Genomic DNA, 69,554 nt, shown 5'->3' with positions numbered 1-69,554 from the left:
TACCTCTTCACTTCATTCAAAAAATTTATTTCTTCCAATTAAAAGTGAGTGCAGGTAGATAGGCGTGGATAATTATTGAGCTTATAGTATGGGGAAAAAACTTCTTGTTCTATGATGACGGCCAGCATCAAATGAGGTGAGAAAGTACTCTAAAACAGACCGTGACGGCATAAATCGAATCAGCCACTAATCGAACAGATGACCCAACACGTAAAATAGTATGTCGAGCGGGGACCCGGTGCATGCCCGGTGCCTCCCTTGTCTAGCGCCACCAGTGATCATTCCTCTAACAAAAAGGAAAAGAGGAATTTTTTCTCAAAAACACAGGAAAGCTGCACTTCGAAGAAGAAAATAGAGTTTGGTTACACAATGCAGAGCATCACATGCTCACGCTAAGCTGACACGAGGTTGTAACACTACGCCAGAAGCCCTAATCTGAGACGCGCCCTAGGCAAAATGCTAGACGCGTAGGGGTCGCGTCCCGCATTACCTCGTCGCAGATTAAAAAGTAATCTGAGACGCGCCTCACACGCGTCTCAGATTACCAAAATGCAAGACGCGCCTCTCTTACGGCGCGTCTCGCCTTGGCTTCACACAGGCGCTCCTGGGAGCCAAATGCGAGACGAGCTCTAGTTTAGGCGCGTCTCGCATTAGTCACAGATGGGAGACGCGCCTCACTTACGGCGCGTCTCGCCTTGGCTTCACACAGGCGCTCCTGGGAGCCAAATGCGAGACGCGCTCTAGGCTAGGCGGGTCTCGCATTAGTTACAGATGAGAGATGCGCCTCACTTACGGCTCGTCTCGCCTCGGCTTCACACAGGCGCCCCTGGGAGCCGAATGAGAGTCGCGCCCTAAGCGAGGCGCGTCTTGCATTAGTCTACCCCCAACAGGGGCCTTTTTTCCCCAGCTGCATTCTGGAACTAGCCAGGATTTGGCAGCTGCAATCAAATACCTGCAAAAGATTTCAATTCACAGAATTCACCGCAACCATCGCACGCATCCATACAATTCACACAGTGCGATATACACAAGCAAAGATAGTATTATATAACACATGTACAATCAATTAGCCTCGTCCAAAACTCAAAACAAGGCTCAACCTAACTCAAAACAACAATGATCGATAAGAACAATAGAGTACATGCAAAGCAAGTCTCTCAATCTAGCTCAATGTCGCCTGCCGTGCTATGATAAATGGAACTCCCCCTTTGGGTTGATCACCTCCATCGTGAGGAACCCCGCTAGCCTCTCTCGGATATCCTTCACATTACCAAGTGTCGTTTGATTGAAATAATCATCTTCGTCCTTCGAAATATAATTACAAGCAGTTAGAATACAAGATAAAGACAGATATTTTTTAATTAGAACACGTGAGAATTCTTACCGTGAAATCCGGTTTCTCTGCAACTAGAAGCATGTTGTGGCAAACATAGAACCCACATGAGTTACCCGAGGGTTGCCGTGTGCACTACATGTCAAAGATAGATAGAAATTAGCATTTTGCGACACTTAGAACCAAGAAAATATCGTAATAGTAAAGCGATTTAGTTATAGTAGTTACCATCCACGCGGTGTGATGTGTAAACGCAACTTGACGTTGCTCTTTGTATCCTTCTTCAGCCCTAAGATGCCTGTCAAGAGACCTAAACACAGACATCCGGATGTTATATTACAAATGCTTCTGAAATGGACAAATGATAAAAAACTAAAGCAAACAACAAACTTACTCGTCAAGGATTGAGATGACTAGAGAATAAGCACGTATCTGAGGCGCGCCCGACTCATCTGATGGAATGCTCGAGTCAAGGTAGAAGACTTGCTTGCTCCTGATATTGATGATGAGTGTAACCCAATGGTTGCCTGGGTTGTACGGCACCACAATGTGCTCCTTATCAGCATGTACTCGCATGCACTTCACCATGTACCTAACCAAGTTGAAATGGAAACAAGCGGTTACATGTGTTAAATGGAAATAAGTGACTACATATGGCTACAAGTTGAAATGAAAACAAGTTTAACTGTTGCATGTGCGTACCTGACCAAGCTATCTCTATATGAATTCATTACTGTCACCGTCATCATCTGTGGGTCAATGTACCCACACTTCTTTCCGGTTTGACGCCTTGTCTCTTGTTGCATGTGCCTACACGATCCATATGAATTGAAATAGAAACGACTTAAATTGTTGAACGTATATCAAATGCATTGAAATGGAAACAAGTCTTAATCGACTTACAATGCAAAGCACCGAATGAGAGAAAGATCCAAAGTGTCGAGGTTGAAAAGGTCGAACAAATCGCTCCAGGCAACAATAAAGATGTTACGACTGCCCTCAAGCTGCAGAAAGTGCCGCTCTTCGTATGACACCATGATTTCCTGGGCTTGATTGACATTGCGCATGTAGTAGTTGTGCAGGTCCACACAATATTGACCTGCTTTCCGAAGCTCAGGGACAGTAAGCAAGGACTTTCCAACCCTGTACTTTGGATTCTCAGAAGTGTAAGCCCTTGTAACCGGGTGTTTTATCTGCTCCACCTTTTTCTTACCCTCCGAGATCTCCCGCTTCGTCGCCATCGGCCTACTCTGTTTCTTCCTCACAGGATTAGCCTTGCTTGGCTTCTTGGGAGCGGTAGCTGGCTCTGTCGGAATAGGTGGAGGGGGGTAATCTGAGGCTGAGTAGGGACAGGAGGATGCGGATCCGGTAACGCTTCCCATGTATCCGGCAGCTGTGGCCATGGCTCAGAAAACGTCTGTGGCACTGCAGAACTCTGTGGCTGAGGTTCAGTGGTCGGTACTGAATCTGCATCTGCTGGATCAATATGAATACCAGCTCTCTGCCACTGAACCCTTCTCGCAACTGCATCCCGCAAAGTGGTGGTTATGTCATCTGGTGGCACATCCAGCTAGATATTCTTAGCAAACTCATGCAGTAAGTCAATCTTGACCACAACACAATCAGCCCTGACCTGCAACAACAACAACAACAAAGCCTTTAAATCTCAAGCAAGTTGTACATTCCAAAAGAAAAAAACAAAAAGAAATAGGAGAAAAGAAAAGAGAGGCAAAGACCAATGCACTGACCTGGACACCTTCAAGCTGGGACATACCGGGATACACAAGCCCTTTCCCGACCTCCAATCGAGATGAATCTCCGACCAGCTGCACGAGAAGACTGCATCGGGTCGGACGAGCCAAGCCATCTATCGTATCCGGCTCCACTGATGTAGGCACAATTGCCCTCTCTGTCCCTCTACTCTGAGAAGCACCCGCTGCAGTAGAAGCGAAGCTGTCCCTTCTCTCTTCACTCATCGTACTCCCCGGCAAATCAGGGAATGACAATCCCTGAGACTCGAAGATGGTCTTTAGCTCTCCAAACATCTCCATCTTCACCTGCTTTTTGATCTCATCTATGTCAACCTTTGATGAGGAGTCTCGAGTCCGCTTCCGGTATCTGCCTTTGTGTTCAGGGAACCCCTCCTTCCAGGTCAACTGACTGGAAACACCACGGACACGACCCCGTTGCTCACGGGTTCCCAAAGCCCTGGTGAGCGCATCAAACTCCCTCACTCCTTTATTTGAACCTTGGCTGCTCTCCATCAAAGCCCTTTGAGCAACTTCCTCAGCGCTCGTGCTGTAGAAATTGATATTGCCATCCTCCGTGAGCTTTGACCTAGCACGCATAAATGGTGCCAGCCGTCCCTCAAACGATTCATAGGGATTCTCAATGCCCCTCTCTGCCAGCATCTCATCCTCCTGCTCCCACTTGCGTTGCTTTCCAGCATATCCCGCTGAGCCAAGGTGGTGGTCAAGCTCGTTCCGCACTCGGAGACCCCGAAAATACTCACTTGACTGTTGGAACTCGGGAGTATTCCACTTTTGAACAAGCTCATCCCAGGCTTTTTTGGTCAAGTCCGCATACTTGTCAAAAGGGTTCTCTTTCTTCTTCCAACACTTTAAAAGCCTGCACGACAAAACAATAAATCTGCATAAGTGACAGTAGATAATGAAAAAATGTTAGTAAATGACAATAGTAAGTGACAACACTTTACTTGTTCTTGTAGCTCCTCCAGGCTTTAGAGATGATCTTCATAGCATGCTTCGTAGCCTTATCGTGCAACTCTATCGGATATTCAACATAGGGTTGAATATTGTTTTTGAAGATTCTCTTTTTGTCGTCCCAAGACAAGTCATCGAAATGTTCCAAGGTGAGTGGCACCCTTTGCCGGGCAGTGAGGCCACAAACCCGTCCTAATATCACCAAGATTGACGTGTCTTCGGGTGCTGCCTCAGAATTGAGCCGGCCACAACTTTTCACATCTGATGGCCACGTTGTCTGTGACCTTTTCTTTCTGCCAGCACCAAACGTGCTAGCTCCTGACTGTGACCGTGCCGGCCGTCCTGATGATGCTCTGTCATCTGTAGGTTGCTGCACACTGTCCGGACCACTGGACATCGTGCTACACGAGAAAGAAAAAAAATCAGATACAACCATAGAGTAACCACTCCGAATCAGATAAAACCATAGAGTAACCGCATGAATCCCATACCTAGGCCTAGACATGCTTAATGCTTTAGTGATACATATTCTCGCAAAGTAATCTCCATTTTTTGAAATATATGACTTAATCTTTGGTCATTAACCGCTCTTTTTTTTAATTTGGCTAGGTTGGTCTCTTTTTTGCTCTTGATAATTTGATTTGTTTTGAATTTTGTGTAGCAAAACATATTATGTGTGTCCATGGAAGATGTTTCTTGCCTCATACATCCATATACAGGGTATGAACACTAACTAATTAGAAAGGGGGAAAGCTCACCTACGGCGGCAGTGGACGACGCTACGGTGGCTTGGGGCGGCGCCGCGGGGCCGGGGACGACGGCGCGACGGCTCGGGGAAGGTTCGACGGCGGCGGCACTCGCGGGGACGGGAGCTCGGGCCCGGGGGGCACCGATAGCGCGGAGCGGCGCTGCGGGGCCAGGGACGACGGCCACGAGGGAGTGACGGTGTGGCTCAAGGACGACGGCCGCGAGGGAGTGACGGTGTGGCTCAAGGACAACGGGCGGCGCGAGAGGACGGCGGCGGTGAGGAGCAGAGAACGGGTGTGAATGATTTGAAAATTTGACCTAAGTCCCAAGAAGGCCGAGGGGCGCGTTCTAAATGCGCGACGTGCTCCCGTGCCTAAGGCGCGTCGCGCATCTCCATGCGCGACCCGCGTTACCTACGGCTTGTCGCGCATTGTGATATGCGCGACGCGCCGTAGGTAACGCGTGTCTCGCCTTTGACCCCGAGCTGGTTGCCGGATCAGGCGCGCGTGGGGAGGGGATTTTGTCCCACCTCGGCAACGCAAGGCGAGTGCGTCCAGCTTATAAGCTTGGGCGGTCTTTGCCGTTTCGAAATTACGATACATGTACCTTTGAGCCGCTGTTTCCTCTCTTTGCCCATGCTGGCGGTGTGGGTCCTGGGGCCCGAGGGCTCCCTGCGGGTCGAACCCGTTCAATCTGTTCGTGGTACCCTGCGGGTTGAGCCCAGTGGCCCCGGACCCCAACCAGGGGTTACTTTTTTTTTGTTTTCTCTCTTTAGGCACAAGTGTTTTTTACATCAAGGACCCCAGGGTCCCTGGGTTCCGCCCGGACCCTCTAGGTTTTGCCCGGACCCCCTTAGAACAGGAAAAATAATTGCAGATATGCCCCTGCCATGGGGAATGCGCGACGCGCGTTACCCACGGCGCGCCGCGCATTGGTGTGGGACTGGGCCCCGAGGGCTCCTTGCGGGTCAAACCCGTTCAATCTGTTCGTGGTACCATACGCGACCCACGTTACCTACGGCGTGTGGCGCATACAATGCGTGACGCGCCGTAGGTAACGCGCGTCTCGCCTTTGATGCCCCCGAGCTGGTTGCCTGATCAGGCGCGCGTTGGGAGGGGATTTTGTCCCACCTCGCCAACGCAAGGCGAGTGTGTCCAGCTTATAAGCTTGGGCGGTCTTTGTCGTTTCGAAATTACGATACATGTACCTTTGAGCCGCAGTTTCCTCTCTTTGCCCATGCTGGCGGTGTGGGTCTGGGGCCCGAGGGCTCCCTGCGGGTCGAACCCGTTCAATCTGCTCGTGGTACCCTGCTGGTTGAGCCCGGTGGCCCCGGACCCCAACCGGGGGTTACTTTTTTTTTGTTTTCTCTCTTTAGGCACAATTGTTATATGAGCGACGCGCCGTAGGTAACGCGCATCTCGCCTTTCATGGTTGCCTGTATTTGTTCAGTTCCAGAACTGAACTAAAAATTCACACATATTCATATCTCACAAATATGAATTCGTACTTCACAAATATTCACACATTATCATATCTCACAAAGGCACAATTAAAGTCACACTTTTACCATATTTCACAAAGGAACAATTAAAGTCACACAATTCCCATACTTGACAAAGGAACAATTAATATACATTGTGTGCCCAATCATTTTGCTACTTTCCGTTGTTCCCTTGGTTTTTTGAAATTCTTGACTTTTTCTTTATGGTCGTTGCGCAAGTAGGGAGTTTTGTTGGCCGATGGTATTCTTGGCTTGATCATTGAGGTGGCGAAAGGAGGTATCTCATCAAACTGATCAAACTCTTCCTCCTCGACCGCATTCTCAACACCGACGATTCGCCGTTTTCCAGGTATAACCACCTTGAGTCTTTTGTTTGTGGTGTCAGAAACATAGAACACTTGAGCCACATGTTGTGCGAGGACGAAAGGGTCCGTCTTGTATAAGTGACGGCTAAGATCGACACTAACGAACCCGTACTTGTCTTTTTGTACACCTCTATTTGCATCAACCCAATTGCAACGGAAAAGAGCAATTTTAAAACCGTGAAAGTCAAGCTCAAATATCTCTTGTATTTGACCATAGTACGCAGTTTTGTCCTCTCCGTTAACATCGTAAGCATCAACACGTACACCACTATTCTGATACATGCTTTTCTTATCTTGTTGTTCGGTGTAGAACGTGTATCCATTTATGTCATACCCTTGGTATGTCATAACGGTGAATATAGGACCAAGAGCCAAAATTTTGAGTTGTTCACTTATAGGAGTATCTGATCGTGAAATTCAATTCCGGAGCCAACCACAGAATTTGTTCACGTGTTCCTTTGCTAACCATGATTCACTGTGTAGAGGATTCTCTCTAAGCAACAGCTCCTTGTGCTCATCAAAGTACTCAGACACAATGTCCATTTGTTGCAACACGTGGAAATGAGCCCTATGAAATAAATCTCGATCTGGAATTATAGCCTTCTTCCCGATCGTCCCCGTGCCTGTGAGCCTCCCCTCATGACGAGACTTGGGAACACCAACCGGGTTACTCGGGTCAGCGTAGTTTGGGGCCCACTCAATGGCTTCCTCTGTACAATATCCTTATACCATGCTGCCCTCGGGGAAAGCTCGATTTCTTACTAGTGACTTCAAGATGCCGTTGAATCTCTCGTACGCATACATATGGTGAAGGAACACAGGACCAAGTAGCTTTATCTCCTTGATAAGATGGCCCGTGAAATGAAGGCTGATATCGAAAAAGGCAGGTGGAAAATACATCTCAAGAACGCACAAAGTTTCATAGTGCTTCTTTTCCAATGACTCAAGATCTTCTTCACTTAGAACCTTTTGACCAATTGCATTAAAGAAAAAGCAAAGGTTCATAATAGCCTCCCGAACATTGATCGGTAGGATATTCCGAATTCCTACGGCAATCATCTGCGTCAGCAATACATGGTAATCATGAGACTTTATGCCGGGAGATAGCTTTAGATCAGGCATTGATACAAGCTTCGAGACGTTGGTTGAGTAGCCAGTTGGAACTTTCACACTTTTCAAGAACTCGCAAAACTCTTTCTTCTCATTCTTTGAAAGGGTGATGCATGATGTGGGCAGCTCCATTCCTTTAACGGAGTCATCATTGAGCCACAACTCTTCTCTAATTTTTATTTTCTTCAGATCAGCTCGTGCATGTGCGTGATCTTTCGTTTTTCCGTCCATGTTAAGCAATGTGCCGAGAAGGTTCTCACAGACATTCTTCTCCACGTGCATCACATCAATAGAGTGACGGACGTCTAAGTCCTTCCAATACGGTAGCTCCCAGAAAATTGACTGCTTCTTCCACATGTCATCTTCTTCAACAATGACCTTCTTGCCTTTCTTCTCTCCTTTCCGCTTACCGAGGACAACATGGACATTCTTAACCATTTCATAGACATCATGACCTGAGAAATGCGGTGGAGGACGCCTCTTCTCGGCCTTACCGTTGAAGTGATCACACATGTTCCGGAACGGGTGTTTCATTCCAAGGTAGCGTCTATGTCCCATGTACACTATTTTTTTTGACTCACTCAAGTACTCAGAGTCTGTCTCTCTCAAACAATGTGGGCACCCACAACCTACTTTCTTGCTCTATCCGGACAAGTTCCGTGCCGCTGGAGAGTCACTGATAGTCGCGAACAAAATGGCTCGAAGCTGAAAGTACTCACGCTTGTACTCATCCCAGACCTCCACTCCTTTACACCACAGCAACTTCAGATCGTCAACCAAAGGACTGAAATAAGTGTCGATGTCATTCCCAGGTTGATGTGGCCCCGGTATCAAGCCCGACAGCATAATGTACTTCCGTTTGTTACACAACCAAGGCGGAAGGTTGGATATCGTCAGAACAATTGGCCAGGTGCTATGTGTGCTATTGTTCATGAATGGGTTCATGCCATCTGTGCTCATTGCAATCCTAATATTCCTCGGATCTTCCGCAAATTTAGGATATCGCAAATCTATGTTCCGCCATTGTGTGGCATCAGCAGGATGTCTTATCAACCCGTCCACCTTATGCTTCTCCTTGTGCCATCGCAACAATTCTGACTCCTTTTTGTTTGCAAACCAGCGCACCAATCATGGAACAATTGGAAAGTACCAAAACACCTTTTTAGGTCCGCCCTTTGTTCTATTGCAGTCCTCATCATCACCACCATCTTTTCTACGGTTGAATCGATCGAGTCCACAAACAGGGCACTTCTCAAGGTCCTGATAATTCGAGCCACGATAGCGAATGCAATCATTCTTGCACGCATGGATCTTTTCCACCTCCAATCCCAACGGGCAGATAATCTGTTTGGCCTCATAAACGGTCTCAGGGACGGTGTTGCCTTGTGGAAGCATTTCCTTAAGGAGTGCTAACAACTCCTTGAAACTGCCATCACTCCATCCGCGAATTGCTTTCAACTGGAAAAGCTTCACCATTGCAAATAGCCTTGAGTATTTCAATCCACAACCAGGATAGAAAGGTTTCTTAGAGTCTTCGATCATCCTCTTGTACTTTCCGAATTCGCCTCCTTTGAACTCATCGTCGCCGTGTCTGTCAGCATTGCAAACCATCTCCTCTATGTTATCAACCTGTCAAGCCAGACATGAAAAGTCATATTAGCATGACCTTATTATAATAATTGTAAGCTTTATTATGGGGCCGGGTTTGATTAGTACCTGTTCCATGATGTCGGCATTGCTCAACCCTAGTATATCCGCCTCGTCCACATCGTCGTCCTCTTCTTCGACAACGCTATGGACCTCCTGTCGGTGTTTAACCGGCTGCCCACCGAGGGATATACCCAAGGTGGTAAGTTTTGGGTGAGGGGACGCCGAGATCAGGAACTCGAAGGTGCAAGGAACACAAAACTTAGACAGGTTCGGGCCGCACGGAGCGTAACACCCTACGTCCTGTATGGTTTGTATTGCCTTCTGTGTAGAATGACCTAATGATCTTCTGTTTTGAGGGGGGTCCCCGACCTCCCTTATATATCCGAGAGGTCAGAGTTACAAAGATGCTAACCAACCCCCTCCGAGGGATCACACCAGAACTGATCTCGAGTAGATCCTCTCTGTGTTGGTTAGCTCTATCTCCTATTTAAACGGGATAAACAAGAGATAAACAAAACAAATAAGAGATAAGACGGGCTTAATCTCTTAAACTTCGTAACGTGCCTAGCCCGGTAGCCCCGGGTCTGACAAGCCCCCGAGCTCTTCGTAGCTGAGTACTGCAGGCTTATCGAGTACTTTCGAAGCAGTCTTCGACTTCTTTCTGATGATTCGTCTTGAAGTCCTTCTTCGAGTACTTGCTTGGCTGCATCGAAACTATGAGGTGCTCATGCCCCGAATTTCATTTCTGATATGGCGTGCGATTGCAAAATCGCACTCCATATGGAGTAGCCCCCGAGCCTTAGGTTGAATCGGAGAATCAGGCTGAGGGTCCCACTTGTCTGTAGTCTTCCTTACCCTTCAAAGAAATTTGAAAAATAAGTAGTTGATGCCACGTACCCTGCAGCCCCCGAGCCTTGAATCCAAATCCCACAAAATTGGAGATAAGGGTCCAAAAACCGTGGCATACAGGCTAAACAATGACACGTTAAGGGGAGACCGAAGCGATGGTACAAATGATGTAATTAGACCAAAGATTCAAAAAACCCCTTTTTTCGGGCTAATTAGCCCTGAAAAAATGATTAATCAAATATGCAATCTAATCGGATCACCAAATGACCCCTCATCTTCGGAATATTCCACGAAACGACTCTTGAACTTCAGAACAGTAACTTTCCCCCACTCCGCTGGTTATTTAACCCCGCGATAACTGTAGGAAAAAACCACGCTTTCAATCTGCATTCCATCAAGAGCCACCAAATTCCCCAGTCCAAACCAAGCGCCGCCGCCTTCCCCCAAGAAAAACTCCCACCCCGACCTCCCCGCCCCTCTCCCCGCAGCCCCCGAGCATCTCGTGGCCGGCGCATCGGAGATGACGTCCAAGAAGTCAGAGATCGAGGGAATGAAGAAGGATGCGGAACCAACAACCGCGGAGTGGACACACAGTAAGTGCTCCCTCAACAATCTGAAAAAACTTATTTCCGAGGGGTTGCTGCAAGAGAAAAATCTCGTCAACTGGCGCCCCTCTTTCCGTGAACTTTTCCCCATGGAGAATGTCGACGAAATCGTCACATTCTACCATTTTGCCGAACGGGGATTGGCCCTCCCCACTTGTTCTTTCTTCCGCGGCCTTCTTTATTACTACGGGCTTGAGCTCCATCACCTCAACCCGAATTCCATCTGCCACATCTCCATTTTCATCCACTTTTGTGAAGCATTTCTCGGAATTGAACCCCACTGGGATCTATTCCGCTTCCTCTTCCGCGTGAAACCCCAGCCGACCACGAAAAAACTCGCTGTGGTGGGGGGCGCCGGCATCCAACTGCGACAGCAGGCCGGCGAAAAATACCTTGCATATAGATTCCCCTCCAACCTTCCTGGGTGGAAAAACCTCTGGTTTTACATCGAAAACCATGCTCCCCCCTGCCGACGAAGTCGAGCAAACCGCCCGTGGTGAGGGGGGAATGGAACCTCGAACCCTCCGGCATGGAAATGATTCAAGTCAAGGAGCTGCTGGAGGCCATCGATGCACTGAAGAAGGAGGGGGTGACCGGCGCCTCCGTCATGTTCTCCTTTTACAAGCGCCGTGTCCAACCCATCCAACAGAGATGTTGCCTGGGCTTCGAGTACACCGGCTCTGCTGACCCTTCTCGCATGTGCACAGAGGAGGTGCCAGATGAAGTCGCGCTCCAGCGGGTTCAGCGGGTGCTGCTGGACGTGAACACCGTGCCGTACGTGCCCACCTTGTACTCCGCGCAACATCCGCCCCCGCCGGTAAGTGCTCGACTTCTTTTGCCGAAGAAATCGACTACTGCGCCGGTACTGAGCTGAGGGACTTTCTGCAGGGACATTCGGAACTGTACTGCAGCTACCCACCGCAGCCGGACCTCCCCCGAGCGTATCACCTCCTTCCTTCTGCAGTCACGGCGGCCAAGAAGGCTCGCCTTGCTGCGACCCAGAGCCGCAACGAGGCCGCCGAACGCGTGGACTTGCCAGCGGGGGAAGAAGCCGAGGGGGGTCCGCGCCCTGTTGCCGCCGTTGCCACCAAGGCGGCTCGCCATGCTACGGTTCAAGGCAGCAGCGAGTCCACCGGGTGCGTGGGCTCGCAGGCGAGCGAAGGGACCGTGGGGGAGCCGCGCGGGGACAACTCCTCCGATCAGAGCGTGGAGTTGGCCGGCGCTCTGCCACCGGTGCCGAAGGGCCAGCGCCAGGTGCTCAAACGCAAGGCTCAAGAAGTCGAGTCCTCCAGGTACGAAATTGCTGTTTTGGCCAGTTCCAAAGTTTCCATGGTGCTGAGTACTGACAGCATCCCCTTGCAGTCTCCCTGCCCCGCCACCCGGGACTGAGCGCGAAGGGGTGGAGGCAGGCCCTTCAGCCGCCACGACGGTGACAATCGCCGTGGCGGGGACCCCTCCATCGGCCGATCAAGCCCCGCCATCCGCAGCGGGCGTCCCCCATCGGGCCTGGCGGGTTAAGAAGGCTGCCAAGAAGAAGTCGACACTGTAAGTTTCCTTTCAATCGCTTGAAAATCCTGCTCGTGTCCGCTCAGGTAACAATATTGCCGATGTCGCCAGGGCTGCGAGCGCCGTCAAGCTCCAGATCGAACCAGGCGCGGCTGCGGCGCCTGCCTCGGCCGCTACAGCTAGGGCTGGAAACGAGCCGAGCCGAGCCAGGCTCGGCTCGGCTCGCCTTGGCTCGGTCATCTAGCGAGCCGAGCCTGGCTCGGCTCGGTAATTTCACGAGCTGGTGGAAGAGGCTCGGCTCGGCTCGTTATCGGCTCGCGAGCCGGCTCGAGCCAGCTCGCGAGCCACAACTTTTATTGCATCACAGATTCACGGATCAAGACATCAAGTGTTTAACAGCAAGAAAAAAAATGCATAAAGTGTTTAACAACTTTTATTGCATCACAGATTGGGAAATGGGAAGGGAAGTTAGGGTTTAGGCGTTTAGCTAATGTCTAATGGGCTTTGACCTTTTGGGCTTGCTGCTGGGCTGGGCACTTGGAGGTTTGGCCTCAGCTCGCGAGCCGGCTCGCGAGCCGGAGCGAGCCGGCTCGGCTCGGCTCGGCGTTTTTGCGAGCCCAGAAAAGAGGCTCGGCTCGGCTCGTTCCAGGCTCGCGAGCCGCTCCGAGCCGAGCCGAGCCGCTCCGAGCCCGAGCCGAGCTTCGAGCTGCGAGCTTTTTTTCCAGCCCTAGCTACAGCCTCCGAGCCCCCGGCGCCTGAGGGGCCAGTACCCGCGGAGGTGGCCCCTGAGGCGGATGCGGCGCTCCCGGACTTGCCGCCTCCCGAGCCTCGACTAGAGGAAGCCGGACCCAGTGGCGGGGAACAAGTCGAGGCCCCTGACGCCGCTCATACTGATGGCGCAGGTAGGCGCTTACCCGCCCGCGTCTGGCTGCCGGGGTCTGGGCGTAGTGTTTTGATCATGTCGTATGCCTGCAGGTGTCCGGCCGCCGCCGCCAGGGGATGCCGCCGGGCCCTCGAGGAGTCCCCGTGAGGTGTTGAGGGCCGGGTCCGGGCACCAGGACGTCATCACTACCGACCTGGTGGATGATCTTCTGCTGTCGGTGGAGAACCTGAAGACCTTCAAGAGTACTTTCAAGGAGCTGTACGACTTCTCCATGGTAAGACTCGGGCGATGATCCCGATATGCGCCTTGGCGAGTTGTGTATGACTCACTCTCCTCCTTTTGTACAGCATGTAATCACAAAATCCCAGAAGAAGTCGGATAAACTCCGCACGGTTGTGAGTGACGCGCGGGAGTTAGGTGCCCTGCACAAGCGCATCTCCGAGGAGAAGACGAAGAATTGCTATATGCAGCGCGAGCTTGATATACTGAAGAAAGAAAGGACTCGAGAGACCTGGCTGCTCAAGAATGACCTGAAAACATGGAGAAGGCCAACTCCGAGCTCCAGCAACAGCTCAAGGAGCAACAAGCGGAGTACCAGGAGCAGCTCAAGGCAGAGAAAAAGGCGCACCAAGGTAAGCTCTCGCTTTCCTCGAGTACTTTTTCCTTAGTGAGTCTCCTTAGATGCTGAAGTACCCTTGCCGCAGAGCTTAGGAAAATAACGAAATACAAAGAGGAGCTGCTTACTGACGTGAAGAATATGCTGTATCGTCGTACAGATGAAGTCGAAAAGCTGCAGAAGGTGATCGGCGACACTGAGCGTCAGTTCGTCGACTGCCTTCAGCAAGTCAAGGCGCTGGGCGAGAAGGACGAGCAGATGCGCAAGGAGCTGGAGGACCTCTGGGGGGCCGCCCAGGAGCTGGTGGACATGGTGGATCCCCCAGAAGAAGGCGAGGCAGGCCCGCGGCCCCTGCTGGAGCGACTCCGTGAAGCCCCGAAGAAAATGCTCAAGTTCCTATCCGAAGCTCCAGTCGCTTGCGTGAGCAACGCCCTCGCATATGTAAAGTCCTTCGTGCCGAATGCGCAGCTAGGCATTTTTGCGCAGGGGATGGCGGCGGACTGCTCGGATGAGCGTTTTGAAGAGTACCTGCGAGAAGCCCAACCTGTAGCAGAACAAATTGTACACAGTGTGCTGCAGGATTAGGGTATGAGAAACAAGTAATCATTCTCTTGTATATATGGTTATTTTGATGTCTCTACTTGTGTGTGTGTGTGTGCCTATGCTGAGCGGATGTCCAGGCTTACAAGGCGCAAGTAGTAGACACTACCCCGGGGTGCAACGACCCTGAAGGTAGCCATAGCTCCGTGTAGGAACTCGTCTAACAAGTTATCCACAACCCGATCTTGTAGGTCTAGACTCGTTAGGAAAGAACGCGAGCATCGTCACGGGGCTGCCGTCGGTAGGGCAAAAAGTTAGGACTAGCTCGAGTGCGGCGACTCTGAGTGTAGTCGAAAATCGCTCCTGCTTGTGAGCGTGCTCCGTAAGCTGAGTGAGACCCGGGCGGACGGATCGAGCTTGTTAGGAGCAGGTGCGGTCGTTGCCGCGTTTTGGCCATTCTTTTGGCAAAAACATGACTGTTCTGAGTGCAGCCACTCAGGATGTAGTCGAGGTGGCTCTTTATGCGAGCCTTTCCAACGCGCTGTTTTTTAGCCAGTCGAGCGGATCAACTGAGTTGGACAAAGTGCGACTTCGGTCGCGTGCGACCACCTAAGGTCGCGGCGGAACTCGATATATCGAGGAGTTTTAGCCGAAGCGGATGGTTCGACAAAAAATAAAGCCGATAAGTTGTGAATGTAGTCATAACTTTATTCACGACGAGTAGCCAGCTTACACGAGAGTTTCGCCCGTGGCCGTGGCTGTCGTGCGCCGGAGAGGGAATGTGCAACCCGAATATTGTGGCTCGTAGCCTCCAATATGAATCGGGGAAAGGAGATCTTCCAAGCCCCCGGGGAATTCGGATATCACCGGGCATTTGCTTATGGGTAGAACTTGCGCAGGTGTTGGACGTTCCAGGAATTTGGGATGTCCTGGCCTTCGGGGCACTGTAGTCGATACGACCCTGGCCGTGTGACCTGCTTGACGATGAACGGGCCCTCCCACCTTGAGTTGAGCTTGTGTAGGCCAGATTCGTCCTGGACACGACGCAAGACCAATTCGCCAACACTGAATGACCGCTCCTTGACGTTGCGATCATGGTATCGGCGGATCCCCTGCAGGTACCGGGCTGACTGGGCAAGAGCGGTGCAACAAGCTTCTTCCACAGAATCGAGCTCTAACTGCCGCGCCTCGTCCGCCTCGCCTTCATTGTACATTTCGACCCTTGGGGACTTCCACATGATATCGGCTGGTAAAATGGCTTCGGATCCAAATACAAGGAAGAAGGGTGTTTGGCCTGTGGCTTTGGACGGCTGAGTCCGAAGCCCCCAGACTACATGCGGCAGCTCGTGTACCCATTTGCCTCCCTTCTTGCTGTTTTCATCATATAGTCACTTTTTGAGACCGTCGATTATCAAGCCGTTCGCCCGCTCGACTTGTCCATTGGCTCGCGGGTGTGCGACTGAGACATATTTAACTTCAATGCAAGCATTCTCGCAAAATTCCCAGAACTGGTTGGCCGTGAAATTTGACCCCAGGTCCGTGATGATGGTGTTGGGGAAGCCGAAACGGTGCAAAATATCCGAGATGAAGTCAACAACCCGATCTGGCGTGAGCTTGGCGATTGGCTTGTACTCGATCCACTTCGTAAACTTGTCGATAGCCACCAACACATGGGTAAAACCGCCTGGTGCTGTCGTGAAGGGCCCGATCATGTCGAGACTCCAACAAGCAAACGGCCAAGATGGCGGTATAGTGATGAGGCTATGGGCCGGAACATGCGTCTGTTTGCCGAAGAATTGACAATTTTGGCACCTGCGCACGAGATCCTCCGCGTCGGTGACTGCGGTGGGCCACCAGAAACCAGCCCTGTACGCTTTCCCAACCAGCGTTCTTGAAGCCGCATGGTTGCCGCAGACGCCTTCGTGAATATCCCGCAGTATGTCGTAACCGTCCTCCTTCGTGACGCACTTCATGAGAACTCCTGACCGAGCGCCACGCCTGTAGAGCTTGCCTTTGACCAGGACGAAGCCCTTGCTCCTTCGCAAGATGCGTGCCGCTTCTGCGCTCTTGGCGTCAATTCCCGCTGGTAGCCGTTGGTCTTGAATGAAGTCGATAAAAGCCGCTCGCCAATCCTCCCCCAGCATCAGAACCTCTCGATCGGGTTGTTGGGAACCCGAGTCGATGGTTGCCTGCGGAGAAGGCTTGATGGATGGCTGAGCGAGCTCCTGGACGAAGACTCTCGGCGGGACTTGAGCGCGTGTTGACCCCAGTTTGGACAGGATATCTGCACCAACGTTGTGCTCTCGTAGCACATGGTGGACCTCCAAGCCGGAGAACTTGCTTTCCAGCTTGCGCACTTCCTGAACGTATGCCTCCATTGTCTCCTTGTTGCAGTCCCATTCCTTATTGACCTGTTGGACAACAAGAAGAGAATCGCCATACACAAGTAATCGCTTGATCCCTAGCGATATCGCCAAACGAAGCCCGTGAAGCAAGGCTTCATACTCGGCTTCATTATTGGATACCTTCCATAGGATCTGAAGGACGTACTTCAATTGTTCACCTCGTGGGGAGATAAGCAAGACACCAGCACCCCCGCCGTCGAGCTTGAGGGACCCATCAAAATACATGGTCCAGTGCTCTGGCTTGTCCACTAGGGTTGGGATTTGATTCTCCCTCCATTCAGCCATGAAGTCGACTAGAGCCTGTGACTTGATTGCAGTGCGTGGCTTGAAGTCGATTGACAAAGCCCCCAGTTCCACTGCCCACTTAGATATGCGTCCCGTGGCATCTTGATTATGAAGAATATCCGCCAGCGGGAAATCCGTAACCACAGTGATCTTGTACTCGTCGAAGTAATGGCGCAACTTCCTTGATATGATTAAGATTGCATATAAGAGCTTTTGAACAACTGGGTACCGTACCTTTGACTCGGAGAGGACCTCGCTGATGAAGTAGACGGGCCTCTGCACTCCAAACGCATGGCCTTTTTCGCACCGCTCGACTACAATAGCGCTGCTGACAACATGGGTTGTTGACGCAATGTATAGTAGTAGGTCCTCTTCTGGTAGCGGAGCGGCGAGGATCGGAGGCGACTGGAGGTGAATTTTCAGGTCTTGTAGGGCCCGCTCGGCCTCCTCCGTCCATTGGAATTTGTCTTGGCGTTTTAGGAGCTTGAAGAAAGGTAGTCCTCTCTCCCCGAGTCGGGAGATGAACCTGTTCAAGGCCGCCATACAACCTGTCAGCTTCTGCACATCCTTGACTGTGGCCGGAGCCTCCATATCAGTGATGGCCGTGATCTTTACAGGGTTGGCTTCGATGCCCCGGTTGCTGACGATGAACCTGAGCAATTTCCCTGAAGGTACTCCAAAAACGCATTTGGTGGGATTGAGTTTCCACCGATATCTGCGTAGACTGCTAAAAGTTTCTTCCAGATCTGTGATCAAGTTATCGGACTCCCTGGTCTTGATGACCACGTCATCCACGTAGGCCTCAACGTTCCGGTGCAGCTGATCCGCGAAACACATCTGAATCGCGCGTTGGTATGTTGCTCCTGCATTCTTCAACCCGAAGGACATTGTTTTGTAAGCGTAAGTCCCGTACGGGGTGATGAAGGCAGTCTTGATTTGGTCCTCCTCCTTGAGCGCGATCTGGTGATAGCCTGAGTAACAATCAAGAAAACAAAGAAGGACACAGCCGGCCGTTGAGTCGACAACTTGGCCAATGCGCGGCAGCCCAAAATAATCTTTTGGGCAATGCTTGTTGAGATCAGTGTAGTCGACACACATTCTCCATTCATTATTCTTTTTCTTTACAAGAACGGGATTCGCTACCCACTCTGGATGGATTACTTCTTTAATGAATCCAGCCGCGAGAAGTTTAGCGATCTCCCGTTTAATGGTCTCACGCTTGTCGTGGGCAAACCTCCGCAGCCGTTGCTTCTTGGGCGTAGCCGTCGGGTGTACATTTAAGGCGTGCTCGATCAACTCCCTGGGCATCCCTGGCATATCCGCTGGTTTCCATGCGAATATGTCTCGGTTAGCCCGAAGGAAGTTGACGAGCGCGAGTTCCTATTTATCACCCAAGCCCGCGCCGATGACAGCGGTCTTAGATGAATCTCCCTCCTGGAGCTGGATCGTCTTGAGGGCCACGTCATCAGTCGACTGGATGCTTGACTTGCTGGCCTTCTTGGAGGGGATCTCCAGCCCGGACTGGGAAAGCTACTACGCGGCCACGAGTACTTCTCCCGAAGCATCTGGCACACGAGTAGTCGAAGCGTACTGGATCGCCTCCTGATTGCAATCGTACGACTTCTTCAGGTCGCCACGGAGGGTGAGTACTCCACCGAGTCCTGACATCTTAAGAAGCAGATAGACATAATGCGGCACTTCCATGAACTTGGCAAGTGCCGGACGACCCAGTATTGCATGGTAAGAGGAGTCGAAGGTAGCCACCTCGAACTTGATAAACTCGGTACGATAGTTCTCCCTCGTGCCAAAGGTAACTGGGAGGACCACCGTACCAAGCGGATGCGCCGCGTTACCTGGGACAATGCCGTAGAAGGGGGACTTGCTAGGAACCAGCATGTCCTTAAAATCCAGGCCCATTTTCTTCAGAGTGCTGATGAAGATGAGATTGAGCCCGCTTCCGCCATCGATGAGGACCTTGGTAAGCTTGACCTCCGCCACCACGGGGTCCAGGACCAAGGGGAACTTACCGGGCTCCGAGAAGCTCGTCCACTGATCGTCGCGAGAGAACGAGATGGGAACCTCCGACCAACGGAGTGGCCGTGGTACCGCCGGCTCGATGGACAAGATCTCCCGGAGAAGCAGCTTCTGGTCCCTCCTGGAACCGAAATCCTCATATCCTCCGAAGATAACATTGACGACCTTCGAGGCATCCTGAAACTTCGGATTGCGCCCCTGGTCATCGTGGTCGTCATCCTCGGGTTCTTTGTCAGCAGGCTTCTTATTCTTCTTCCCACCACCGGTGTTGCTGAACGTCCTCCAAAGATGGTAGCAGTCAATGGCGGCATGGCTGGCGCCCGGATGCCATGGGCACTTCTTCTGCAGGAGTTTCTCGAATTCCTCCTGCGTCGTCGACTTCTTGCCCCGCGAAGGACGATCGATAGCCGCGATAACATTATCTGGCTTTCGTTTTCGGAGTGAACCCGAAAAGTCCCGCTGGCTTGTGTCGTTGCGGTTGTCGTTTGGGCGCCGCAGATTGTTATCTTGACGCCGCGGGAACCGCTCCCACATCTTCTCCTCTTGTTCAGACCAATCGTGCATCATGTCACGAAGGCCTGCAACAGTCTTTGGCCTGTTCCGCCCAAAATCCCTGTAAATGCCGGGGTCGGTGATGCCGTTGTAGAAATAGTAGATGATGTCTTCTTCCGAGATGTTCGCGATGGTGGCGCGAACGTCGAAGAAGCGACGCGTGTAGGATCGCAGGAGCTCGTTGCGTTCTTGCTTGCACTGGGCAAGATCATGTCGAGTACCTCCACGAGCAACCGCTCCCTGGAAATTGTCGATGAAGACCTTCTTAAGCCGTTCCCAGGAGTCGATGGAGTTGCTGCCGAGGCTCTCCAGCCAAGTGAGCGGCGCAGGATCCAAAGCCATCGGGAAGTAGACGACTTTGGTAACGTTTGAGCCCCCTGCTACCTCAATAGCCGTGGAGTAACAACGGAGCCATTGCTGAGGAGCCTGCTTGCCGTCGTACTTGGTGATGCCGACGGGTTTGAAACCCTCCGGGTACTTGTAGATGCTGAAACATGCAGAGAAAGCAGGAAATCGATCGCTACAGTCAGTACCTTCATTTTCAACTTCTTCACGGGTCTTGCGCCTAGAAGAAATCACGGTGCGCGCATCGCGGCCTTCATTGATGTGCTGGCGCAGGTCCTCCGGAGGAAGTCGATGATGGGCTTGTCGTGGCTGACCCCCTTGCGGTGGCTGCTGCCTCCCGCCAGGGGTCTGGCTCCCGCAAGCGTTGTCGTTGCTGGGTTGGCGTCGAGGACGATCGCCAGCCGTTCAGCTGTGAGCCTGACTTCGACTTTCGCCCACGCGCTCCTCCCTGATGGTAGGCGCCGGGTTGTGTTGATTCAACTGGATCCAAGCCCTCTGCGCGTATAGGAGTGCTTGACGTACCTCCGGATCATGGCTGCGCTCGAGGATGGCCGTTACCCTGGCGATGTTGGCCACCGGAGTCCGAAAACCCCGTTCGCTGACGGCGGCGAACTCAGGATCAAGCTCGCGATGCATAGATCGCCTACGCTCGTTGGCCCTCCTTCGCCGGATTGTGCGGGCCCTGTTTCTGGCCCTCCGCGCTTCACGGTCGGCGTCGTTCTCGTCACCGACGTTGGTCGTGATCTCATCCTCGGAGATCGCTTCAAAGTTGTCGATGGGAAAATCCCCACCGTCCTCGCCTTCTTCGGCCATCAGCACCTGGCGGGAAGAAAGCTCATGAGAATTTTCGTCGACTAGTTCAGTCGACCCCTCCGCCGCGGTGGCCAATGGCCTGCCTTCTTAAAAAGGCAAGGGCTCGAGGTGAGCCACGAGTCGACCCTCTGCCTCGAGTAGCTTGGGGAGCGTCACGCCCCTACAGTGCACCACGTGCCCCTCTGGCAGGGAGGTGACCACCAGATCACCGGTACCGGAACAACCCGAAGCCCCCCGACACGTGGTGGCTTCAAGCTTTCCGATCTGGAGTAACAAGTCCAGGTCCTTCTCAAACATGGAGAGGGACCCAGAGTCGTGGGCCTCCTGAAGATTAGTGGCCAAATCGCACAAACCGAGTTGAGATCGGTTGTGCAGGTCCCTAGATTGGAGCGAATCCAAACCAGGGGGAGTTGCCACAACACCAGAAGAAGTCGAGGCTGGAGCGAACTCCAACTCGATCTGTGCTACGGAAGCGTGGAGCGGCAAGTTGTCGAGCCCGTCGACGAACTTGTCAAGGTTGCTGCGGAGATCCGCAGCGGAGGTCTTTGGCTTCATGTCGACGAGGAATCGCCGGAAACTGCCCGCACCATCTGCGATGCAGACCCATGAACCAAAAACGAACGTCGTGCCCTGAGAGGGAACTGACTTGATGAATCTGAACGATGCCATCGAGCTCGCCGGTGGATCTTCGACGCGCTCCCCTACCTGGCGCGCCAGCTGTCGGTGTTTAACCGGCTGCCCACCGAGGGATATACCCAAGGTGGTAAGTTTTGGGTGAGGGGACGCCGAGATCAGGAACTCGAAGGTGCAAGGAACACAAGACTTAGACAGGTTCGGGCTGCACGGAGCGTAACACCCTACGTCCTGTATGGTTTGTATTGCCTTCTGTGTAGAATGATCTAATGATCTTCTGTTTTGAGGGGGGTCCCTGACCTCCCTTATATATCCGAGATGTCAGAGTTACAAAGATGCTAACCAACCCCCTCCGAGGGATCACACCAGAACTGATCTCGAGTAGATCCTCTCTGTGTTGGTTAGCTCTATCTCCTATTTAAACGGGATAAACAAGAGATAAACAAAACAAATAAGAGATAAGACGGGCTTAATCTCTTAAACTTCGTAACGTGCCCAGCCCGGTAGCCCCGGGTCTGACACCTCCCTCTCCACATAGGAATCCCTACTCTCTGCTTCATTAAGTCCTTCTTCACCGTGTTTATTCCAACATCGATAATCCTCCATGAATCCACGTTTGATCAAGTGTGATTTCAACACGTGCTCTTGAAGATATCGCTTCTCATTTTTGCAATTTTTGCATGGGCAATAAAGATACTGTATACCATTGTCCACCATATCTTTCTTCGCGTTCTTAATGAAGGCTTGAACACCATCCATAAACTCCTTGCAAAGGCGTGGACCATACATCCAACACCGATACGACATCTATATAGAATATGAAATCAAAATGTTAGGATTCTCATAGTTTGAGGGCATGCACAACTAGTGTTTAAGTTCAAATATTGTTAGATGGCAAATGATATGATATCATGTGCTAGAAAAAATATCAAGTACGACGGTCATTTAGATCTAGAGTTGTGCTAAATTTTATTGGTCCAAAATAATCGATATCATGTCGGAGGTACCTTGCCACTGCCCCCGCGACACACGACAGCAAGAAGAGGCACGATCGTGCTCCAGCCGCCCGCCGCGACACGCTCCCCACGAGATCTCCACCGCCCACCGCGGCAGATCCACCCAGCCGCACATCCGCCAGCACCACTTTCCCCAGATCCACCCAGCCGCACCACCAAAGTATCAGACTGCAAGTTCGGACAGCTTGTTCGGACCTCCAGACCCCCAGGCGGGTCTTGTCTGAGGTGGGAACAAATGCAAGACGCGATCTGTGACGAGCCATCCAGTGGCGCATCTCCCATCCGCATGATCTGAGACGCGCCGTCCAGTGGCTCGTCTCCCATCCGTATGATCTGAGAGGCGCCATCCAGTGGCGCATCTCCCATTTGTAAAGCTTGTTCGGACGGCTTGTTCGGACCTCCAGACCCCCAGGCGGGTCTTGTCTGAGGTGGGAACAAATGCGATCTGAGACGCGCCGTCCAGTGGCGCGTCTCCCATCCGCATGATCTGAGACGCGCCATCAAGTGGCTCATCTCCCATACGCATGATCTGAGACGCGCCATCCAGTGGCCCGTCTCCCATTTGTAAAGTGAGACGCATCCCGGCTATTTAACGAAAGAAAATATAGTCGCGAGATGTACTGCTGAACGAGATGAGCACGGCTGAAATCCCCCTCCCCAGCGTCCCGGAGACCGAGGACCTCGCCACCACCAAAATCCCCCTCCCCAGCGTGCCGGAGACCGCGGCGCTCGGCATCACCCTCCTCGGCGCATCCTCCGAGACCGCCGCGCTCCCGGAGTGCACCGCTTCGGAGATCACGGCGGTCGCCACCGGCAGATCTACGGCGCCTCCTCCAGCGGGCTTCTCCACCACCAGCCGCAGATCTGCGACACGGGGACCACAGCTCCCTTCACCACCAACATCCCCGGGCTTCTCCACCACCAGCCGCAGATCTGCGACACGGGGACCACAATGCCCTTCACCACCAACATCCCCCGCGCATAAGGATCGGGTACCCCCCATTGTTGCATGTATTTGTTGAAATCGTCGCATTCTGCCTGAATCTGCATCAAACCCACGAAACCCACGGAGGAAGCTTCTCTTTGTTTGCTTTAGTGGTAGTACTCTATCGATTTCTATTGTCTCACGAAACCCACGAAACACGAGCTGGTCCAGGATGAAATTTCCGAGCTGGTCGAAGCTGTTTAGCTGCTTCGGCGGCTGCCTCCCCTGCAGCGACTGTTCAACCAATGTCACCCTAAACTGCTGTAGCTCGGGGAACAACAACGCTTACAGGGGGCAGGACGATGATTCAGCTCGCGAAGCTGCTAGCGCTCGTAAGCCAGCGCCATTGCCTGATTTAATTTCTATGTAATAATTAATATCGATGTAATAATAATTGCTGGATTTAGCTAGACATTGTAATGTATTGTGAGATTATTTGTATTTGAGACATTGTAATGTATTGCTGGATTTACTAATATGTAATGTAAGCCGGTTCGTTCGGTTTGAAGGGATTTGATTCCATAATGTAATGTAATATGTAATGTATTGTACGCTACAGACGTGCACCCCCGCGCCCCCTCCCCTTTTGGGGGCTCTGGATATTTGCGAGACGCACCTTACTAAGGCTCGTCTCGCATTACTGTGCGAGACGCGCCTTAATAAGGCTCATCTCGCATTACTTTCAAACCCTCCCACGGCGCATTGAGGTGGGAATAAATGCGAGACGAGCCACGTTAAGGCTCATCTCAGATCTCAAAATGATCGGAGACGTGCCCTTCCACGGCGCGTCTCGCATTTGTCTCTTACCCTCCCCCACCCCACGCAGCGCCGCGCCCGCATTTTTAGCGCGTCTCTCTTTCTATAATCTGAGATGTGCCCTTAGAGGCTTGTCTCAGATTGCTCGCTCCTATTTGCTGTTTTGGCGCAGTGTAATTACGCTGAAACAAAAACAACCAATTAACTACACCACGATACAACAAACAACAAAAAGGAAAAGGGGAATTAATCAGCTAGCTAGCATCCTCCTCTGATCAGTGATACAGTGACTGATACAGCGACAACAGATCATCCAGGTCCCGAATCCAATCTGCAGCGTAGCTTAATTTGCTTATGGTTCTGGTCTTGACTCTCGAACACTGTTGCTTCTAGTTAGCACGTCTGTTCATGCATGGTGTATGATGTGTTGTCGATTGCTCGTCCAATCCTAACTAAGGCATGGGCAGGCAGGACGTGTAAGTTGCTGCTCATTTGTACGGCGCAGAAGCCTCGTGTCTAGCTGCAGCGGCTGTGATTGGGACTGTATGCACCGTAAAAAATACAGTACACTTCATTGTCTGACTAGCCCACAACCATGCATCCCTCATCCCTGGAAGAGCCGGAGGACACGAAGTCGCGAACTCGCAAAGGAACGAAACAGGATTGGACGGCGACCGTGTGAACTGATCAGAAAGTTTCAGGCCAGCGATCAGTTTTTATTTTCTCTCAGCTCCTTTCGGTGGCTGTAAAAATGCTGACTGCTACAATTTGGTGGAGGGAATGTGTGTCAACCAATACTTTGGAATTGCTTCCATTTTCCAATTGAATTACATGAGGATAAAAGTAACCGATAGGATTTCTTTTTCTTTTTGGCTGTTGCCCGTTCTCAACCAGGACGACCAAGGTCACACAAGTACAGAACTGCTTCCCTGAGTCATCAAAATGTTGTCTTTGTCGCTCCGTTTGGTTCAGCGTTTTGGGGTTGCTTTTGCGTTGAAAACGCATAAGCTAAACCAAAGGGGTCCAACACCGCAGCAGCTTTTATCAACGCGGCTGCGTTTGCACGTACAAATGGAAAAGCAGCTCGCCCCCTGCTTTTGCTGCGTTGAGCCGAAATTTACCCGCCTGCCACTCCCTAGTTGCGTACCGCTTCGGTTCTTTTTCTCCCTCCCGTGGCTTTCTTCCCCGAACCGAGCGAGACACCGACGGCGTAGCTAGGTTGAGCGCCTGCTCCCTTCCCCTTGCTGGCGCTGCTCCCTTCCCATCGCTGTGGCCTCCCTGAGCTCTCTCCGTCGCAGCTCCCTAGCTTCCCGTCGCCGTAGCCTGCTCCCTTCCTCTCACTGGCACACGCCCCTCCCATCGCCGTGCTTGACCCTCCCCTCGTCGGCCGCAGGAGCTAGTCCGTCCCCTCGTCGTCCGCAGGATCTCGCCCTCACTTGCTCCCTTCCCGTCGTTGTGGTCTGCGTGGGTCGCGGAGCGCACAAGAGAACTTGCGCTAGAGCAAGCAGGGGCAGAGCGCGTGTGCTGGAGCACCATGGAGCTCGATCTGGAGAGGCGTGTGTTGCTTTTGTTGAGGCAGGAAGAAAGATAGCATGTAGGAGATAGAAAGATACTTTTTTTTACCCATGTGTGATAATTTTCCATTCCATTGCGTGACTTGTAGTTGCGATTATATTGTATATAAATGACAAATCTGGGTCTCAGGGGCATTACAGACATTTTATGGATTTTCAGTTTTTTCACAGCAGGTTGAACCAAACGACGTTCAGCTTTTTCACAGCTACCAGCTCACAACAGCTTTTTCACAGCTCACCGCAGCTTTTTCACAGCTCACAGCTGAACTAAACGCACCCTAAATACACAATCGATGATGGCTGATGAGACGCGCCAGCGCATGAACTGGAACACTCACCTCGCCGGCCACTCATTGCGACCATCATGGCCGACCTCCGCAGCACACGAGATGTCCCGGTGCCTCCCTCTCCCAGATGACGACGTCGATCTCGGGCATGTGCTGGCGATCCAATGAAATCATGGAGGAAAGCAAGCTCCGATTCGCGCGTCACGCAGGGAATGGAAAGTCGGCTGTCTATGCCTGTGCCCGTTGCAGGCTTGGAGCGAGATACTCTGATACAGGGAGCAGGAGGCTTGGAGCGAGATACTCTGGTACATGGAGGAGGCGGCGAAGGGTATAAGGGGGTGTTTAGATTGTAAATCTTTATAACATTTGGAACTTTTTGCTACTGTAGCGTTTTCGTTTGTATTTGACAAATTTTATCTAATCATGAACTAACTAGACTTAAAAGATTCGTCTCGTGATGTACAATTAAACTGTGCAATTAGTTATTTTTTTTACATACATTTACTGCTCCATGCATGTGTCCTAAAATTAATGTGATGGAGGCTTAAAAGATTCATCAGTGTAAAAATTTGGAACTTTGAAGTGATCTAAATGGGGCCTAAGGTGATCGACGCTGAGGGTCTGCCGGGGGAGCTGATCCGCGAGCTCCTCAGCTCCGCTGACTCCTGCGCTGCCGCTGATGGAAGATTTTCAGAACGCCCCCTGATTTAGATCCGAGTATTTGCAAAAAATCCATTAATTTTTCATACAGACCCCTAGTTTGGATCGCGATTAATCACGATCTGAATATTTGCAAAAGGGACCCCAGTATTTACATATATCCCCCTAATTCGGATCGCGATTAATAGTTGCGATCCGAATATTTGCAAAAAGGACCCTATTATTTGCATGTAGGCCCCTGGATGGGATGGGAATTTGGCAGCCGTCGCGGAGGGGTTCAGTTCAGACTCCGAAGGCAAGGCAGGAGCGGGAGCGGAGCGAGGCGGCCATGGCGGAGCTCGCTGCGGACCAGCACGTCCGCTACATCGTCACCGTGGGGAAGGTAACGCACCCGTCCACCTCGCCCTCTCCCCCGTCTCCTCGACTTCTCCCGCGCTTCCGACGCCCGCCCTTCTCTGCCTCTTCGATCGGCTTGATGTCCTAGATGTGGATAAGGTTGCTGATTGTATCGTTTCCAGATCTTGAATTGGGTTCACACTGTTGGAGTATCGGGGAGATTACAACTTGGGGCCGGCCCGATCGACGGCGACGCTGGGGCGAGCAGCGGCGTGGGGTGGATCTGCACGGTGCTGCGGAGATGAGCGGCCGGTGTGGTGGCTGCCTCTTCTACGGGCGGCTCGTTGCCCCGCAGCTCTCGGCCTCACAGCTCCTGCTCTTCTAGCGGCGCCTGCGATGCCTCTCTAGTCAGAATGCATGGCGCGCGGGCGAGGCTCACGAGGTCAGCGTCACAGAGGCGGCGCGAAGGACGCCCAAGCGATAGGCTGGCGCTTGTTGCAGGCCACACCGCCGGATCACTAGCCACCAGTTGCAGTGGTTGGTTAGCAGGGCAAAAGCTTAAAGCCTCAAGCAGCGGCCAGCAGGAGCGAGCAACTAAAGCAAGGTATGCAAACCAATAGATGCAATTTCCTGTTTCTGTATTACTCTGTGTTAATGGTTCAATATTATCATGCATCAAATGCACAGTTACAAACTGCGGTGTACCAGAACTATCTGTTCTCATATGGCATCAGTAGTTATCTCTCTTTTACTGTTCTTCAAGTAACTAGAGATAGAGCAATACCGAAAAGCTCACTATCAAGTGACTGATTAGATTGGGAGAAAAGCTGGTTTAAATTTTAAAACCTTAATAAATGGGGAAAGAAGATAATCTAATGGAGTTATATGAATGACTAATGAAACAAGCTGCGAGGAACTTGACAATTACATGGCACAAAAGAAGTCAGGTAAACATTGTGTATGAACATGGAATAGGTGTTACTCTAATAGAGATCGCATAGATATTATTCATTTCTCTACGACTGAACTGTCTCCACTTGAGGTCTCGGTTCATCTGAATTTTTCCAACAATGCAATATTAGGAAGTTGAGAGTAGTAGCTTCTAGTAGAGATGTTAACTTTTCATTTTAATTAATTTCCCCTGCTCTCATTTTTTCCCCTCTCCCCCTGCTGCACTACTATGCATCGCTATCAGGTAATCATAATTGCATCTTCTTTATCTTGCAGTTTGTTTGAACAGGTACAGCTATAACCACAAGAGTCTTCAATTCCTATGTAGCCCTGCATTGTTCGTGCATGCTTGGTCAACCATGGATAACCCAGACCTCAAAAGGAAAGCTGCTCTTGGTTACTCAAAATATTAGCTATCTCATAATTAAGGAGCAGGGAGGGGGCACCCATTCCTCACTGAACCACCAACCACCAGTGGCGGATCTAGGATGCAAAATTAGGGGGGGGGGGGGCTCATTTTCCTCTTCTTCCTCCTCCTCTCTCTGTCTTCTTCTTCCTCCTCCTTTTCTTCTTCCCCTTCTTTATCCATGGTTGAAAGTTGTTGGGGGCCCCCCACGGGATCCGCCCCTGCTGACCACACCACAGGGCGGCAGCAAGATTACTGAACTGAGGTAAATTGCTTCTCACAGCCATGACATTCTACATGTTCATTTTCAGCAAACATATATACATTCAAGGACTTCAGTTTAATTTCCAATTTCTCCAATAGAGAACAATTAGTAAATGAAGGCTTTAGGGCCTGATTGGTTTAGAGCCAAAACCTGCCCTGCCAAAGTTAGGACGGACCCAAAAATTGGCGCTCGTTTGGTTCAAAACCAAAACGTAGGCGCGCCGAACTTTCTGGGCAGGACGGTAGTGTTCACGTTGCCGACGTTTTGGCTGACGTGGCCAGGCTCCCTCTTCCCTCCCTTAACTATTGCAGCGCAGCCTCCTCCTCTCGCAGGTCGCAGAGCAGCCAGCCTCCTCCCCTCTCGCAGCGCAACTAGCCCCGGAGCCCCCCACCATCTCTTCTCCTCGAGTCAACAACAAAGCACCGGACTTCCACCACTCATTCCCATCGCAGATCAAAGGGCCCTACCTCAAGTACAGATGGGATAGGAAATAAAATCTTTTCATCATTTGAGGACCTGGGGTATCTCCGTTGATCTGGTGCACTCACCTCTCCAATCAATCCATCTATTCCAACTAGCATGTGTTCCTCCACTACAACCATCAATTTTCTAGATTTAACTTTCTAAATTATCTTCTGTTTACAGATCCACTGCACCAAAGTGCTGACGAAAACATTCGTGAACTGAATCGACAGCTACAAGATCTGTTGGTCCAAAGATTAAGGTACATTTCTACGAAATCCTTTCTCTGTTCAAACTTCAGATCGAAACAAAAGGACATTATTTGCTTTTTTCATCAGTATGGATTGTTAGGGAGCGTGAGGGATTGCTGGATGGAGTATTTTGTTGCGTAGCCACCTGGGCAGCATGATGGCCTGCAGTTTGGACTGTAAATTATTTTCTAGTCCTACTGGTTTCAGATGTAGCTCCACGAATTACCAACTGCATAATCCCATAAAATTTCTTGTGTTAGATTTCAGACTTCCGATGGCTAACCACTTCAAACTGTCCAAATATTTTCCATCAGGTGTTTGTCCGTCCACTTCCTTCAGGTTGTCTGCACCTCTCCATTGATAGCATTTCTTGAGACCTTTATCCAGTGCTATTTACCAATTACAGCTAGCTTTTTGGTTCTGATTTACTTGTCTAAAGCCTGAGCACTTGCCATAGTATCATAGGTAAGACACTGGCCACCCAAAGCCATAGTATCCTGCTCATATTCTGTGCAGACCTTGCAAAGAAATCCTCAGCTTCTCATATAATTTAAATAAGTATTTTGTGAAGTCCTAACAAAATTATCATAATGTGAAAGTATTAGCAGACAAGTAGATATCTTAGTATATTTTTTATTATCATTACCGTAAATTTATTCACGCTTGATGGACAATATTTCAGTTAATGTGTTTACCAAAGAGAATCAATTTATTGGCTGCTGATCTATGCTATGCACTAGTTCTTCCTGTGTCATTTATTATTTCAACAATGTTTTACTTGGCTGGTGATATATGATTTGCAGCCTCTCTTTTTTTTCTTTTTGCTTGTGGATGTTGGATATAGGCATGTACATAGATGGACAATAATCATCATGAATTCCTTTATTACTGTATGTGGAGGCAAAAGGCCCTAGCTGTTCTTGTTCTACTGTTGGTCTTCTGGTGGAGGAACCAAAATGACAAGAGGACTAGAGCCAAACGTGTAAAGTATGCTCCTCTTATGCAGAGGGATATCTGGCGTAGTAGTGAACTAATTAGGTTGGTTGACACCTCTGACGGAATATGTATGCGCGAGCTGAGGATTGCCCGGTCTGTGTTCTACAAGCTTTGTTCTGGGCTTAGGGACAGGGGGCTATTACTTGATACATTTCATGTTTCAGTGGAGGAGAAAGTGGCTATGTTTTTGAAGATTGCTGGGCAATGTCACACACACTCCTCTGTAGCCATTGCACAGTGGAGATCTGGATGGACAGTTAGTAGGTATTTTAACGTCGTCTTACGTGCCCTTGTGAAGTTGGCTCCTGAACTAATTTATATTAGATCAACTTCCACACATCCTAAGATCACCAACAGCCCAAACAGATTTTATCCATATTTTGAGGTAACTCTCAGAAGTGCATGGACATATTTTTTTAACAACTTATATGCAAAAATGCTTGACATAAGTTTTTGTCATTGTACATAGGGATGTTTAGGGGCACTTGATGGCACTCACATCAGGGCATGTGCGCCTGCTAAATTTGTGGATAGGTTTAGGGGGCGCAAGTCGTACCCCACACAAAATGTCTTAGCAGTTGTCGACTTTGATCTGCACTTCACTTATGTCCTAGCTGGGTGGGAGGGGTCTGCTCATGATTCTCATTTTGCATGATGCCCTGACTCGTCCAAATGGGCTCAAAATCCCAGAAGGTATTAATGAATTTTGAAAAATGGTACATGGTATCAACATCGTAAACTAACAATATACGCTATTTTAACTTTGGTTGTAGGGAAATTCTATTTGGCTGATGCTGGGTATGCCACTAGGCCAGGCATAGTGCCACCCTATCGCGGTGTTCGCTATCACCTAAAAGAGTTTCACGGAGCCCATGACCCAAAATGTCCAAAAGAGCTTTTCAATCATCGCCATTCCCAACTTAGGACAACAGTTGAGGGGGCATTTGGCGCTCTCAAGAATCGCTTCAAAATTCTTAGTAACAAGCCATTCATACCCCTGAAGTCACAGCCAAAGGTGGTCATTGCCTGTTGTGCCCTTCATAATTGGATACTGGATGATGGAGCTGATGAGTTCATATATGATGAGCCAACTTGGTATGGCCATCTACCTAGGAGTAGAAATCGTGTCACCGATCGAGAGGCTGATGTACGTGAGTGGGCTACCAAGCGTGATTCAATTGCCCAGCAGATGTGGAATGATAGACTTAACAATAATGTTACCGTTGAAAATTAGTGTGTATTAGCTGCAGCTGCCATCTTTTGGGTTAGTTTGGACAGTTAATATCGTTTCTGTTTGTGTACTTTGGTGGCTGTGTAGCCATTTGGTCTGTATACAATAGCACTGAACTTGTGCTTTGCAATTTAATAATATGTTTGCTTAGTGGTGTAACTTTCTTCTGTTCAACCACAACATCGTCTGTTATATACTTAATATGGTTTGAAACTTATTGTGAACTTTCATTTATAGCATGGTTAAGAAAAACAAAGTTGGAAGTGCTGATGTTGTATATCGTGAGAAGTACAAAACATGGACTGATGACAGCACTGAGTTTATGCTTCAGTGGTATGTTGACTACCAAAAGGACAAACCTGCTACCTTTAGGTGGAAGCAACACCACCATCATCTGTGTGTAGAAGCTTTGAATGCCAGATTTGGAATAGGAGCTACCAGACATCAAGCTTATCGTCAGTTCAGGGCATTAAAGGAGAAGTGGAACTGGATAAGCCAAGCTTTGGCCAAGAGTGGCAATGGTTTTGATGCAGCGTCTCGCAAGTTCAATCTACCATATTCAGAGAAACCACCTTCCAAGCTTGGGGTAAGTTTTTCTGTTGCATACATTTATGGTGACGAAAATTCACTATGACATGTACATAGTCACTAGCTTTTGCAATAATGTGTACTTAGTTTCTGAGTTCATGTTTTGGACTCACTGGTTAGTATTTATTGCAGACTTTGAAATACAACTATCTTACTCGACCTATCAAATTCTTCCAGCTCATGGAAGAGCTATTTGGAGAATCTGGCCAAGCTAATGGATCCTTAGCTATTGACCAATACACTTCAGATGCAGAAGATGATAGATCTGAAACAGAGACTGATGATTCATTTACTGTTGAGCATGGTGAGAATGATTCTGACACTATTGCTCGTAGCAATTCACCTGATCTAGCCTTCAGTTCTAGTCTCAAGCAAAAAAACATGAAATCGCCTATGAAGAAGCTTCGAAAGCGCAAAGAAAAACGTGCCAACGCACTAGAGAATGATAAAATTGCATCAAGTATTGTCATGCTGGCCAATTCTGTTGCATCCAGTGCCCCTGCACCTGCTGATCCTTATGCTAATCTTTGGAAGCGTATTGAGGATATACCTTTCCTACCACGGGATAAGGTTGATATTGCAACCTTTCTTTCCAAGCCGGAGCAGATGTACTTGCGCAACTACTTGAATGCTGCATCTGATCAGTCATTTGGATCCTGGGTAACTGATTACTTAGGTGCCAAGTATGGTGCTAGTGGTGGGTATGCATGTGAATATGGTAGCTCTAAGTGAATATGGATGCTGCAGCTTTTGGTATTTTGGACGTGCTGTAGGTGGACGTCATATCGATGCACTTGCTTATGCTATTTTGGAAGTGTTGTCGGTTGACAGGAGCATGTTTCTGTAACTTGTGCGACGTAGAACTACTGTAGGTGGTCAGGAAAGATGTACTCCTCCAGCATAATATTATTTTGTGTTGATCAAGGTGGCTGGACTTCATGAACTCATTTGTATAATATGTAAATATATCATCAGTAGGCCCGAACAGTTGTTATGTAAATGACATGTTCTAATATTATATGATAGCATGAATCATGGACAGTGGCAAGTGGCATAGGTATTTTGACATCAAAATTAGTTGGCGGCCAAAATTTTGGCTGTTATATTTTAGCACCCAAGCAAGTACTATCCAAAAATTCTTGCCCATGTTTTGGCACCCAACCAAGTGCTATCCAAAAATTCTTGCGCATGTTTTGGCATCCAACCAAGTGCTATCCAAAAATTCTTGCCCATGTTTTGGCCAATAAATTTGGCATGCCCATGATTTGGCCAGCCCATGTTTTGGTAGGACAGATTTTGGCCACAAACCAATCAGGCCCTTATTTCCAAGGAAATTTTTCCTGATCATACTATGCTATTTTTCCGCACAAGGGACCACGCCTGAGTTTCATTCCTCAGATGAGCAACGAGATTACAAAGTTGATCATACTATGCTATATCATGCTACATAGTGCACAGAGTCTTCTGTTTGACGTTGAAGTTTGTTCTGTTTATTGCCTTTTTTTTCTGATCATACTTTGCAGCTATTTTAAGTTGAAGTTTGTTCTGTTTGTTGCCTTCTACTGCGCTGTGAATGTTTCTCGGAGCTTAACACCCTGCTTAACTACCTGTTGCAGATTACATGTCCTCCCCAATCCCCATGCTACATTGAGCTGATCTTGTCGGAGCCAGTAAAGAAAGAGTACGCGGTTATGTACACTCTTTGCTCCTGACTATGCAAAGCTACAGATGGACAAACACTGTTGTGCTAAGGTGGTCGTTCTTTTGTTCGTCAGGCTTAGTCCCACATTGCAACCACTAAGGCTTAGTCCCAAACTGCTCTGTAGAAATTGTATGGGGATCCTGCAAATCCGTGTTACACGTCACTTTTCTGGGTGTCAACTTCGCTTCTTGATTACAGAGTTGCTAATTTAGACCTTTCCTTCACGACCTTGCCGGAATGAACATAAATCTTTTTTTTTAATGGTGGAATGAACACAATCTTTATGAACTCATGTCCATCCTGTTGCTTATGCTGCTTCTGTTTTGTAGCACATAACAATCTGAGTTTTGTAACTGCTCACATGGCAGGCTCGGGCTGAGGCCAGGTCAAGTTCGCTGCTAGGGCGTTTCTGGGTCTCTGTAGGTTCTCGTATATTGCCCTCTGTACCTTTTCATTACTGCACGTCTGCATAAAATCGACATGCAGAAAGCAGTAGATTTCGTTGTTAGCTGCTGTAGCATCACCCGAACGTTAGCTGTCATCTTCTGAAATTAGCTTTGCTATTTTGCTAGATGTGATTATTTCCAAGCTCATGTATTTTTCTGCAAGCTCTCTCTTTTACAGTGGTTCAGGTAACCTGAACACCACACACGTTTGCTTGCAGTATTTTGTTGCGTCGGCGCTCTTGCCATTGCCCGGTCTCTGCATCACAAGATAAGGAAGGCGGAGGCTCGACATGCTGCTGGGCCCGATGCTTGAGCGACTGGCTTGGGCCGAATTGGCGCAAAAAATTACTGCAGCCCTCTCTGGATATACTTTTGGGCTTCTTCTTGATCGTGAGCTGGGTGGGCCTTTCAAATTCTGTGAGAATTATTTAGAAATTCCGGAGAAAACACAAGAAAAAGATAGGACGGTGAGCGATCTGATTCGGAGATCAACAGAACGAGCGAGATGAGTGTCAGGGAGACCAGGTGGTTGTCGTTGCTCCTCGTCACATTGGATCTCTGATACCTCGACCTCAACCTGAAACCCTTTCCGTTGGACAGGTTGGAGTTTCCATTTCTGTATCCATGCATGGCTTCAGAATTTCCTTTGGCTACAATGCAGCTCGTCTTAGTTCCGGATGCCACACAAGTTTTTTTTCCCCCTTTTCTTGAAAGAACGGCACACACAGTTTACTTGGGCCAAGAACTGTGACTGAGGTGTGGCTTTGCGTATTGGAGACGAGTGCCATGTATAGTAGTAGACGAGTTCCGGTTCACGGTGCAATCATCAACGCAAGCTGCTGCAGCACCGCCATCAGTTGTCCCTGGCAAATCCAAATGCAAAGACGCAACAATTTCATAGACGAACACAAAATTGATCAAAGCAAGATTGCTGTGTAATATAACAAGCGCCTTTTGCCATCACCGGTCTCGGCCGCGCCGCAGATCGAGGCGAGGCAGATCTTGGAGCAGTCGCCGGCACCGAACGCGGCGATGGGCACGGTGCAGGACTCCACGCACTTGATTGTGCAGAGCCACGCTGGGTTGCCCTCCCTGCAGCCAGGGTAGCAGCTGCCGAAGCACCCACAGAACCCCCTGTGAATCCGGCCACCTGCTGCTGGCCTGACACGGACAGCATGACGAGCATGCACCACACAGCAGCAGCTGCAACTCTCTTCCCTTCCATCCGTCTCCCCTCCCTGCAGTAGAGCCAGAGAATGTTCAAGAGGATCATTCGTTTTGCAACAGCATCAATGTGTTGCAGAAACGAGTTTAGATGAAATCAAACGCAGGGAAAGTTGAAGTAGTAGGATGCTTACCAGTGATTGTTCCTTCAGAAACTGGGACTTGAGGTGTTCTTTCGGTTGCGCATTTTGTGTGGTGACATTCAGATAATGACGTCCATTTATATATACCACTGGAGCGAAGGCTCGGAATCTTGTTCTGATGCATTCTTGCACAAGCTTTCTAGAGATCGTTATGCAGACTGAAAGAGAAATGGAGTACCACGCAAGTATGCCAGATTCAGGCCAATTTCAGCTTGTTGGGCAAAATATTTTTTTGTGCTTGTATGGCAGCATACATTTGATCTCACTGTTTTCAGGAAAGAACGTCGTGATTCGTGACACAAGCGAACATGTCAGATGTCTCAAAGTTGGTATGGACAACATAGTCATGCATAGAGTTAGGGTCATGAATTCATGACCAAGCAGGAAACCTTCCCCATGAAAAGGATTCCGACAATACAGGAAAAGCTTGCGAAATGATAGTGGTTCGACACATTATCACAAAGAATGCATTGTGTTGGAAATGCACACATGCACATTGGTTGGTTAAGTATCTGAACCCAAGTAAGTAGCACGGGTAGGACAGCTGTTGGCGCTGCAACACTCTGATCTGAATCATTTCAGATGTTCAGTTGTGGATTTAGTCTGAAAATGGAGAATTAGGACAAATATGGCAGCTTCAGGAATCAGGATTCAGGACAGCTTCAGCATGTGCAACAAAAGAAATATCAATTAGTATACTGCAGCAATTTGGAGAAAGCGAACACAGAATTTCACTATGTTCGGCAAACCAGAACCCTGCTGTGATACATCAGAACTCAGGACAATATGCAGATTTGCCAAAGATGATATAAATTTGAATTGTATCAGAATATGATTGTGGGGGTAACGTAATCGATATTTACCCGTGGTAATAGGGTACAAAGACCGGTGAACCTGCGTAATTTGAGGCAAATGTTAGAAGAAATAAATTGCAGCAGCATAGCAGTTGACAGCACTCGATCAAAGCAGACCCGTCAGAAACAGGTAGCACAAATGGTGAGACCACAGAGATTTTTTTTTTATTACAGATCATAGAGATTTATGTGGACATGGATCAGGATCTTCACGGACATGCTGTTTCCTATTTCATTAGATCGAGCCATCGAGGACAAGATGAAGCCGCGGTATTGATGAACAAACCTGCCATGGCTGGCGGCATGGGCTCACATTGGTTGTGTATTGCAGAAATATTTACAACTTGCCCAGACACCAATGTTAGCGTAGGGGAGAGAGAGACTGGTTGCAACTGCTTTGGCAGCAGGTTAAGTGGTTTACCCGCTTCAACAGGGACGGACTCGGAACAATCCACCTGACTTCGCCTGCAGATAATAATGAAAACAGTTCAGCACCGTGGAATCATATGCTTTCTATCAACAGGCCGGAGAAAAAGATTCAAGATCATAAGGCAACACTTCAACTGCGTGGGTTAGAATAAAAAAAAACAGGGATTACATGAAACTCAAGCGTACAGAGTTCCATCATCTTCAGCAGATATCATAACCTTTTAGTGGTTGTGCCAGTTGACATGCAAATCAAAAGGTTATGCTACTTCGCGATCAAATAGTGAATGGTGTTCTAGGGAACAAGAACAATCCGACTTCCAAGCTTTCTGGAGTAGATACACACTACATCTCCGCCTATCCCTCGCGTGGCTACTGCTCTGCTCCGTGAAGCTGAACTTATGATGATTGATCAATTGAATAATCCTATGTTCCTACTGCAAAATTACCCTGCTTTGTCTGAGAAATTACTGATTTGATGGCTGTCCTTTTCATAATCTTATTATTCAGGTCTTGTCAGAGGACGAAAAATAGTGTGGAAGCACTGTTCAGGCGAGGAAAAGCTAAATCTGAACTTGTCCAGACAGAATCAGCCAGGGCGGATTTCCTGAAAGCAAAGTACTCTCCAAGAGACACGGAGATCCTTCGGGAGCTTCGGTTGGTTGCGGAACAAGGCAAGGCTCTCTACCAAAAGCAGGAGGAGCTATACAATGGTCTCTTTGGGCCAAGGCCTGAAGTGAAACCAAAGAAGGCAAGCTAACTCGCTATTTTCTGGCAGTGGCTGTTGTCCTTGATTCGTTATCTGGTTCCGATGTTCAGTAAGAATGAGTAAGGTAGTTTACCTGAAAATTGTTCAGAATAGATGCTTGAGATTCCATGACTAGCATGACCAACCTGAAAATTATGCAACAAAAAGCATCCAAACTTTCTTGAATCATTAACATGTAAATTGATCCCTGTTATAAAGATAAGTGCAACTGAAAATAAGATAATTTTTCCTTGGTGATAAACTTCATACCGAAGAGCACTATCATGATAACATTTCTCTAAAGAAAGGAGACCGTAGAATATGGTAAGTAAATTAGAGCATGAGACAGAAATAATCACTGCAATAGACAGACATAATCACTCCAACAAATTTACGCGCCACATAAAGATGTCTCAACACAGTTGAGAATCCAATTCCTCTGAAAAAAAATCCTCATTTATTTATCTCATTAAGAAAATGATACTTTTCAGGCAGGGACTTTGCATGGTGCTGATATTCCTCCCTCGACAAAACTGATATTAGCAAGGAAGTAGTGGCTGCCTCAAGTGAGAAGTTCATCTCATCAATTTTGGAGAGGTAAGCCCCAACCCTCATTATCTCACCTCTATGCAACAGCCTCCTAACTAGAGCATTTAGCATACATGAGTTTGGAGTGCATCCACTCTTTTCCATTGCTGAAAACAGATTGTCAGACTCTTCTAGCAACCCTTCTTTTATGAGATTTTCTATCATTAAGCGATAGGTCACAACATCTGGACCTAAACCATGGGCAGAGATAGCAGTGAACATATCCATAGCATCTTCCTTTCTGCCACTTTTGAGCAAAGCATCGATCATAATATTGAAGGTAATGATGTGAAGTTGAAAACCCTTAGAACATAGACTCTGAAATATTTTAAATGCCTCATCAACACATTTATTTTTGCAAAGACCATTCAGAATTGTGCTGTACGTGTAAATGTTCAGCTGCATTCCACTTTTGATCATATTGAGATAGAGTTCTTTTGCTTCAGAAAACTTCCCAGACTGAAACAAACCATGAAGTACAATGTTATAAGTGACAATTCCAGGCTTAACTTCATTGCTCAACATTTCTCTGAATAGTCTAACTGCATCATCTATCCTGCCAGCTCTACAATAGCCATGAAGCAAAGTACTAAAAGAAACGGTATTTGGTTTCAAGCCAACTGGGACCATAGCATCAAGTAACTTCACAGCTTCCTTCATCCTACCAGCTAAGCAGTAGCCATCTATTAATGTATTATATGAGATAACATTAGGTCTCACACCTACATGTACCATCAAGTCAAGGAGACTCTGAGCTTCCATGACCCGTCCTCCATTGCAAAGGTTACGCATAATTGTGTTGAAGAACGTGGCATTGGGATGGATCCCTTGGTTCAGCATTTCAGAAAATAATTCCTCGGCCTTCTCCCATTTGTCAACAGTGCACAGTCCATAAACTAGTGAGTTAAAAACAACGATATCAGGAGTCACCCCTTCATGGATCATCTGATTGAATTTAAGCATTGCCTCATCCACTCTTCCCAACTTGCAAAGTGCATCTATTAATGCTCCATAGTTGACTACATTAGGACTCAACCCTTGCTGCCTCATTTGGTCAAATATATGCATTGCCTCATCTATCATACCACCTTTAGCAAACGCACAGAGAACTATGTTAAAGGTATGATGGTCAGGTGAAACACCATTTTCTACCATCAAATCCAAGAGGCCACGCATATCAGAAAGAGCTCCTTTGGTAGCATAACCATGAAGCAGAACGCCATATGTAGTTACATCAGGTTTTGTGCCCTTTTCAATCATAGAATCAAAAATCTTTCTAGCCTCTGTGCATCTTCCACTCTTGCAAAGGTGATCCAGCAGCAAAGTACAAGTGACAGTATCTGGCTTATGACCATGCGCGGACATTTCTTTGAGCATTCGAACCACCTCTTTCCCCTGTCCTGAAGAGCAATATCCATGGATCAGACAATTATATGTCTGATTGTTTGGCTTGACACCTTTATGAATCATCTGCTGAAGGACGCCCTCGGCCCTGTCAACTGCTTGAGCTTTGCTCAGGCCATCAATGACTGTGGTGTAGGTCACAACAGTCGGCGAAATCCCCCGGTCATCCATTTCACGAAATAGGTTGTAAGCTTTGTCCACCTGACCGTCTCTAAACAAGCCATTGATGACGGTGGTGTACACCACGACATTTGGTGGGCAGCTACCACCTCCATCATCGGCCATCATGTGGAGCAGCTCAAGTGCCTCCTCAGCTCTCTTTTCGTCGCATAAACCCTTTAGAACTGTGCTGTATGAAACTACATCTGGCGTGCAGCCAAACTCAGGCATTCGTCGGAGCAATATGTCCATGGCCTCAGACACGCACTTTCTGTCACAGACACCTTTGAGCAGTGGATTGATGACTATGCCATTCACCCTCCAGCCTGTCTTAAGGATGAGGCCAAAGGCGGCGAAACCAAGCTCCAGGCGTCCGATGCGGCAGAAGCGGTTGATGAGGATGCTGTAGGTGTGCAGGTCGGGAGCTACCTTGTCGGCGCAAGCACGGGCCATCCGGTTGAAGAGGGAGGGGACGAGCTCAGAGGAGGAGGAGTCCCTGCCCTGGGCGCGAGAGACGGCGGTGAGGAGCTGATTGAAGGCGCGAACCGAGGCCGGCCTGGCGTGGGGGAGCAATTCGTCGAACATCTTGACGGCGTCGTCGAGGCCAAGGCTTCCCGAGCGGACGCGGCCAGCGATGGCGCGCTCCAGCTCCAAGCACCGGTCGCGGGCGGCGCTCGCGCGGCGGGACATGTCGGCGTGGGGAGGCAAGTGGCCCGGGCATGAGAGGGAAGGACGACGCCGGATGCGCCGGTGGGGGCTGGCAAGTGCAGGGCGCGCTGCGGCGTGGAGTGGGGTGGGTGAGGGTCAGGAACGGGAGTTGGTTGACAGCGGCGGTGGGCGCGGGTTGGTTGGGGCCGGCAGGCGGCGAGGACGGCCGGCACCGGGGAGCTGAGAGGGGGTTGGGCCGCTACGGGTTTTGCAGGTTGCTCATTGCCGCCTGCAGCAATGGCCGGTGTTGAAGAAGATGCCCCACGTTCCGCAACCAAGAGCCCAGAGGACGAATAGAACGGAAAACTCACCGGAGATTGCAGCCGGCGCTCCTCCTTGCCGGCGGGAGGCGGCGCTCGGGCGGGCGGGCGGCGCCTGCGTGCGTCCTTCCGAGTGCGAGGGTGCTGTGCGTGCGTGGGGGCCGGGATAGCAGGCTGAAGTGCTTCGTGGGCTGGGCCGTGTCCCAAAAACATTCAGATAGTGTCCGGCCCACGTATTGAGTTATTCGGCGATTTTATTTTTTCCCGCGGATACTCCATCAGTCCAAAAAAATGCAACTCTCATTTTTTGAGAAGTTAAAAAATTTTAAATTTGATCAAATTTATAAAAAAATACTAATATTTATATCTCCAAATAGATTTAGTATGAAAATACATTATATAATTAATCTAATGATACTTATTTTATAACATAAATATTTATACTATTTTATATAAATTTGGTGAAATTTTAAATTATTTGACTCCTCAGGAAGCGAAAGTTTGCATTTTTTTAGAATGGAAACAGTAGTATCATCATTGTATCCTTATCCAACATGTATCGGATACGCGATACGTGCCCTTCCAGCCGTGTCTGGGTAACGGAGCCTTGGAGGAGGAGTAGTAGTAGTAGTTCATGGACATGGAAAGTACATGCGCAAATCTCTGGAAGGCAAGGAAAGACCCATCCATCTTGCAGGTTCCTTCATCCTTGTACCCCTTTGCTTGCAGGTCCAAGATGCCACTCCGAAGTCTGAACGGTGAACGCTGCCATTGCAGAAGACGCACAGCACCATGACGCTGCCATCGCGTCCATAGTTGCCAATGCACTTAGAAATGGGAGCCAAGAATATACTAATGTCCCAGAAGCACATAAACGTAGCAAACCTGACCGCTTGAGGATGCTCTAATATAGAAGTAAATATACTCTAAAAGATATGTGCAATCCATGGATAGAGCTTGTGCATTTTTGGAGAGGTAGATCAGCATGGACTCCACTTGCAGGGCAAAGCAGGCGTAGCCACAGAAAAACCTAGCAAACAAAGAAACAAAACTCATACAGACCGTAAAAAGCATCAGAAAAAGCCTATTCTATATGTTGACCATGAAAAGTGAATTAAGAAAGTATAATTCGAAAATGGATCCGAAGAATGTGCCAGGATGCTAGCCTGTAAAGCGTATCAACTGCTGCAAGTTCCGAGTCTTTGAAGTAATCACCTCAAGGATAAGGAGGCTCCCATGATCGATTTTACCCCTGGGTGTGCAGGATTTCATAATAAATTATGCAACAAAATGAAGAAAATAAAGTGGTAACCATTAAGTTGTAAATTGTTTTCTGCTGTAAAATAACTTTTTTCCGCAACCGTGCCTGAGCACGTTTTTCATTAAGAGGAAGAGAATTACAGTGACGCAACTACGAGAGATAGTGCCAAGTTATAAAACACCACTAAGCTAGTGGCACGCAACCTAGCAAAAACAATCAAGCAAGAAAAATGGAGGAAGAGAGAACACACTCAGCCTCACGGAACAGCGGTGGCAAAGCATCCACTAGACAACGCGATCAAAGGCAGCAAACCATCTGCCTAAACAGCAAGAAGGTGGCAAAGCATCCACCAACAGAGAAAACCATGACAGCAAAGTATCCGTCAATACGGACAAGCAACTGCGGCAAAGCATCCACTATCGACGGGCATCCGTCAAATTCGAATCAACAAGTCGACTGCTGGAGATCAAAATGAACGACTAAGGCGACCTGAAGACGACGACCTAAGCTACCATGACGATGGAAGTTACATACAAGCAGATGCAGCGAGAAGCATCGTCCCGGAGGAGAAGCTGCCCGCCACCACCACACACACCATCGACCAGCCCCCGCGCACAGAGCCGCCATGGGGTGGATCCGACAACCAGCGACCGCGGCCGCGGCCGGCGGCGAAGCCAACCCACCGCCAGGAGAGATACGCGTGGGGAATAGCGGGGGATACTGATGGACCGGCCGCCGCCACCGGCGGCCCCCGGAGCCGGCGGAGACGGGGCGCCAAGCAGCGGGCGGCGCGCAACCGCACGACGTCACCATCGACGCCGCCAAGCGCCGCCGGCAGGGACGCCCCCAGCACCGTCATCACAACTAGGAGGCGACGCACCGGACCAATGGCCGGTGGCCGCGAACCCCGGCGAGGAAGCCACCCCCTCCCCCCCCCCCCCCCCCCGCCCCCGCGACTCCCGCCGAGAGAGGGGGGCACGACCAGATCCGGCCTTGGGGAGCCTGAATTTGGTGAAGGGAATGCCGGATCCAGCCGGCGGCGGCGCATAGCGGATCAACACCCACAACCATGGATTTTGAGGCTAGGGAAACAGGGAGAGGGGAGGAAGAGAGGAGGCAAACTGAGTTGGCTTCGGCTCAGCCACTGGACACCGCCACCGCCTGGCTGGTCGCCGACGGCGGAGATGGCGGCCACCGGAGGCGGTCTAGGGTGGCGGCACGGAATCGCCCCCCGAGCCACTAGGGAGGGCAACGCGGGGCAATAGACAGGAACCGAATTCAGACAACACTTGATGTAAAATAACTAGCTACTAGGACCGAAAACAAGATAATTTTACCTGGTGCAAAATTTGATACTGAAGACAAGGATACCATTTCTCTATAGAATTACATCAAACAAAGGAGACCACATAATATGGCCAGTAAATTAATGCACGAGACAGACATAATCACTCAAACAAATTTACATATCATTGGGTATTGCAGAAATATTTACAACTTGCCCAGACACCAATGTTAGAGTTGGGGGGGGGGGGTAGAGAGACTCATTGCAACTGCTTCGGCAGCAGGTTAAGTGGTTCACCCTCTTCAACAGGGACGAACTCGGAACAATCCACCTGACTTTGCCTACAGATAATAATGAAAACAATTCAGCACCATGGAATCATATGCTTTAATTCAACAGGCCCCTGCGTCGTCTCCTCCGAGGGGCGACACGGGCAACGCCCCAACCCCCGCCGCCGCCACCCCTCTCTCGGCCTCCTCTCCACCTCGCCGCCGCCAGGGCGGGGCACCGGAAGCCCATGTGCCTGGTAGGAAGGCGGCAGCGGGCCTCCTTCCGTCGGCCCAGGGTGCTCCCACACCCGGTCAAGGTTGCGCCGATATCGGGCATGGAGGTGGCGGCGACAGCTCAGGGCGGCACATCCGATGTCCTGGGGATCGGATTCGGCACCCCCGGGGCCGGATCTACACGGAGGCCGGCGCTGGCGCACGCTGGCGGCGCAAGTGTGGCCGCATGTAGGGCCGCGGGTGTGCGTGGGCCCACAGGAGGGCGGACACGCGCATGCGGCACGTCGCGGACGCTTGTGGGCCCACGGGAGGCGGACGCACGCGGGCGGCATGTTGGCCGGGCGCCGGGATCGGGGCCGGTGCCCTCGAGATGGGAGGCGGCACCTATAGTGGTGGGGCATGCGCCTCGTGGCTGTTGGCGGCGAGTGCCCGTGCCGGAAGTGATGGTCAGCGACGACCTCGACGTGCTGTGGTGTAACGCAAGCGGTGGAGTTAGGTCCGGCTCCATGTCTTGTCTGGTCGGAGGGGGTGATGGCCGACGTAGCTATGCGGCTGCGCGTGCAGCTGGCGCGTCGATGCCCCTCTGAAGAGGCTTCCGTGGGGCGGCGGGACAATGGCGCTGTTGGGGATGGTCGGCATGGGGTCCGGCTTCTTGGCCCGACATTTGCGCTAGTGGGGGTTCATGGGCGAAAGCCTTGGCGACGGCGACAGCGATAGGCGCTGCTTTCCCTGTTGGGGGCGTCGTGTTTCCCCCAGCGTTGTGAAAGGATCTTGATGTTGCCTAGAGGGGGTGAATAGGCAAATTACAACACTAGTTGCAACTGTCAGCATCACGGACCGGTCCAAACTAGAAAGCACTGGAAATTCAAAGTTACTTCCCTCCTCAAACTCTAACACAAAACAAACTTGGTGAAGTGCTTCTGTAGATATTTTCTAAAGTTTCCAGTAAGTCACTGCACACAGGACAAGCATAACCAAGTAGATTGACGCGGAATAAAATAAGTAAGTGCTAGAGAATAAAGAGCTGAGACAAACCAAAGTAGACATGAGGATTTGTTTCGCGAAGTTCGGATTCACTGTTGTGAACCCTACGTCTCCGTTGACGAACTTGTTGTGCTTGAGTCTATTTCAACTCGGTCCCTTAAGCTCGGTCTATTTCAACCGCTCCTTATTTTCCACTAGTTATGATCTTTTCCTTTGCGGAGGTAAGATCTCAACCTTCACGAACTTGCCGCTGCTCACCACAAACTTGGGAGCTTGTCGGCGACACCTAGCCATCTACGAGGTTTCACCTCCAAGAGTAACAAATGCTTCACGAGTTACCTTGACGTCAACCACGAGTGCTCAAGATATGGAATGCTCTCTAGTGCTCTCACACACTCAATCTCTCAACCCAACTCAAAGGTTTGTAACCAAATTAGTACAACTCACAAAGAGAGCTTGGGGAGAGCTTGCTGGTCAAAGAAATAGCTTTGGAAAGCTCAGGAACTAGCTGCACACGAAGGAGAGGGCTAAAGGGTATAAATAGCCAACTTCCTATAACTAGCTATTGTTCTGTCAGAGGCCAACCGGTCAGACCGGTGTGACCGGACGGTTAGATCGGATTTCAAACTCAACTAGCTGTTAGTGCTCAGATCGATCAAACCGGTGTGAGCCAGAGTAGAAACTCCACCAAGACAGAGAGCTTCACCTCGTGGACCAACCTAAAACTTGGTCGACCAGGTTTCTAACAGTTAGTAACCAGAGGTTTCTCTCAAGGATTCTCACTTGGGTAAACCTATGAGCACTTTGGATGTTGTCAATCAATCAATGTTGCATCCCTCTTAATGGTACGGCATACCCATACTCAAGATTAAATAGAGATAGCCAAACAACCACTTGAGCTTGTATGTCTTTACTTTTGCCGTACTTTATCTTTCTCATACTTGGGACTTTCAACATTGCTTATCATCTTGAGCACATCCAACTTGAGCTAGTGACTTAGAAACCTTTATGATCAATATTGCTTGTATTGATATCTAAGCCACTTGATCATATGATTCAAGACTTGACTTGATGCTTCAAAATTCTTCAAGTACTAGCCACTTTACCCGAGCAAAAATATCATGATCCAAGTCGTCACTTGACCATATTTTGCTTAGTTCCTCGTTGCATAGTCACTTGCTTGATTCCTTCATCATATCTTGTCTTCGTTGAGCTTAGCTTTGGTTTACCATCAACAATGAATAGCCAACTTTAAACCCATATCTTTATATGCTCAACTTCTTTTTGCAATCACACATATTTATCAAGCCATTTTTCATGATGCCAAGCCCAAGATAGAAACCACTATAGATATTCATAACCATTTGTTTCTATTTCCCATTGCATATTGCTTGTCATTCTTCAATACATTCCTTTATCTGGTTGCATAACACATAAGCCAATACCATAAATTAATTCACAAATAATTCCTGCTCAATAACTCTTTAATAAACATATTAGTTCTTTAATCATTTTGTCATTCAATTCACCAAAATCCATTAGAGGGCCTAAATGCACTTTCATGTTGACATCCAAGGGTGAAAACCCGATCAGTTTGGACATGCGATGGTGGCGTGTATCGCTCCCTTCCTAAAGGCATCACATTTGGATTTCGTTGTAGCTTCGATGTCTCCTTGGGTGGTTGCACTCGCTTCTCGCGCCTGGTCGATGTGTGGAGGCGGGTTTTGCAACGTGAAGTTAGAACTGCTGCGTTGGGATGTGGCTCGGCAACAATGACATACAGCAACCCTCCGCCATAGGCTTGGACTCTACTGGGGTCTATATCCACTAGGGACGAAGCCTAGGTTCACGATAAGAAGTTGGAGCTGCTCTTTCGCGGGGTGTTCGAGCTTGGCAACGATTACCGGTTGTTGCCGCTTGCTTCAGAACCGTTGGTGCACGGTACGTGGGTGGTCTGCCATGAAAAGTCGGAGCTGCTGGCAGCTTTGCTTCCACGCTCGGCAACGATGACTTATGCCAATGTATCGTTTTTGTGCTCAACCGCATCGTGTGGGTCGGTTAGCCCCTCGGAAGTCTCTGTTTCTCATTGGACTAACCTTTCTTGTACATATTTGCTTTCGTCTTAATTGAACGGCAGAGCTCCTGCCTTTTGTTTCACAGAAAACATGAAACTTGAGCGTACAGAGTTCCATCAGCTTCAGCAGATATCATAATCTTTTAATGGGTGTGCCAGTAGACATGCAAAGCAAAAGGTTATGCTACTTCACGATCAAATTCAGGAAAAGAAAAACGTGTTTATGCATGCGCATTCCTCAGGCAAAACATCAACTGATGATTGATAAACTCTTCGAGTAAACCAGTCACTATTCACTGCATATGTCAAGTGCGGAGTAAGAATACCAGCAAGGATCAGTTGATCACTTGATTTTAGGGCTCAGGTAGTTGTAATGTAGATCCCTGAGGAATCAGTTTATTTGAGAAAAAAATAGTTGTTGGTTGCAAGACTCTGATCCGAGTCATTTCAGATGTTCAGTGTTAGAATTATTCTGAAAGTGCAGAGTTGCACACCGGTGGGAAGGCTAAGCACCTGAGGACAGTAAGGACAGTAGGATGCGGATTGGACGCCAGAAATTTTTTTTTTGCTATCGTGGATAGCCTCATCTCGCTCGGAGCGCCGCGGCTTTAACATATAGAAAAAATGGATGATCAAGACTCGGATATATGCATGCAACCTTAACCATGCAATTAGCGCTGCACCAATTTCAAGCAGGTCAATGGCGCTCTGGACAGGTCAGAATCCCAGGCCAGCGATCTGATTTGGAGATCAATGGCGTTCACGTGGCCAATAAAACAATGCTACGAGAGAGATTTCGGATCAATTCATGCATGGAGAAAGGTCTTTTTAATTTGGTATCCGTGTCCATGCATGCGTGGAGTTTTGGACCCGAGCACTTGTCAGCTTCCCGCCTGCGCCAGAATTGTATGCTGTAATAAAGATGCCAACTTGTTAACCTTGCTGGAATTGCTTTCGTTTTCTAGGGGAATAATTACGCTGATATTTCCATTAACTGCAACTTGCGAGAATCGGTTCAGACTTGACAGAGATGGCTTGATATAGGCTATTTCTGAAAGTGATGGAGCGAGGCTTTCTTCTCAACTGTTCTTCGAGAACCTCACAAGATATTACTTTAAAAATGGCTTCATTTTCCATTCATGTCTACTATACTTATAAAAATGACAATTTTTGTGATAATTTTATATGCTCGATTTAGAGACACACGCATTAAGTAAACTTGGTGCTCGAAGTAGAGCCCTTTTGATGGAAAAAGAACACCATACATTTGTAAAAAAAGAGCAGTTATTACCCTTTTTCCTTTTTTTTCAAAAGCTGGTTACTTGGAGTTGGAGCAATGAATCTCTGCTGTGTCTGCAGATCAAAGCCCACAGTCCGCACAACACACTGTACCTGCGTTTATCGGTGCCAAACGTTAGAACAGCGCCGAAACGGAATAAGGGGCAAACATTTCCCCACGTGACAACCCTGCTCACTCCACTCGCAATCCAAGGCTGCCGCATCGCTCCCTTTCGCCTTTCCTCGCCAATTTGCCATGTACCACCACCCGAATCGCCCGTCCACCATCCCATCCATGGCTGCATCCGCAACTCCGAATCGCGCACAAAAAAATCTCTCTCCCCCTCTCGCCTAACTCCAGCTCCGAGCCCGTGACTGCGAATGCCATGCAGAAATTGCAACCGTCTTCTTCATCCGCGCTCCCCGTCTGTCCCCGTCGCGCGGTAACCATCGCCGCTCCGGCTGCCACCCCCCTCGCTCCTGCGCTTGCGTGCGTGATGCACGCCGGCACTGCTGCACATGTTCGGCGCCAACTACCTGCGCTGCTGTCGCGGGACAAGACTGCGGGGTCAGCTCTTGGACTACGCCTATAGTTGTCAATTGTGAATCCTGATACAGCAGCCGTCAAGCTTTCTTCCAGGGGGGAGAGAGAAAGAGAGGGCGCTCCCCATCCTCTTCTTTCTCCTCTTCGTGCCCACCTGGGCCACCTCAAAACCAGCATCTTGCTTTCCCGATGGTATTAGAGCTCCACCCGACCGTACCAGCGTACAAGAACCGGGTGTGAGGAACCTCTCCCTGCCGCCGCCCAATTCTGCCCCCGGTCCCGCCGCCCATTGCGCCAGGAACCGATGCAGCTCGCCGCCCAAAGATTCCGGCTTGCGACGGTGCCGGTGCTCTAGCGCCGATTCCGGGGAGGAGATGGAGGCCTGAAGCTTGCGGGTTATGAGGAGGCCAATGGGGGCGCTTCGGTTGATGCTTCCACTCTTGGTGCTGCTCGCCGCCGCGGCGAGGGCCGTCGCGGCGGCGGGGACGCGGCCGAGCGAGGTGGCCGTGGGCGCGCTCTTCACCTACGACTCCACCATTGGCCGCGCGGCGCGGCTCGCCATCGAGCTCGCCGTCGACGACGTCAACGCCGACCGCACGGTGCTCGCGGGGACCCAGCTCAAGTTGATCACCCAGGACACCAACTGCAGCGGCTTTCTCGGGACCATCGAAGGTTGGCTCTTTGCTTCCTCTCTCAAGAGCTATTTTTTGAAAGCTTCTCTCTCAAGAGCTATAATTGGAGTAATTTCTAGCTGAAAGATTGAAGTTCAAATAGCTTTGTTTTAAAAAAAGAAAATGAAGTTGCGGTTTTTTTTTTTTGGCAAAAACCCGATGGTTTGGATTGGAGGTCAGCTCTAGCGGACTAAATCTTTGCTAATTCGAAGATCAGTGACTGCTGAAGTAGCCTAATTGCTGTTCTTTTAATTGGATTGATCTGGCCTTTTGTTCCAACAATTCACAAAAGTTGAAGTGATGACGAGGAATTAAAAAAGACAGCTTTAGCACTACTGCACTAGCAGTGAGAACAACTGACCACATAGAGCAACGCGTCAAGTGGTTGTTGCCTCATCTGGACTTCTTTTTTAAATGTTTAAGACCATTACCCTACGACAACTTAAGCATAAGCCCCATCTGTAGATGATAATGGTTTAGAAGGGGCCAGCACGATCTGACTTGTACATCTGTTCTTGGTATGGTGAGCCTTGTAAATTATTGATCTGCAAACCCATATAAAAAAAGTGGGTGACGCTACTTGATTCAGAATGCCAGGTTGCACGTTGAGCGTTAGTAATTGGTAATTACAATAGTAGTTAGTAGCCTTCATAGTTGCTTTGCAATCCTTTTTTACGGGACCATGTCTTTTGCCACATGTAGGAAGAAAGCATGTTCTCTTCATTCCATTGTTTCCTTTCTATTTGAGATTCCCCTGTTGGGTTAGGTAACCCAAATTTATAGGACCTAAATGTTGACTACCAAGAAATATTCATTTCCAATGTATTATTGATTTAGTGTCTTTATACTACTGAACTAAGGTCAAGGTTCCCTCTTGTCCATTATTTATACTTTTCCCTTATTGGTTTGATGCAATAATTGCCTGCCTCATGTCTCACGAGATGATTTGTTAATTTTAAACTGGAAATCGAGAAAGCAATGATTTGCTTGAACTTATGATGACATTGTCTTTCCTTAAGAGTTTGGCCAACCAGACTGTCTCGGTAATAGAGGAGCAACAGACAAAAAGCATACCGGTACAATGGTACCACAAATGGCACAACTTATGAAATTCCTTATAGTATTCCTTATGGTGCAAGAAACAAGCCTCAACTACTAGGGAGCATCCGTTCTTCACTTTATTTTCTTGAAAGATTCCTTTTTCCTTTTTATGTTGTTGTTTGAGTATAGGAAACAGCAGATTTATTGGAGACTGCTCCTCTATATGTAAGTTTCCTGCTGTTATCAGACAATAAAGTTTTCTTAACACGAGCCAAGTTTTACGAAGGTAGACACTATAGCCAACTTTTGAGCAGAATGAAAACTTACGAATGTCAAAACTTAGCTTCAATTTATCAGCTGTAGCTGTTGCTCACTTGGGTGGTCCATGAACTGATTCATAAAAATTTTACATGGTTTCAGCATTGCAGCTAATGGAACAAAATGTAGTTGCCGTTATGGGCCCACAATCCTCTGGGATAGGCCATGTCATTTCTCATGTTGTTAATGAGCTACATGTTCCTCTTCTATCATTTGCGGCCACAGACCCAACTCTTTCTGCATCAGAGTACCCTTACTTCATAAGGACAACCATAAGTGACTACTTCCAAATGAACGCTGTTGCTAGCATTGTTGAATACTATCAGTGGAAAGAGGTGACTGCTATATTCGTTGATGATGATTATGGGCGAGGTGGTGTCTCAGCCCTTGGTGATGCACTTGCAGAAAAGAGGGCAAGGATTTCGTATAAGGCGGCTATTCCTCCTAATTCCAATACAGACATGATCAACGATGTACTGTTTAGAGCAAATATGATGGAATCAAGGGTCATGGTTGTGCATGTCAATCCTGACACAGGGATGAGTATATTTTCTATTGCTAACAAGCTCCAGATGCTTGCCAGGGGCTATGTCTGGATAGTGACTGATTGGCTAGCTGCTGTCCTGGATTCCTCAGCGTCTAGAGATCTTAAATATATGAGTCATATTCAGGGACTAATTGTTCTTCGTCAGCACACTCCTGAATCTGCTGCCAAGAATAAGTTCATATCTAAATGGAATAATGTGGCTCGTAATAGAAGTATTACTTCTGGCTTGAACTCATATGGCTTTTATGCATATGACTCGGTTTGGGCTGTTGCTCGTGGTATCAATCAATTTCTTAATAGTGGGCAACAGATCAACTTCTCTACAGATCCAAGGTTGCACGATTCTAATGGAAGCACTTTGCAGCTATCAACTCTCAAGATATTTGATGGTGGTGAGCAGATGCTACAGCAACTTCTGCTCACAAATTTTACAGGCCTTACTGGTCCAGTCCAATTTAATTCAGACCGCAATTTGGTTCGCCCAGCATATGATATCCTTAATATTGGTGGTTCTGGCTCCCAGTTGATTGGCTATTGGTCCAATTACTCAGGCCTCTCTGTTACTGCTCCTGAAATTTTGTATCAGAAGCCACCAAATACTTCTTCCATTGTCCAGCGGCTCCACAATGTGGTCTGGCCAGGTGATTCCACCACTACACCGAAGGGGTGGGTTTTCCCAAATAATGGCCAGCCTCTGCGAGTGGGTGTTCCAATCAAAGCAAGCTTTAAGGAATTAGTGGCAGGTGGCAGAGACCCTAATAATGTGACTGGTTATTGCATTGATATATTCAACGCAGCAATTAATCTGCTTCCTTATCCAGTTCCTTGCCAATTCGTAACAATTGGGGATGGTACAAAGAACCCAAACTATGACGACATTATTAATATGGTTGCTGCCAATGTATGCTCTCATTCTTTGTTCCGGTGTTTTAACCATTTTGTTGCGAGTCCTCTGATTTATTTCATTTCATTTAGTCCCTTGATGCAGCTGTTGGCGACTTTGCTATTGTGAGAAATAGAACAAAGATTGCAGAATTCACGCAGCCTTACATTGAATCAGGGCTTGTGATAGTAGCACCAGTGAAGCAAGCAACTTCAAGTGCCTGGGCTTTCCTTAAACCTTTCACATTGGAGATGTGGTGTGTGACAGGTGCTCTTTTTCTTTTCGTGGGGATAGTTGTTTGGATTCTTGAACATCGGACTAATGAGGAGTTTCGAGGCTCTCCACGACGACAAGTTATAACAATATTTTGGTACGCTTCTGTTGCTACTTAGGGATGAATTATATCCAAGGTTACCAAGTCTCGCTTGAGTTGACATTCATGAGGCAGAGTTTGTAGCTTTATATAATTCATGCTAGTCTCATGATTTAATATTATTTCATTGATGATTTTTCTAAAATGTCATGTTAGGAATTGATTGACATTTCATCTTATATTTCAGGTTTAGCTTCTCAACAATGTTCTTTTCACACAGTAAGTCCACTAGATCCATAAAATGATATTATGTTTAACTCATCCATGATGCTTTCCCTGTCTGGATGGAAACATCTTAACGAGAAACTCACTTCAGGACAGAACACTGTAAGCGCACTTGGGCGGTTCGTGTTGATCATATGGTTGTTTGTTGTGCTGATCATCAATTCAAGTTATACTGCTAGCTTGACGTCAATCCTCACAGTCCAACAGCTAGCGACAGGAATAACTGGGATCGATGATTTGATTTCAAGTGCTTTACCTATTGGATATCAGGCTGGAAAATTTACCAGAAATTACCTGATCGAAGAGCTCAATATTCCCGAGTCTCGACTGGTTCCACTTAATACAATCCAGGAATATGCTGATGCCCTTAAACGTGGACCAAAAGATGGCGGTGTTGCTGCAGTTGTTGATGAGATGCCATATGTTGACATCTTCTTGTCATACCACTGCAATTTCAGAGTAGTGGGACAGGAGTTCACGAAGGAGGGATGGGGCTTTGTACGTTCATCATCCTTTTTTCTAATTTTTGTGTGTTCATTCACCTTCTTTTGTCCACTCCTCCCATTGCATCTCAGGTAGTTATAAATCCATGCCTGGTATTGTAATGGAAATAATTTATTCTTCTCCATTGTTTTTCTTTACAGGCATTCCAGAGAGATTCCCCCCTTGCTGCAGACTTATCAACAGCCATCCTTCAGCTTTCAGAGAGTGGCCAGCTTCAGAGAATTCATGACGAGTGGTTCACACGGCCTAGTTGCTCCTCTGATGACAGTGAAGTGGGAGCAACCAGGCTTGGCCTCGGAAGCTTTTGGGGCCTTTTCCTCGTGTGTGCCCTGATATGTCTCTTTGCTCTGCTGTTGTTCTTCATACGAGTCTGCTGGCAGTATAGCAAGTACTCCGATTCTGAAGCTGCTGGTGAGCCCAGTGCAGCTGATGCTGATGCTGCTCCCACTGCCGCTGATGCTGCCGAAAGACAGCGGAGGCCATCACGCCTTGGCAGCTTCAAAGAGCTGATACAATTTGTCGACAAGAAGGAGGAAGAAGTTAGGAGAACGATGAAACGAAGATCAAGCGAGAAAGATAATCAAGCTGCAGGATCCTCAGATGCTCAGTCAGCAGTTTCAGCATAGAACATTCTTTCCGACTAAAGTCCTTCAGAAGGCAAAACAGGGAAGCATAATACCGATAACATTGAATTAGGTTGACTAGCTTGGGATGAAAAGGCTCTGTTGTTGTAGGAGATCAAAGAATCCATTTTTCATCTGGGCCACTAGAATTTCGTCTCAGGTATACACGAGTTGTATTAAACAATTGTTTCCGGTAATTGAGTTCTTTTTTCAAGCTGTGCAAAGTGATTTCTTTTCAAGGTTTTTTACTTTGTTCGATACATTGTTGATCAATGCAATGGAAAAGCTGTCGGGTGTTAGCAGCACCAAACTCCTGTGTTCCAGTTCGTGTTTGCGCGCGTTCCCAGGTGTTAGCAGCACCAAACTCCTGCGTTCCAGTTCTTGTTTGCGTGCGTTCCCAGCTTCATCGGCTAAGGGCCTGTTCGTTTCCTACCCTCTAAATTTTAGACCCATCGTATCAAAAAGAATCTCTATTTAGAAGTATTAAATAAAATCTGTTTATAAAATTTTTTGCACAGCTGGGTGCTAATTCGCGAGACAAATTTAATGAACCTAATTAATCCATAATTTGCCACAGTGATGCTACAGTAATCATCCGCTAATCATGGACTAATATACCTCATTAGATTCGTCTCGCGAATTAGCACTGGGGTTCTGCAATTAGTTTTATAATTAGACTTTATTTAATACTTCTAAATGACAAGATTATTTTTGATGTGACCCCTCTAAATTTTAGACGCAAGGAAACCAACACACACTAACAGGTTTGCCGGTTAACTACGGCAATTGTTTGACCAGCGACCATCTCATCAGATGTCTTAAAGATACTACTAGAGCGACTTGGACATAGCCAAGTCTCAAGGGCAAAGATCACACTCTGAATAAGGCCCTCTTTGGCAGGGCTCCGTGACCGGCTTCTTCAACGGCTTCATAAGGAGCCCTGCCAAACGGGAAGGCACCAAACAGCTCCACACGCGAAGCCCCCCAAATCCCGCTCAGAGAAGCCGTTCGGGAGGGCAGGAGCTAAAAAAAACTGGCTCCTCCCGGCTCCTCCCTCGTCCACACACATACTAGTACAAAACTACCCTTAAAGTTGGGCAAAATCACACCTGAAATTGCCACTTGCTCGGTCGACGCCGGCGCCGGCGCGAGCGCTCCGTGGCTGTCCATGCCTCCGCCGCGATTGCTGGCGCCTGGACCGGCGGCTGATGCGCCGCTCCATGGCCTTCCATGCCTCCGCCGCTATTGCTGGCGCCTGGACCGGCGGCCCCGCATCGGCTGGTGCTCGCACCAAGCATCTTACCTGCGCGGCCGCGACCACAACCGCATAGCCCAGCTTCCTCACCTTGGCTCCGCGTGGTCAGGCGGAGATGCGGTGTAGCGAGGGACGGGAGCGGACCAGCGGGGTGCCGAGGGAACGAGCGCGAGGTTGGAGCAGCAAGATGGGGCCGGATCGAGCGACTCGCTGCTGCGAGGAGTACAGAGATGATGGATAGGAGAAGGACCGGATAAGGAAGAAAGAGTTACGGTAAAAAAAAAGATGGCAAAAGACGGGACGTAACGTAAGATAAAAAAAGATCGGATAATAAGGAAAATAAAGATGAGTCCAGAAAAAGGAAAAAAAGTAATAGACGTCAAATATTTTTGTGATAAGTCGAGACCCTTGTATGGTTTCATATTATATGATGATTATATTTATTTTTGTAAATTTATTCTACTATAACAAAAGTCACTAATTATTGCTTAAACACCAATCCCTTTTAATTTATACTTTTAATGTTAAATGAACTCAAATTATAAACTGATGCAAAACAATCAATTCATCCATTCAAACAAGCCACGTAGCCATAGGCATACAGGACAGTTCACTTCTCACATCCCTTTTATAAAATACAGGATAAGCCGTTTTTCCAAACAATTTCTAAAACAGTTTTAACTCTATCAGAAAAAATCGCTCCACCAAAGAAACTGAAGTCCTACCAACCGGACCCTAAGCGAGTAAGGATGTAGTGAAACGATTACTGACGCTCAGGCTAAAGTCATCAGCCAGAATTAGAGGAGATCTTTCTTTGCAGACATTTCATCTCACGACCAGACGGACAGTGGCTAGTGATGAGTAGCAGCGCTAACGCAGGATCTCATGCCGTGGCGCAGGAAATTGATTCATGCACTGATTCATCATCAATGAGATAAGGATCTAAAAGAATTGAAAATCTTCCCCACCTGAAAAATTCCCACTTACCCTTCACATAAGGGCCCGCTTGGTAGGTTGGAAGATGTAAAGATTTTAGAATATTGAAAAAACAGCATACTAAAATATTTCTGCCTTTTTGCCTCTACTCCCAAATAAAATCATACCCGCCCTTACGTACACACCCAATCCCACCCGTCAGTTTCTCATCCGAGGATCACGCCTCGATGTTTGTCATACGCTGCTGCTTAACCTCTACGCAAGACTTCACGATCCCCTGCCGACTCGCCAAACGCATCCTCAACGCCTCACCTAGACAGCAGCCGCACCACCGCTCCCCTACCTATTCGCCATAGCCGCCCCTCCCATGTACAGAATATGACAGCCGGCGGCACCGGCGATGGGTTATGGGCCTTGGAAGCGGTGGCTGAAACTGCTATGGAGGCGGCCTGACTCGACGCCTCCATCTCAATCACAACAGCTAGCCTCTCAGCGATGGCGGCAGCCCAACAGAAAGCGTCCATGGCGGCGGGTGGCGGCGGCGATCCAGATGAAGCACATGATCAATGGTGATGGTCGGGCCATTCTGAAAGTGTATCTAGGCCTCTAATGGATTTTGATGAATATAATGACACCGTAATTAAAAAACTAATGATCTTGTTGAGTATATGAGCAGGAATTGATTGTTATATCAATGGAATATTTATGATGAAAGATATTGAAAGTAAAGATAAAAGACTCATATGACAAGACGTGTGAGTAGGCCTTGATTATTGGATTAAGTTACATATTTGATAACAACTATTCGTATATCCAAATGAAATTTGTTGACAAAATTATAGCACTAGAAGAGAATTTCTTGTGAAGAAATGGACAATCTATCAATAGAAGATATAAGTTGCAATGAATTTGGAGGAATAGATTTTATTGATGATTTAATTATAATACAAACCTATATGGAACTCTATGTGATGCAAGGATGACGAGTCGGAATTCGGGATAGTGTTTCGAAGGACTAAGCTTGGTGAAGGGCAATTGGTTTGTGCCAAGGTACCAACGCTAGGGTGAAGAAACTTTCTTTGGATTCAACTTGAAGAATCTTGGTAATGTATGATGTTCATATTAGCAAGTATCAATCTTTCTAGAATCTTAATGTGAAGATGGTGGTTTGAACTAGAAGTAGATTTCATTCAAAGATAATGGTTCAGGTCACTAGTTAAAGGAAGTTGTACTCAAGTTATAGAAACTAAGTTGGATGCACTTCTCAGATTGATAATAATTAAGGCACGACATAATACATTTTTGAGAAACTCAAATGGTTGAAATGTAATCTATCTTTGAACTTGAGTATAGGTGTAATGTACTATCAAGAGGGATGCATCATATTATATTTTGATTTAGTCTCGGTGCCCAAGTAACCCAAGTAAGTGAGAGAGACATAAAAGACTCAAGTGCACATTGGATGGAATTAAAAGGGACAACCCGAAAGTTCCAGATTTTGCATATGTGGCACTAACGGCCAGTAGGTTTGAAAAACCTAGAAGTTCCGGGTATGAGAATCCGGAAGTTCCGTGTTCTAACTATCACATGACGGCTAGTTTCTTTGGACCTAGCTATTTATACTTTTGAGCCCCCTTCTTGGGGGCTGCTGTTACAGGCATTAATCTGTTGCTTACTGGTCGTTCTAAGAAAGCTTGGTAGTCTTGTTGAGCTCTCCCCAACCTCTCTTTGTGAGATTGTGTGATTCTTGTATTATTTTTGAGTTTGGGTTTGACAGAGTGAAAGCTTGAAAATACTAGAGAGCACAGCAAACCTTGAGCACTTGAGTTTGGCCGAAATCTTGTGTTTCGCATTTGTTACTCTTGGAGCTTTGGCTCCTAGACGGCTAGGTGTTGCCCAGCGAGCTTCCAATCGTGTGGTGAGCCGCTGGAAGTTTGTGCAGGTTGCGCTTCGCCTCCACAAGGGAAGAAGCAAGCTTAGTGAATTGGGGAAGTGGTTGGAAAAAGACCCGGCTTGGTGGAAGTGAAGTGGAATAGACTCACATCCTAAAGAGTTCCTCAACGAAGAGTAGGATTCACTATGCTTTAGTAGCAGCTTTGGTAGTGAGCAGTGAATCCGAACTTCAGTAAAACAAATCTCCGTGTCTCTCACCTTTTTGCTTCTCGTTGCATTCTTTGTGGTATTTGTGAAATTGGTTGATCTACTTGGTTGGTAGTGTTTCTATGTGCAGGAACTGTGTGGACCTGCTTCAGAAATTTCACTAAGCATACTCTGCATTAGGGGTTTGAACTTACTCGCTCTAAATTGATTGAATTTATTGTGTTCAGTCTGCTCTGTGTGAATCCAGAAGTTCCGGTTTGCAAAACCCGAAATTTCCAAGTTCATCTACTGCTCTACTCAAATTCAGAAGTTCCAGATTTGCTAACCCAGAAGTTTCGGTTTGGCAGACAGTGAATTTTATCCGCCACTTTGAAGTGAAAATTTGTAGGTGCGCCTATCCACCCCCCTCTAGGTGACATCATGATCCTTTCACACTCGTAATTCCGAGATCCAGCATATGCTCGCCCTCAACATAGTGCCACAGCCACAATGCTTGTCCCTCATCCCCGTCAGATCCCCGCGCTTCCTACCATGGATTGAAATTCTCTAGCACTGACCTACTAAGGAAGTCCCTATCTCTCGTATTGGATTTCATCCAGCTCCGGGTAGAGTTGGATGGTGCTGTGCGTTTCTCCTTGTGGCTGGCAATTGACATAGGCGAACACATCCGAGATGGCGACGGCGTCATCGCCAACAACGCCCACGGGTGCCAAGGGATCGACATGATGGGGTATCCTTTAAATCTTGTCTAATGTTGCCTTCCCCAAGGCTCATTTACCCATTGCCACCCTTTTGATTATACTATTCTACCTAAGAAATAGCTGCTTAGAAAGTATTCGATGAAATGCCCTTGATCAGTCAACCACCAAATTTCTTGCACTCTAGGTCTTCTCATGGCAACCGTGACACCCCAAGATGTTCAAGAGCTTCAACCACATAGGTACGTGTCGGAGTTTTTCCGCCACGCCCACCGAGGGATACCCCCGAGGTGGTCAGTTTGTAGGTAGGGTGTCGCCGAGATCAGGAACTCGAAGGTGCAAGGAACACGAGATTTAGACAGGTTCAGGCCGCCGAGAGCATAATACCCTACGTTTTGTGTGGTTTGTATTGTCTTTGATGGTGATCGTGTGATCTCCTGGGTGATTCCCCCTGGAGGGGGTCCTGTCGCGCTTATATAGTCTGAGGGGACAGATTTACATGGAAGTCGTAGTCGGATACATGCCCTAGAGTCCTACCCGAGTACTTTTCTGGTAGTTCCCTACTGTATCCGACTAGTTTTATTACTATAGGAGCAGTTCTACTAGGCTACGAGTAGTTACAACAGATATAGGGCGTGAGCCATATTCCATCCCTTATCCTAAAAAAAGTACACCACGTGCGTAGTCCTGTGTGCTCGGCTCTGAGAGTACGCAAGTTTTGTGGGTTGATGTGGTAATTGATGAATTAACAAGCATGTTGTGGTTCCCAATGAGGTTCATAGTCTGCCAGTTTCTCCTGTTCAATTAGATTTGAAGAGAATGCACTACCGAGGTGATTGAGAATAAAAAAACTTTGGGGATAGTGTAAATCACATAATCAAGCTAACACTGATTTTCTAGATCTCTTGTTTCTTTCTATATTTTCTAATTTGAGCACTGTATTCTAGCAGTATCAAGGTCAAGACCAGCAGCACAGTTCAAGATAGAAGAATCTCAAGATGATGACTTGATGTGATATTAAACTCCAATGGGCAATGGTTAGCTAGCACATCATGTTTTCCGTTATATATTATATTTATTATTAAATTTGCTTCTTGCCAATATGTATTGTCGATTGAACAAGATAACACACATGAAGCACCAATAAATTATGGTTAACAGAAGTCATATGTGCATTTAACTTGACAAACGATCCAATCAGATTTGGATAGCGCTTCAAGGAGCTGGTGGCTGGGCACTTGAAGGAGGAATCACAAGACAATTAATAAAATGAGATCAAGATGAAGGATGCTGACATAAAGTCTATTGGATGGACGAGCATCAATGTACATAGGTTGCAATGCGATCTCCCACCAGAGCACTTGCCAAGAAGGTTGGTTGCAATCAAGGACAAATAATCTGATAAACTCAATAAAGTAGACATGACAAGATCCATAATCCATCTTTTGATTTATAGAATTTTTGAAATATTTAATTTTTAGCATGGCTAGCATTTCTTTGTGTGATCTACAGAATTGTGAATATTTTTTATTTCTATGGTGCATGGATTCTTATCGGTGTTCAAATGGTAATGGAAAAACAATTAAATTATTATGTGCCAAATGAGTGGTTTGTAGATGAACAAAGTTTTATGCTAGCCAAGTAAATGGTGTGTAGGTTCCCACCATACATTTAGGTAAAAAGAAAAGTTACAAGACTTAGTATGCAGGATGGTTGATACACTTATTTTGGTTAAATGATTTCATTTCTGCTGCAGGTAGGTTTAAGAAATTCTAGAATAATGAAAATAGCATAGCAAATTATGGAGCTTACGGATCTTGGGATCAATGAGTCCGTCAACAATAAAATGGTCTACGTGCCCCTACCTGCCTGACTGACTGCAGCTAGGGACGGCATGGAGCAGACGTCTTGAACCCAGCCTTAGGTACCCTTATCCATAAGCAATTTTATGATATGTCTTCCTTAAACTTAATGAATTACATCTTCTATCTTGGTTCTCTATGATCAACAAGTAGGATGATATGCATATCTTTGTTTGTTGCCTTCGGAATATTTTGCGATGGATTCACAATCCTCATGCAATAACTGGAGTCATCGTCCATCGGTCTTGCATCTTGACCATTCAATCTATTCTTTTGTAATTTTTTGAGGTAACTTGAAAAGATACATCAAATTATCACAGCAGTTTAATATTTTACTTGATGGGAAGTGGAATGTTGTGGCAACCACTTGGATCAACGGGTGAGCCAAAAAAAAATTGAAATTTATTTTACTCTATTTCACATGGGCTTCAAGTTTTTTTTGTGTAAATTGTTTCTTGACTGCTATGAAACACTAGCTCAATGGGCATTTGATTGCAAGCTTTTGAGCATCTTGCTGGAGGCTGAAATCATGAGTTTCATCATGAAGCTTTACAATTGATATAGTGTTTGCAGAAAAGTACCGATTTTTTCTTTTTTTATGCATTATAGGAATAACACTCATGTAACAACTTTTCAACTGAAATGATGTAATAACTTTTTATTTCAACTGCAGGTTTTGGATTCTTTTCTGTTTTAAGGGAGTAAGAATGGCGTTACTTCATGCAGCAGAGCAACCCATTCACGCCCATATATTCTTCTTTCAGTAAGGGCATGGAACTCATCAAATATGGAATATCTATTTACCTTCATGGATGGTTCTTATGTACAGTGTGTCTTTGGGTGTCAACAATTAATTATTGCATCTATCTAAAACTGGATGTCATTATCTAAAGAAAATTTAAACTGCATGTTCGATGAATCATTGCAGAGATGATGAAGGACTCACTTTATCAGGCATTAGGTATCAGATTAATTGTTCGAGAAAATAAGGTATCAGATTATTCATGTACACCAAAAAGGGCAACAGGGAGGTAAAACTTGTTAGTTTTTTCTTATCCTGAATCTGTGCATAAACCAGCTTTACTACGTCTTTTCCCATTTTTATTTTAGTGAGGAGAACAACCATATTAGGAATTAAATAATGATATGTGCTTATAGGTATAATTTTCTTTTGATTGCACATACTCAGATATGTTAGCCTATGTTAAAATAGTAGAATTTGGTGTATAAGCCTATGTTTATTGAATTTGACATGGGCCGCTTGGTGCACGTGGAATCGAGAAGCCATAGTTTAAATTAGTATGTCATCTTTAGATTTTAGGTGTTTGTCTTACACTAATGATCTGACCTCACATGTTTCGTACTATCATATAAGAAATACTACCATGCTTGATCTCATTCTTCTGTTAATAACTTTTATTGTAGATATTTTTTCTCTTCATGTGATCCAATTAAATTCTGTAAAATACTACAAAAATTTGCTCTAAAATTTATGAGTGTGCTCTATAAACACATCCTATTAGCTACATGCAATGTGTTGCTTTGTAATTTTCTTGGACAAAGGCATGTGAGTATAGCAGAAATTGTGGCAAAGATGTGCAGAGAAGCTAATTCATCATTGAGTTTAATGTGATGTATTTACTGTGGTGATGTCTTATTCATGTGGTTATCCCTTCAGGTCTAAGATAACAATTTATCCATGTGGTTATGCTCCTCTTGTCCGTTTTAGAGGATATAACACTTTCTTTTAAATTTAAATCGAAGTAGTTCCTACTCATGTTAAGTTTTGCTATGAACATAAATTTTTTCATGTTTGCAATGATGGACATGGTTTCATCTCTGGAATTGTATGTATTATGCTCCAAAACTTCTTAGACTCGGATGATTATTTGTTTACCATATTAACTGTATCACTATCATCTTAGTACTATATATTTTAGGTGGCCTTTAAAAGTTATAAGACAATGCAAAACAAGACACCTAAAAATAGCATGAAGCTTTTGCAAGACCGTAATAGTTTAGAAGTGCACTTAAGCTATTGAATTTAGATTTAGTATCAATAATGTGTTTAGATAAATTATGTGACTTTTATTTACTATAATTTCTAAAAATACATCCCTGTACGTATATCTTTGTATAATTACAAATTATTGTTTACTATAATTTTTTTAATATAAATTAGTTATTTAAGAAGTTTTTAGAAGACACGTGCGGCACTCTACAGGTCAATGAGATGATCCAACACAATCTGCGTCGCTGAGCTAGAAAAATCATGCTGTCCTGGACTATGATTGATTGATTGAGAGAGAGATTGTTTCCAAAAAATTACTGGCCAGTGCAGACGCATGGGCCGGCGGACCAGTGGCTGCGACTTGGGCACGAGAATATCCTTATCGCCTCGCGACGCGCCCGTGGCAACAAAATTCTCTCCTTCCGTCACCATTCACCTCTCCCTCTCGCTCGCTCGCTCGCTCGCTCGCTGTCTCTTACCGTGCTCGCGTCATGCGTGATTCACACACACCTGCGCATTCGCTCCTGCCGCATTCGAGGTTCCGATTCTTGGACTACCTGTCGATCCTGAGCTCCGATACTGTTCTCATTCCTCAAGCTTCCTCCCGGTCCCGGCCTCCCAAGCTTGTTTCCGGTCTCCCAGGGAGAGGGAGAGAGCTCGGCTCCTCCGATCCCCAGTTGTCCTTGTCACTATCCTCCTTCCTTGCTCGCCTCGAAACCCGAATCTTGCTTTACGATGAAATGATGGTATAGCTCCAGGCCTCCACCTGATCCAAGGTCTCGGCTTTCGGCGGCCCCCGTGCTCTAGCGCCGCTTGGATTCAGGCCAATGGGCGCGGCTCAGCTGGTGGCTTGGTTCTTGGCGCTCGCCGCCGCCGCGGGGGCGGTGTCGGCGGCGGGGGCGCGGCCGAGCGAGGTGGCCGTGGGCGCCCTCTTCACGTACGACTCCACGATTGGCCGCGCGGCGCGGCTCGCCGTCGAGCTCGCCGTCGACGACGTCAACGCGGACGGCACGGTGCTCGCGGGGACGAAGCTCAGTCTGAAGAGCCACGACACCAACTGCAGCGCCTTTCTTGGGACCGTCGAAGGTTGGTTTTTTTCCCCTCTTTTTTCGCTTCCTCTCTTTCCTTGAGTTGAGTTGTTCGTGTCCTTGTGGCAAGAATTAGGATTACCGTGTCAAGACTTAGAATTACCTTGTCGAGAATTAGAATTGCCGCAGAACGAGCAGCGTCGACGCCTCCATGAATGCAAAGCTTTTTCACAGCTGTGAAGAAATATAGTGGTCAGTAACTATGCGGTAATCGTAATCGCTATTTTTTTCTGGATGTGTTAGCTTTTATCTTAGTGAAGCATTGAAGCTGAAGCACAAAAGAGGGGGGAAATACTATTTTACACCCTCAAACAGTTTTGATTGTCCCGGCCATTCTATTTTGGTATTGTTTTGTACTACTAGTTAATTATCCTTGCCTTTCTGTTTTGAGATTCTCTCATGACTAAATACCCTATAAGTATGGCCATGTTTGGATGACTGGGAAAGAGAAAGAGAAAGTGCAAAACTTTTGCTCTTTTGCACTTTTTTTGCACTTTTGGATCCAAACACCCCAAAGTGCAAAAGGGCAAATGCTACCGAAATTTTGCTAATTATGGATTAATTAGGCTTAATAGATTCGTCTCGTCATTTAGTCCTCATCTATGTAATTAGTTTTTTAATTAAACTATATTTAATACTTCTAATTAGCGTCCAAACATCTGATGTGACAGGAGCAAAAATTTTGCCATTTGCCCTTTTGCCATTTGGGGGTGGATCCAAACATAGCCTATATAGACCTCATTGTTGACTACCACTAAATATTCAAGTTCCAGTGCATTAGTATTGGTATAGTGTCTTAGTCAAACTAGGTCAAGGTACCCCCTATTGGTCCAATTTTATATTCGTCACTTTATTTTAGTGTAATATATAATTGCTGGGCTCGTGTTTCACGAGATGATTTCTTAATGTTTATAACTATTTTGTTAATCTTACCGTCATTCCAGTCAAAAAAAAAATCTTATGATGATATTGCCCTTGATGTGCGGATACTTGCAAAAGCTCTCATGTCACAAAATTGTCAGTATCAGTTACTTCCGCAATTTTTCAAATAGATAAGAGTTTCAACTTCCATCGATACTTTTTGGATGTGTATGAACCCCCAATCCCTCATTCTTGTCATGAAATCCCACTCTCCATATTGGTCTATCCTCTTTTTTTTTTCTTGAGGGGTGGGGGTAAAACACAAGAGCTTCATTCATATCACAGCAGGACTACCCATCTGTTTTCCCTTAGCCAGTCTGGAGTGTAACTATCTATATTGGTCAATCTAGGCAGTTCTGCTAACCTGATTGTCCTGCCAATAGAAGAGACACTGACAAAAAGAATACTTGTGGAGGTGGAGTGGTACCACAAACGACATAACCTATGTAATTAGTTAAGGTATTCTGCAGGTTGCACCATGCACGAAACATGCAGCTGCTATGGAGAATCCAATTCTTCACTTTCTTCTGATGCAAGATTACTTTATGTATGAGTCATGTTTGAGCACAATAATAAAGTAAAATAAATAGGTCCATTGCAGACTTCTGCTTTGTTGAATCACAACTAGTTTTCCTATTTTTGTCAGAAAATAAAGTTCGCTTGACATGCATAAAGTTTTACGATAAAGTTGGTAGGATCTTATATCCACGTGTAGAATAAGCTGTAACCTTTTCTTGGCTTGGAAAACTTCAGAATTTAGCTTCAGTTCGTCAGCTGCCACTGCTACTCACATTGATGGTGCATGAACTGATTCATTGAAACCTTACTTGGTTGCAGCATTGCAGCTTATGAAAGAAAATGTAGTTGCGGTGATTGGGCCGCAATCCTCGGGGATAGGCCATGTCATCTCTCATGTTGCTAATGAGCTACACGTTCCTCTTCTGTCATTTGCGGCCACAGATCCAACTCTTTCTGCATTAGAGTATCCCTACTTCTTAAGAATGACCATAAGTGACTACTTCCAAATGAATGCTGTTGCTAGCATTGTTGATTACTATCAATGGAAAAGGGTGACTGCTATATATGTTGATGATGATTATGGGCGCGGTGGTGTGTCCGCCCTTGGTGATGCACTTGCATCTAAAAGGGCAATGATTTCATATAAAGCAGCTATTCCTCCAAATTCAAATTCAGACGTGATAAGTGATGTACTGTTTAGAGCAAACATGATGGAATCAAGGGTCATGGTTGTGCATGTCAATCCTGACACCGGGATGAGAATATTTTCTGCAGCTCACAAGCTCCAGATGATGGCCACTGGCTATGTCTGGATAGTAACTGATTGGCTAGCTGCTGTCCTTGATTCTTCGGCGTCTAGAGATCTTAAAGATATGAGTCATATTCAGGGACTAATTGTTCTTCGTCAGCACACTCCTGAATCTGATGTCAAGAATAAGTTCATATCCAAATGGAATACTGTGGCTCGTAACAGAAGTGTTACTTCTGGCTTGAACTCATACGGCTTTTATGCTTATGACAGTGTTTGGACTGTTGCTCGTGCTATCGATCAATTCCTCAACAGTGGGCAACAGATCAACTTCTCTACAGATCCCAGGTTGCACGATTCGAATGGCAGCACTTTGCGTCTATCAACTCTCAAGATATTTGATGGTGGTGAGCAGATGCTACAGCAACTTGTACTCACAAACTTTACAGGTGTGACAGGTCCAGTCCAGTTTGGTTCAGACCGCAATTTAGTACGCCCAGTGTATGATATCCTTAATGTTGGTGGTTCTGGCTCCCACTTGATTGGCTATTGGTCTAACCATTCCGGCCTTTCTGTTGCTGCTCCTGAAATTTTGTATCAGAAGCCACCAAATACAAGTGCCCAGCAGCTGTACAATGTGGTATGGCCAGGTGACTCCACAACTACGCCTAGGGGTTGGGTATTCCGAAACAATGGCCAGGCTCTGAGAGTTGGGGTTCCGAATAAAGCAAGCTTTAAGGATTTAGTGTCAGGCAGAGGTCCTGATAATGTGACGGGTTATTGCATTGATGTATTCAACGCGGCAATTAAACTGCTTCCTTACCCAGTTCCTGTCCAATTTGTTACTATTGGGGATGGCACAAAGAACCCAAGCTATATTGGCATTGTTAGAATGGTTGCTGCCAATGTATGCCCTCGTGCTTTGTTCCAGTTTATTTCACCATTTTGTTGTCAATCCTCTGATTTGTTTCATTTTCATTTAGACCCTTGATGCAGCTGTAGGCGACTTTGCTATAGTGAGAAATGGAACAGCGATTTCAGAATATACACAGCCTTATGTTGAGGCAGGGCTCGTGATAGTAGCGCCGGTGAAGCAAATAACTCCAAGTGCCTGGGCTTTCCTTAAACCCTTCACATTGGAGATGTGGTGTGTCACAGGTGCTCTTTTTATTTTGGTGGGGATAGTAGTTTGGCTTCTTGAACATCGGATTAATGAGGATTTTCGAGGCTCTCCACGGCGACAAGTTATAACAATATTCTGGTACGTTTCTGTTGCTACTTTAAGGATGTGTTTTATCCTAGTTTACCGCACCTGGCTTGAGTCGAAGTTCAGACTGGGAATACCATTACGGGGTCAAAATGTTTCTAGCTTTATTTAACTCATGCTAGGTTTATAATTTACTGCTATTTTGTTGGTGGTTTTTCTAAATGATTAGCTAGCTGAACTTTAAAAATTGACAGGTATTGTGTGCTTCTCTTTCAGGTTCAGCTTCTCAACAATGTTCTACTCACACAGTAAGTCCAGTAGATGTGTCACATGATATTAACTCTTCCATGATTATTTTCCTGTATGGATGTAAATGTCTTAACGAGAAATTCACTTCAGGAGAAAACACTGTAACTGCACTTGGGCGGTTCGTGGTGATAATATGGTTGTTTGTTGTGCTGATCATCACTTCAAGTTATACTGCTAGCTTGACGTCAATCCTTACAGTCCAACAGCTTGACACAGGAATTACAGGGCTTGATAGTTTGATTTCCAGTTCTTTACCTATTGGATACCAGAATGGAAAATTTACCAAAAAGTACCTGATTCAAGAACTCAATATTCCAGAGTCTCGATTGGTAGCACTAAATACGATCCAGGAATATGCTGATGCCCTCAACCGTGGACCAAAATACGGCGGTGTTGCCGTGATTGTGGATGAGAAGCCGTATATTGATATCTTCCTGTCATACTACTGCAACTTCAGAATAGTGGGACAGCAATTCACAAGGGAAGGATGGGGCTTTGTACGTTCACCGTCCTTTAACTTGTTCTGTGCCTTCATTCGTTCCTCCCGTTGCATCTCAGCGAAGCATAAATAAATAGTACATGTCTAGTGCTGTAAATGAAATTATTTATTCTGCTCCACTGTTTTTCGTTACAGGCATTCCAGAGGGACTCCCCTCTTGCTGCAGACATGTCGACAGCCATCCTTCAACTTTCAGAGAGTGGCCAACTTCAGAGAATTCACGACGAGTGGTTCACGCGGCCTGGTTGCGCCTCTGATGATGACAGCCAGGTGGGAGCAACCAGGCTTGGTGTCGGAAGCTTTTCGGGCCTTTTCCTCATGTGTGCCCTGACATGTATCTTCGCTCTGGTGGTGTTCTTCATACGGATCTGCTGGCAATATAAAAAGTACTCCAGTTCCGAAGCTGCCGGTGAGCCCAGCGCAGCCGATGCTGATGCTATCCAGCGGAGGCCATCAGGCCTAGGCAGCTTCAAAGAGCTGTTACAGTTTGTCGACAAGAAGGAGGAAGAAATCCGGAGGACGATGAAACGAAGATCAACCGACAAAGATAACCAAGCTGCAGGTTCCTCAGATGCGCTGTCACCATACTAACGTTCTTTCAGGCTTCAGTCCTTCAGATGGCAGAGCAGGGAAGCACATTACCAAGACAACATATCGAACAGATTCATGTAGATAGTGGTGATATATTTTGATCCAAACATCCCTTTTTCCATAGGATCTTTAGAATTGTCTATGATATACACAGTATGTATTCCACAACTGTGGTTTCTTTCAACAGCTTTTCTAACAGGCATATTTCTGGCTTTCCTCTGGCTGATTTATTGGGTTCTATATAGCACGTGTAGTTTAACCTGCACACATCTGTTGATGGCTGGATCAGCGAGGTGGCATGAGCTACTTGGTTGGCGCTCTGAATTCTGAAACCCTGAAGCCTGAACTGAGCTTTCAAGTGGGAACAGGTCGGCCGTTGGGCTATTACCCAGATCCGGTCAGCCTCGCGTGGGCACAAGGAAACCATAATGATCCAGTCGCCTTTCTGGTCCTGCGCAGCGAACCGGAACGCGGCGTTGGTTAACAGACAATCCCACTCCCGGACGCGCACGGGATTTGGGTTTTCAGGGGAGACGGAGCTCAGCTGCACAGTTGTTCTTGTTCAGCTCGACAAGTCCAGACACACTGGCCCATGGACAGGCAAGTTATTTGGGTCCCCCTGCGTTCAACCGCCCGCAGCCGCACACTTTACACTGGCAGCCTTTCTGGCACCGGCGATTTACTTAAAGCTTTTTACCGTCTTTGAAAATGTGTCGATTGCAAACTGAGTTGCTGAGGCAATTAGTCTTTTTAACATGTGTACATTCAAATTCAA

At 47.4% G+C, this 69,554-nt stretch overlaps 4 protein-coding genes across 25 annotated transcripts; 3 read left to right on the top strand and 1 right to left on the bottom strand.

Moving 5' to 3' along the window:
• The first annotated feature begins 27,021 nt into the window (after nucleotides 1–27,021).
• Nucleotides 27,022–33,300, top strand: LOC112889240. Of its 17 annotated transcripts, XM_025955775.1 has the most exons (9): nucleotides 27,022–27,155; nucleotides 27,292–27,713; nucleotides 28,337–28,731; nucleotides 29,048–29,269; nucleotides 29,377–29,455; nucleotides 29,532–30,825; nucleotides 30,910–31,133; nucleotides 31,214–32,257; nucleotides 32,392–33,300. In XM_025955775.1, the coding sequence occupies exons 8-9, from the start codon at nucleotides 31,910–31,912 to the stop codon at nucleotides 32,989–32,991; spliced, it is 948 nt and encodes a 315-aa protein (XP_025811560.1). In that variant the 5' UTR covers nucleotides 27,022–27,155; nucleotides 27,292–27,713; nucleotides 28,337–28,731; nucleotides 29,048–29,269; nucleotides 29,377–29,455; nucleotides 29,532–30,825; nucleotides 30,910–31,133; nucleotides 31,214–31,909; the 3' UTR covers nucleotides 32,992–33,300. The 17 variants fall into 17 exon arrangements, with proteins under 17 accessions (XP_025811560.1, XP_025811557.1, XP_025811555.1 ...); XM_025955772.1 differs by lacking the exon at nucleotides 30,910–31,133 and having other exon boundaries at nucleotides 28,337–28,349; nucleotides 29,064–29,269; nucleotides 29,532–29,783; nucleotides 31,909–32,257; XM_025955770.1 differs by lacking the exon at nucleotides 30,910–31,133 and having other exon boundaries at nucleotides 28,337–28,349; nucleotides 29,532–29,783; nucleotides 31,909–32,257.
• A 3,471-nt stretch (nucleotides 33,301–36,771) lies between these two features.
• LOC112888804 lies at nucleotides 36,772–41,085 on the bottom strand. 4 transcript variants are annotated; one of them, XM_025955138.1, is made up of 4 exons: nucleotides 40,973–41,047; nucleotides 40,383–40,890; nucleotides 37,897–37,948; nucleotides 36,772–37,093 (listed from the first exon to the last, which is right to left on the bottom strand). In XM_025955138.1, exons 2-4 carry the CDS (start codon nucleotides 40,641–40,643, stop codon nucleotides 36,990–36,992), a joined length of 417 nt encoding a protein of 138 aa, XP_025810923.1. In that variant the 5' UTR covers nucleotides 40,644–40,890; nucleotides 40,973–41,047; the 3' UTR covers nucleotides 36,772–36,989. The 4 variants fall into 4 exon arrangements, 2 of the variants coding, with proteins under 2 accessions (XP_025810923.1, XP_025810922.1); XR_003227934.1 differs by lacking the exon at nucleotides 40,383–40,890 and having other exon boundaries at nucleotides 40,973–41,085; XR_003227933.1 differs by lacking the exons at nucleotides 40,383–40,890; nucleotides 40,973–41,047 and adding an exon at nucleotides 38,073–40,375.
• Nucleotides 41,086–48,422: 7,337 nt separating this feature from the next.
• On the top strand, nucleotides 48,423–54,259 carry LOC112888803 (glutamate receptor 3.4-like). Of its 2 annotated transcripts, XM_025955135.1 has the most exons (6): nucleotides 48,437–49,522; nucleotides 50,983–52,328; nucleotides 52,403–52,680; nucleotides 52,871–52,902; nucleotides 53,000–53,406; nucleotides 53,553–54,259. In XM_025955135.1, the coding sequence occupies exons 1-6, from the start codon at nucleotides 49,249–49,251 to the stop codon at nucleotides 54,036–54,038; spliced, it is 2,823 nt and encodes a 940-aa protein (XP_025810920.1). In that variant the 5' UTR covers nucleotides 48,437–49,248; the 3' UTR covers nucleotides 54,039–54,259. The 2 variants fall into 2 exon arrangements, with proteins under 2 accessions (XP_025810921.1, XP_025810920.1); XM_025955136.1 differs by lacking the exon at nucleotides 53,553–54,259 and having other exon boundaries at nucleotides 48,423–49,522; nucleotides 53,005–53,406.
• A 9,058-nt stretch (nucleotides 54,260–63,317) lies between these two features.
• LOC112888994 (glutamate receptor 3.4-like) lies at nucleotides 63,318–69,021 on the top strand. 2 transcript variants are annotated; one of them, XR_003227974.1, is made up of 6 exons: nucleotides 63,318–63,983; nucleotides 65,744–67,080; nucleotides 67,157–67,434; nucleotides 67,635–67,688; nucleotides 67,780–68,186; nucleotides 68,324–68,735. XR_003227974.1 is itself a non-coding variant. In XM_025955441.1 (6 exons), the coding sequence occupies exons 1-6, from the start codon at nucleotides 63,725–63,727 to the stop codon at nucleotides 68,777–68,779; spliced, it is 2,769 nt and encodes a 922-aa protein (XP_025811226.1). In that variant the 5' UTR covers nucleotides 63,329–63,724; the 3' UTR covers nucleotides 68,780–69,021. The 2 variants fall into 2 exon arrangements, 1 of the variants encoding a protein (XP_025811226.1); XM_025955441.1 differs by having other exon boundaries at nucleotides 63,329–63,983; nucleotides 67,657–67,688; nucleotides 68,324–69,021.
• The last annotated feature ends 533 nt before the right edge of the window (nucleotides 69,022–69,554 follow it).

Source organism: Panicum hallii, chromosome 4 (genome assembly GCF_002211085.1).
Source record: "Panicum hallii strain FIL2 chromosome 4, PHallii_v3.1, whole genome shotgun sequence".
In the NCBI taxonomy this organism is placed as follows: domain Eukaryota; kingdom Viridiplantae; phylum Streptophyta; class Magnoliopsida; order Poales; family Poaceae; genus Panicum; species Panicum hallii.
This window is presented reverse-complemented; position numbering and strand designations above follow the sequence as displayed.

Bases quoted from the DNA above. Each gene is read 5' to 3' on its own strand.
- LOC112889240 (XM_025955763.1), top strand. From the start codon at position 28,406: ATGCTTGGTCAACCATGGATAACCCAGACCTCAAAAGGAAAGCTGCTC. The intron at 28,732-31,908 runs GTAAATTGCTTC...TTTCATTTATAG, and splicing joins AGCAAGATTACTGAACTGAG to CATGGTTAAGAAAAACAAAG. The intron at 32,258-32,391 runs GTAAGTTTTTCT...TATTTATTGCAG, and splicing joins AACCACCTTCCAAGCTTGGG to ACTTTGAAATACAACTATCT.
- LOC112888803 (XM_025955135.1), top strand. From the start codon at position 49,249: ATGAGGAGGCCAATGGGGGCGCTTCGGTTGATGCTTCCACTCTTGGTG. The intron at 52,329-52,402 runs GTATGCTCTCAT...CATTTCATTTAG, and splicing joins TTAATATGGTTGCTGCCAAT to TCCCTTGATGCAGCTGTTGG. The intron at 52,681-52,870 runs GTACGCTTCTGT...CTTATATTTCAG, and splicing joins CAAGTTATAACAATATTTTG to GTTTAGCTTCTCAACAATGT.
- LOC112888994 (XM_025955441.1), top strand. From the start codon at position 63,725: ATGGGCGCGGCTCAGCTGGTGGCTTGGTTCTTGGCGCTCGCCGCCGCC. The intron at 63,984-65,743 runs GTTGGTTTTTTT...ACTTGGTTGCAG, and splicing joins CTTTCTTGGGACCGTCGAAG to CATTGCAGCTTATGAAAGAA. The intron at 67,689-67,779 runs GTAAGTCCAGTA...AATTCACTTCAG, and splicing joins AACAATGTTCTACTCACACA to GAGAAAACACTGTAACTGCA.
- LOC112888804 (XM_025955138.1), bottom strand. From the start codon at position 40,643: ATGTCCCGCCGCGCGAGCGCCGCCCGCGACCGGTGCTTGGAGCTGGAG. The intron at 37,949-40,382 runs GTAGCTCCCGAC...CATAATTTTCAG, and splicing joins CCCGTGCTTGCGCCGACAAG to GTTGGTCATGCTAGTCATGG. The intron at 37,094-37,896 runs GTAAACTACCTT...TATTATCTGCAG, and splicing joins CTATTCTGAACAATTTTCAG to GCGAAGTCAGGTGGATTGTT.